Here is a 60,922-nt window from a genome sequence, read left to right on the forward strand (position 1 = left end):
TAAATGTAAATGTAATTACTATAAATGCATAAAATCAATAATTGTTACTGCAATTGCTATAATAACCTTGCATTCAATGTCATCAAAACTAAGGAGCTGATTGTTGACTTCAGGAAGGGAAAGTCAGAGGTGTATGATCCAGTGATCATTGGGGGATCAGAGGTGGAGAGAGTGAGCAAATTTAAGTTCTTGGGAGTCACCATCTTGGAGGATCTTTCCAGCTCCCAACACACCAATGGCATCTTGAAAAAAGCACGTCAGCATCTCAACTTCTTCAGGAGTTTGCGGAGGTTTGGTGCGACATCAGAAACCCTGGCAAATTTCTACAGAGGTGTGGTGGAAAGTGTACTAACCAGCTGCCTCACAGTCTGGTATGAAGACACCAATACTCCTGAGTGTAAAGCCCTCCAAAAGGTAGTGGACACAGCCCAGAACACCACAGGCAAAACCTTCCCCTCCATCGAGAACATCTACAGGGAATGCTGCCATCGGAGAGCAGCAGCAATCATCAAGGATCCACACCATCCAGTACATACTCTATTCTCACTGCTGCCATCAGGACAGAGGTGTAGGTGCCACAAGACTTGTACCACCAGGTTCAGGAACAGCTGCTTCCCCTCCACCATCAGACTCCTCAACAACAAACTCCATCAGGGACTCATTTAAGGACTCTCACTTGTGCACTTTATTGATTTTCTTTTGTTCTCTCTGTATTGCAGTTGTTTACATTTCTTTATTTTACATGTGTACACTATGTAGATTTTTTTTTGCACTACCAATAAGTGGCAATTCTGCCTCACCCACAGGAAAAAGAATCTCAGGGTTGTATGTGATGTCCTGTATGTACTCTGACAATAAATATGAATCTTTAAGACAGGTGACAGCAATTAAACATCCCTGAGTAACCACAAACACCTTTGAAGCCAAATATCCGAAACATTATGGTGTCCTGAAATGAGGGGACTATGTACAAAAAGTGCTGCAATTTCTACGTGGTCAAACCAAAAATGTGCACAAATAACCTTGAATAAAATCTGGAACATGCACTTTAATCTTGTGAATTGTTTGATTACAAATTTTAAACCGTGGAGCACAGGGACAAACAAAGGTTTAAAAAGTGTCTTTGTCCCAAACATTATGGAGGGCATGATATGTAAAAATAAATATTGTTTCATGAATATGAGATTCTCGGAGGGTCAGTGTGAGCAGTTCCTTTGGTTGTTCAGCATTCTCACTGCCCGTGGGAAAAATCTGTTCTTCTGGCTCTGATACTTCTGTATCTCTTCCCCGACAGAAGCAGCTGAGATGCTGTGTGTGGAGTGGAAGGGGTCCTTAATCATTTTGTGTCTCCTCTTCAGACAATGATCCCAGTAGGTCACTTCAATTTTTTAAAAAAGATTTCAGATTTATTTTGAGAGTACAAATATGACATACAAATCCTAGGTTTCTTTTTCCTGCAGGCGTGGCAGAATTACCACTAATTGATAGTGCAAAAAATAAAGTGTAAAACATAAATAAACAAGAACTGTCTGTGCACTAGAGAGAACAAAATGCATAAGAATCCTTATACGAGCCCCTGATTGAGTTGGTTGTTGGGGTGTCCAATAGTGGAGGAGTAGCAGCAGTTCCTGAACCTGATGGTGTGATTTTTGTAGCACCCACACCTCTTTCCTGATGGCAACAGAGAGAACAGAGCATGTACTGATCCTTGATTGCTGCTGCTCTCTGATGACAGTGTTCTCTGTAGATGTTCTTGATGGTGGGGAGGGTTTTGCCTGTGAAGCCCTGGGCTGTGGCCACTACCTTTTGGAGGGCTTTACGCTCAGGGGTATTGGTGTCCCCATACCAGATCGTGATGCAGCCAGTCAGCACACTTTTCACCACACATCAGTTGAAAACTCCTGAGGAAGTTGAGGCGCTGATGTGCTTTCTTCACGATGCCATTAGTGTGTTGGGTCCAGGAATGATCCTCTGAGATAGTGACTCCCAAGAACTTAAATTGGCTCACCCTCTCCACCCCTGATTATCATCTATAGCTTTCCCTTTCTGAAGTAAAAAATCAGCTCCTTAGTTTAGGTGACGAGTGCAAGGTTGTTGTTGTTGCACCATTCAGCCAAGTTTTCAATCTCCCTCCTGTATGCTGATTCATTCCCAGATTTTTTTTGGGGGTTGGGGGGGGGGGGGGTGGCAAGAGAATGTTCTAATGTAATTTAAAAAAAAATCCTTTCATGATTTAAAATTTAAATGCTGCAACCAACTACTTCATTTTGTCATCTTTGTCAACATCCATTCCAGCAGCTGGACAACCTAATACTCTAGTTTGCTCTAATCTCCTTTATGGCCACATTCCTCCCTCAAATGGTCTTCTGTGGATGCTCCCTGACCTGCTGAGTTTTCCTCCTCCATTTTGAGCATTGCTTAAATCGATGCCCTCTACTTTTAGATTTCCCTACCTGGGAAAACTTATCTGTGGTCCTTGTGATTTTATAAACATATTTCAGGTACCCCCCTCCTGCACTCCAGGGAGAAAAGTCCCAGCCTATCGAAGCTTTCCTCGCATCTCAAGCCTCGCAGTCCCAGTAACATTCTTGTGATTTTTTTTTCTGCACTTTTGAGGTTAATAAGAACTGTGCACAATACTAAGTGTGGTCTCACCAACATCCTGCACAAGTTGCAACATGGCACCCCAGCTCACATAATACCCTGACTGATGCCAAATGCCTTCATCACACTCATTCATGGAATTATATACCCCCACCCCACCAAGCCTCCCTGTTCTACAACATTCTTCAGTGTCCTATTATTTACTGTTCAAGTCCAGGCCTAGTTTATCCTATCAAAGTGCAACACCTTATACTTGTTAAGTCAAGTCCCATCTGCCCATTTCCCAGTTCATTGAGGATCTGTTGCAATTTTGGACAACCTTCTTCTGCCTTCACTGAAGATGATTCTGGTACAAGATTAAACATGTGGTGCTGCAATCATAAAATAAAACACAAGTCACATTGTTTCTAGTGTCTATATAAGGCAACAATGGGTTGCTGAAGTCCAAATTAAAGCACAAAAAAAATGAAGACAAAAGATGGTTACCCTGTATCTGGCGCACACACACAAAATGCAGACAACAGATCCGTTTGTAATTCAAGCGTATGTGTTACTGGATGCAATTTTCAATTTTTCTACCACACAGATAATTTAATCTACATTTTTAAATTTTCAATACGTTTAAAACATTACAATTGCAAATCTCAAGGTTTTTAAAAAAAAATCAAAGTTTATCCCCAGACTGAAAAATTGGTGATAATAATAAACACGACACCCAGCTAGTTGAACAGATAGCCCACAAGAACAGGCAGTTGGTGTCCCATTGTGGAAGAGCACAGAAATATGTCATTGACTGAACCACAATTTACAATGTTCCTCATTTAATTTTAATCCACACAATAAATGTAAATACATCTTTTCAGGTAGAAAATATAATCTCAATTGCTAAACCTTTCTTTATAAAACACCTTAAACCTTGGCCTGAACTGGATTTGTTACGACAGCATGGGGAAAGTTAGTGAATTGAACCAAGGTGAGAGTGGATGGCTGGGGTACTTTACAGTGGAACAGGAGACAACACTTACGTCAGTATCCCTCTTTTCTAGTCCAGACACATAATCATTCAGCTCAGTACAGGTAAGGATTAAACCATGGATTTTTCTCTGGTGCTCAGTTCCTTACTGAACAGTGACTTTATCCACTGAGTCTCCAAGGGCCTTCTTGACTCTCAAACACTTTGCATGCAATTCTGGGATGAGTTACTGGATCCCAGATTTTCCCCACAAGGTATTGACAAATCATGGAAATAATCAGGTGACCTTAATTTTCATCACAGGGAAGTGACAGTGATTTAGACTTAGCTGGTTTCTTCATAGCCTCTCCATAGACTTAGTGGGTTTGGCTGAAGGAGAAGCAGTTGTTTTGTTGACCATTCAGATCCAATGCATGGGCAAATTGAAAGTCATCAACAAAGCACAGCAGAGACCATATGTTTGTATCATTTCCTACTATGTTTGGGCTGTAAGACGATATTCCTTAATTCAAACCACCACTTCAGCCAATTTGCCTCAAATCTTTGATCTCCTTAAAATGGACACAACTATCCCAAAGTGAAAGAGCAGTTAAACTGTATTCATGCACACAAGTGGTGGTTAAACTTCAATAAGAACTCGGGTGAAAAATAATCTATTACCAGTTTGAAAACATTGGAGGTTTGCCTTTTTTAAGATCTATGATTAGGAGTTGCATACAACAGATGAAAAGTCAGTGTTCAAAAATGCACATTTCTAGATTACTCTGAAGTGACATCTGGAGGTGAAGAGTTCCAATCAAGCTTTTGTGGGACTGTAGATTCAAATGAGTAAATTAACCCGAATTAAATGCCAGACAGGAGCTTCATTCAATTTTGGCATCTGACCATGTCCTTACTGTGCACATCCACACCCTCTTGCTTGTAACTTGTGTTTTCTCTATTCCTTTTGGAATTCTTCACTAATGTTAGACCCATGTTTGCTGCTTGAAATTGTGCCAACACCCCAATTGTAGTCGATACAGGGAGCACCAAGGAAGCCCATCTGGGCTTGCGGAGCAGTCTAACGCACAAGTATCAGTAGCTGGTACATGACTGAATGATGGCAGTCACATTCCTAAAGGGAGACCAAAACACCTCAAAACTAGATTATTGGACTGACTTAACCATAGTGTAGTAATCTAAAGTGACCGCCCCAACTAACCACAAGAAACTATCTGTTACAATCATAATACAAATCATTTATGATGTTTTTTCAGTGTGATCTCTGGGAATCTTAGTCTTTTGATGCATTTGCTACCCACCAATCCCCACCCCTCTCCTTTCTTCAAATATTCACCAGACAAATCTATTGGAGATGCCCAAGTGGTGACCAAGCCCAGGGCAACTTTCTGACTCCTTACCTTGCCCAGTACAACTGGGATCTCAGTGCAAAATTAGCAGAGATTAATTTATTTTGCATCAGATTTCTTTGTGGCGTAGCTTTCTGAACCTATTTCTGCTGTTCATCATTCCATGACTTAACTCGCCCCTCCACCCACTTTTCAAGCTCAGTGAGTCGTTTCAACAAGGCCACTCTACACAAGCCAGACTGGAGAATGACTGTTGAGTGAAACACCCCACTGTGGGCAGTGTTGTGTTCACGCTATTATTCATTCCAACACAAAAACAGCCAGTGAGGTCGTGAGATTGAACTGATTGGCTTTTTCTTCTCCCAACACTTAATTGGTAAAGAATCAAACTATGGCCTTCTTGGTTTGTGCAGCTCAGATGGGAGATGTGTGTCAGTGTCACTCGCCATTTCTTTGAAGGAGACCATCTTTCTTTTAGATAAATGATTAAAAAAATAAATATTACTTTGGTTAACTGGTCAAAATAACATTTCAGAATAGAGAACTAATGCACAATTTTACAAGTTAGCTGTCTCTCTCTCTCTCTCTATATTATAATGGATTCAGAGACACTTTCCTGAAGCTTTCCAACTGTATTAGTCATAACCAGGATGGTCTCATGAGGTAGGCTAACTGGAGATCATCTGTTTATTGAAGGAATGTAAAAAAATACCTCAATATTTAAAAAAAAGGCAAATTTGAATGTTCACAAAGTTCAGATGGAATTTGTTAATAAAAGCTCACAAGATGTTAGCAGCCAACACATGGACCTTCTGGGAATAAAGACGGGGCAGGCAGTACCAATGGACACCTTAGTCAGCTCCTGACCAGACACTTCTCAGGGGAGCAATTGCTCAGCTGAATTTTAAACTCGAAGGTGAGGGACAGGTTTGGTCACATCCTGGAAGAACGGATGCGACAAGGTACTCTTTGCCGAGATGCGCTTGTTTGGATCATATTGAAGCATTTGCTGCAAGAAAAAGAAATCAAAGTTGGTCATTTTCCAGTAATATACACCCTCTGCTTTCAAATTCATGAAGAAATCTTCAAGAAAAACTAAAATGTATAAAGTTCAATGCTGAAATCAAGACTCATGGGGAAACTGAATACAGTATAGCCCCTGGTATCCTGCACCTATGGGGATTGGTAGATGCCGGACAAAGGGAATTTTCCGGTTACTTGAGATTATGTGTTGTGCGATGGGCGAATTAACTGCTAGGGGTGCCGATTTTAAACTTTTGTATTTTTTAACCTATTTATTTTCTGCGATTTTTTTTTCCGGTTGCTTGGGGCTGCCAGTTGTTCGAATTCTGGATTACAAGGATTTTACTGTAATTTGCCTTTATGGTGTGCTAAACAGTATTTATTTTATGTTGGGGGCCAAAGACAAATTTCTAACAAAATCTTTCTGGGGACTACCATTAACTTCAAACATTAACTTCCCTATGATGCATGCTTCAACCAGAGCTAAGTATAAACCATTTCTAGTTTACGAATTTATATTTTGATATATCAATAGGAATGCAGAAAACTTGCATTTTCTCAAAGTTCTGCTTGCATTACAATCAGAGGTACTTTAATATTCACCAGAGAAAAGCACCTTGGGTTAAGGAGAGGTCAGAATAGAACAAGCTTGTGTGCTAAACCATGTCGAGATTAGGAAAGTGTCTGAAAAAATATTAGAATTGATAAGTCCCCAGGACTTGGAAAATGGCAAATGTGGTCCCCTTGTTTAATAAAAGTAATAGGAAGAATCCTGAGAATTATTGACCAGTGAGTCTTACGTCAGTGGCGTGCAAACTAACGGAGAGGATTCTGAAGGATGGAAATTGAGCATTTAGAGAAGCATAGTCTACAGTGATAGTCAGCATGGCTTTGTGGTGGGCTGGTCGTACCTCATGAGCCTAAATGAGTTTTTTTTTTGAGGGGGTAACAAAAAAAATTGATGAGGGTAGGGCGGTAGATGTGGTCTATATGGATTTTAGTAAGGCATCTGACAAGGTCCCTGTAATGGAGGGTTAAAACCATGTGCTCAGATGCTTCCTTGCTTATGTGAAACTGACAACACTGGGGCCACACTCAGGTCACCTTACTTTCAGAATTAGCAGATGTAATTAAACTCAGCCATGGGGATTTATCTGAAGATACACTTTGAAATGGAATTCCACCGTGAGGCCCAGGGAAAGCAGTTGTCAAATACGACACTCTGAAATTGACGTATTGGTCACAACCTGTCTTGCTCAAGAAGTTTTAATGAGTCCTTGTATCTACGAGATAAACCAGGAAATCATAGCATCCTGGTTCCATAATAATCAATCTTCTAAATTGTAGAATAGTATGCTCAGCTTTGATTTTGACTGACAAATGTTAGAGGGAGTGGGTGCATGATTAATTGTTTTTGGGGTATAAAAGTCTGTGGTCCTGCTGCTGAAGTTTAGACTCTCCGAGGGATGGGGAACATCCCTTGTCAAGAAGGAAGAACAGCTAGAGTCCGAACAACGTCCCGGTCGGGGGAGGTGAAGGAGCTGCTACCGGCGCCCCGGCAGCCTACTACAAGTGTGCCGTCATTGCCTCGCTTCGGCAGTTGGGACCAGTCCAGGCGTTGTTAAGTATGATTAGGCAGGCTTGCATATTGTAGTTTGAAACCTGCTTTATATTTGTAATAAACATTTGTGTAGACTGAACTGCTCTCGGTGTGTGTCTCTATTTTCTTTCGGTAGCTCAAACACTGTGACCAATCTAAAACGAACAAAGTGAAAGGTACAAGTTTACCCAAGACAATTGGCGCAGCGAGCAGGGTTGGTCTCAAGATGTTCCGCCGAAAGAAAGAGGTGAGCTCTGAGCAGTTTTTGATTCCGGGATGGACTTCCAAAGATGATGGGTTTGGCATGCTGGCTAATACCCTGTCTTTGTTGGGACCACCCATCAGTTGGGATGAAAGGTTAGAACCCTTAAGTGTGCCTCTGGGAGAGCGGGTTGCCACTCTCCTTCGAGAAAGTAAATTTCCAAAAAAACGGGGGACGCTGACAGACGGTTTTTGGCTGCTGGCCACAGCCTTACGCCACTCCGTTCAGCGTGAAGTTGAATTAGTTCAGCAGCAAGTGAAGTCTGAACATAAGAGAAAACAACTAGAGGAGGAAGTAGAGACTCTGCGACAGTGCTGCTCGATGATGAGCGAAATTGTTAGCACCAGTCAGGATCGAGCCAAAGAATGGGACGATAAGCATATTCAAACAATTTGCCGTAATATTAAACTCCGGCAGCAGCTCTGTGCGAATAAGGAAAAGCAAGGGGTAGAACCTGATCCACATCGTATTCGTGCCATGATAAGGAATGGCAATGATCTTGATGTAATTGATGATTGGGACGGGAATATCTGGTATGATGATAATGGTAATAATGCAGATACCCCCCGGCATGTGCCTGGCATACTCCCCTCTCCCTCCGCTGTTCAAGCCCGCCCCGTAAGGCAGCAGACTGTCCAAGCAGATGAAGGCGAAAGGGGGGATGATGTAAGTGTAGAAACTGAAGGGACAGGTGGCCCGATCTCCCAAGCGGACCCAGGGGAAGGCTCCCAAACCCCTGCTTATGCTAGGTGGGCTCCCCCCTCAACGGGATGGTCTCAGCAGCCTCCCGTCCATTGGGTAGAGGGCCCTATGTGCCAGAGTGGTAACAGGGGTCGGAAACAGTCAACAACAATACGTGACTTCACTATAAAAGAGCTGGCCGCCATTGGAGATCGTTTTAGGCAAAAGACAGGAGAAACTTTGGCGGCCTGGCTTCTGCGGGTTTGGGAGCAAGGGGGAGGTAGCATATATCTGACCCCTGAGGAATTGTTGGGGTTAGGATCATTAACTACTGATATTCGAGTCACTGCCAAATTACGTGGCAGAAGGAGAGATGTAGACTATTTACTTGCTACTCTAGGAGAAGCCCTGTTACGGGTGTATCTGTCACCAGTAGATTGGGATTTGCATTTGCAGAACCATTGGGGCACACCAGAGGAGGGTATAGCAGTGATTCGCCAACAGGCCGTGGCCTCTGCTTTGTATGCGGGGTGCCTGAGGCTGTGGATGCATGGGGGGAGCCCTGATGAAGAATTATTCACAGCTGGAATGCATACCCGATTGGTTCGTTCAGCCCAACCTACTATACGGGGACTGGTCCTGTCCGTAACTAGTCCGCTAATTGGGCACCTCGTGTCTGAGGCGGTGCACGCCCTATCTGGACTCCAAGAACTGGAGTTGGGAGGTAAAATCCACACACGTACAACCCAGGTTAAAGCAGACAGACAGGATGAAAGGAGAGGGGCTGCTGTTAACAATGGACTGACCAGAAAAGACCTTTTTCTAACTTTGTTAAAGTTAGGCGTACCTAAAAGTGATATTGATGGGAAACCTACTGCAGTCCTGTATGCCCTTTATAAGAGGAAGGCAGGGGAACATCATCCCCAGATGCTGGGTCCTCCCGGCCCAGCTGTGCCTTCTGCTCCCACTGCTGCTTCTATCGAGTCAGCTTCCCCTGCCCCAGTCACCCGTGATGAGGTACAACAATGGGTTAAACAGGCTCTTAAGGATAACAATAGCATGTGGTCCTGGAAGCCCCCGAACCCTTCTGAAGCCTGAAGGTGTGGGCAGGATTCCTGTGTCTATTCCATGAGACACGGCGCACACACGGGGATCCGCGGCCCTACATACCGTTAACAATTCACTGGGGTGGGGGTAATGATCGCCAATACTTGGCTTTGGTTGACACCGGTGCAGAGCACTCGGTGATTCCTGGTAATCCCGACCTCTGGAACGGACCCACATTTCGAACAGAAGGAATGGGAGGGGCAATCACCCTGGCGAAGGAAATAAAAGTCCGTGCCACGGTGGGTGATGTCCCTTCCCCCATATGGTTACATGCGTTGGTAGCTGCCACTGACGAGTGTATTCTGGGTATTAATATGTTGGCCGGTACAGCCCTTAATACTAGCCAAGGGGGGTTTGCATTCGGAATTCGGACTATTACAAAAAGATTAGTGGTGGGTCAGGCCAAGTGGGATCCCGTGGTGGTGCCACCCCCCCTCAAAACCTGTATGCATTCCGCAATATCGCCTCCCTGGAGGGCAGGAGGAGATTACCGCCACCATTGATGCTTTGAAAGAAGAAGGGGTAGTGAGGCCTGCAACGTCGCCCTTCAATAGCCCTGTTTGGCCTGTCCAGAAGCCGGACGGCTCCTGGAGAATGACGGTTGATTATAGTTTTTTAAATAAACATGCCCCACCACTTGCTTCGGCACTTCCGGACATTGTTACCCTTATTGAAAACATTGCTACTGGGAACTCAGGAACATGGTATGCTGTCATTGATCTCGCTAACGCCTTCTTCAGTATTCTTATAGACGAAGTCTCACAGGATCAGTTCGCCTTTACCTGGAAGGGGCGCCAGTATACCTTCACCCGCCTCCCTCAGGGCTACGTACACGGCCTAATTGCTCGTGATTTGGAGGCAGTACCAGTGCCGCCCTCCCTCTCGATCCACCACTACATTGATGATGTGATGATCCAAGGCGCCTCAGAAGAGATGGTATGAGAAGGTATGGAGAATGTCCAAGGTGCCCTGATGCAGAGGGGGTGGGCCATTAACCCCGCCAAGATACAGGGCCCGTCCCAGACGGTTATTTTCCTTGGGATTCAGTGGCATGCTGGAGAACAGGTGGTTCCTGATAAGGTTCGCAATAAGATCGCAGTCCTAGCCAGGCCTGCGAATAAAAAGGAGACCCAGCGTTTCCTGGGGTTATTGGGATACTGGCGATGTCATATTCCACACTTGGCATTGCTTTTACGTCCCCTGTATAAGGTTACCCGAAAGAAAACAGACTTTGTATGGGGTGACGATCAGGAGAGGGCATTCCAGTCCGCAAAGCAGGCTATTCTTCAGGCCCTGCCCATCTCCCCCCGCATCCCAAATACCCCCTCTGAATTACAGGTCTCCGTCACTGATCGGGTGGCATCCTGGAGCCTCTGGCAGAAACAAGAGGGTCGCCGAGTCCCGCTGGGATTCTGGTCACGAACTATGCCCGAGGCTGCCACTCGTTATTCTGCTTTTGAACAACAGCTACTAGCCTGTTACTGGGCCCTGCTGGAGACGGAAAGAATGACGGGCGATGCAGGTATTCAGTTGCGACCTGTGCTCCCCATAATGAACTAGGTCCTGGCTAATGATGCTAATTTAAAGATTGGACGGGCTCAGCAGTCTTCTATTGTTAAATGGAAATGGTACATTCAGAGTCGCGCCACCAGTGGGCCTGAAGGGGTGAGCCGCATACACGAACAGGTGGCTGAACTTCCGTCTCTTCGTGAGGACATTGAACCCGCCCTGCCCCCTCCTTTACCCCCTTCACCAGTTCAATGGGGTAAACCATATGATTCACTCACTCCAGCTGAACAAGAGGATGCCTGGTTTACTGATGGTAGCAGCCGGTGGGTGCAAGGAAAGCAGAAGTGGAAGGCAGTAGCATACCACCCCAAGTCAGGAACTCACTTATCGGAGGAGGGGGATGGTGGCTCTAGCCAGTATGCCGAGTTGAAGGCGGTCACCCTACCACTAGACCCCCATGATCAACCTCTCCGCCTGTATACCGATTCCTGGGCTGTGGCCAATGGACTTGGGGTATGGATGTCTGATTGGCAGCAGAATGACTGGTTGATACATGACCGTCCTGTATGGGGCAAACAACTGTGGCAGCTGTTGTGGGATGCCTCCCACCATCGGGAGATAACTGTATACCACGTTGACGCCCATACTACTGCAATGACAAACATGGCCCAACATAATGCGGTGGCAGATCAGCTTGCCACGATCAGTCGCACCGATACTGTTCCCCTGGCTCGATGGGCGCATGAACAGAGTGGCCACCTGGGGGAGAAGGGATCAGCTATGTGGGCCCGTACCCATGCCTTACCCGTCCATCAGGATGATGTCCGCGAGGTCGTACGTACATGCCCAGCCTGCCAGCTAGCAAAGTCCCGCACCGTTCCGCCTGGCCGAATAAGTAGGGGAGCTCGCTCTGCTGCAGTCTGGCAAATTGACTATATCGGTCCCCTGCCAGAATGTATGGGTAAGTGTTACGTCCTGGTAATGGTTGACACCTTTTCGGGCTTGGTCTTTACTTTTCCCACCAAGACAGCTGACCAAACTAGCACTATTCAAGGACTAAACCATCTACTTTCTCGTTATGATGTACCAGAGGAAATTCAGTCTGATAATGGTTCCCACTTCTCCGGGAAGACAATCTGTGATTGGGCAAATGACAACAGTATCCTATGGGTTCATCATATTCCTTATTACACACAGGCTGCAGGTTTAGTTGAACGGATGAACGGCTTATTGAAGGAACAAATTCGTTTGTTAACACCACAGGGAACTCTGAAAGGATGGTACCATGTGCTGCAGCAGGCAGTCGATAATTTGAATCATCGCCCTTTAAAGGGAGGTACACCTTTCCACCGACTTCTTCACGCTTCTGAACTACAGCCTATTCCAGAGGAATAACAGTCAGTGCCTCCTTCCCCCATTCCAGAACAAGAGAACGTCGGACAAAAGGTATGGGTGGCACCACCAGTTAGTGGCCCTCCCGTAAAAGGGGAAATAGTGACACTGGCCCAGGGTAACACTCGGTGGGTTGCTATTGCGAGACAGGATGACTTGATGTGTTTAAATACTGATCGCTTACGGCGTCGTGAGTGACTTGTGTCAGAATTCTTTGTTCCAGGTTCTCTGTCCTGTGTTCTTGTTGATCTGGCTTAACAGCTGCTTTGGTGCCAGTAATTGGATTTACAATGTGGAAGACGTTCCCAAGGAATTGCCTGTGGGGGACACGGCCCAATGCGTTACACCAAAGAAGTCCTCGGTCACCCGCCTCAAGTGCAGCTTGTATAAATATGTTATTGCCGATCACGGTTCCTTTGTTTTGTTTGTGGATGGACCGACTGATGGAGTCGCCCCCTACTTCTGTGATGATCGTGTATGTATCCACTTTGCATCCTGTAATACCTCTGCACCGTCTGTAACTAAATGGTGGGCAGATTCCGGGTCCGTGAAGGATTGGTGGCCTTCATCAAACATTAACATTCCTCCAAATTTGTCCGACAATTCCTTTCTTCATGTTTCCTATGCGTACGCTCACCGATTGAATGTTTCTGATTGTTGGGTTTGTACCATAGGCCCTTTGCATTCCGGTTCAGGTATTCCCATGATCCCCATCCCTTTCACCCGGAAGGAGGTTGCTGCATGGAAATATTTTGATCCCTCCACAGGCAGGGTTGAAATTGATGAAACTGAGCCTGCGCCTGAGGAGGCCCAGTTTTTTAATATACGTGACATTTTGGGTATTTTTCAGGGATGGCATATTCCGACCCCTCCTTATAATATGGTACCCCCCCATTTTACCGTTTCTCAACATGTGAAGGGTTCTGTCTGCTTCTGTAAGTTCCCTAACAGGTCTGCTGATGCTTTGGGATACAGCGATTGTCCAGCATATTCCTCTTTTATCTCCAAGCACCCGATGAATGGAACATATTGGGTGTGTGGGTCCCGCGCCTACGCATGGCTACCCCTTACCTGGGGTGGTTGCTGCTACCTGGCATATGCTGTGCCCTACGTGCATCATATTTCCCGTTTACAGAACCATCCCTCCCTTATGCATGTGTCCTCTGTCCTGCGGCATAGGCGTGCCCTTTCAGGTGCCGAACTTTTCTTTGGCGCCCTGATCCCAGGTTATGGCGTTGTTCGCCTTTCCCGAGAGGTTCATAAATTATATAATCTAATGAGCTCTATTGCCAATGAGACATCCTTTGCCCTTTCGTCTGTTAACCGGGGCCTGGATGACCTTAATCACGAGCTTTCTGCAGTTAGGACGGTGGCCTTACAGAACCGTATGGCCCTGGATTTCCTTCTAGCAAAACAAGGTGGCACATGCGCCGTTGTTGGCTCTGAATGTTGCTCATATGTCCCTGATGTATCCAGTAATGTTTCTAATATTGTTCAGCACGTTTCCAAATCTGTTCGTGAGCTTCAGCGTCTGGGTACTGTGGCCCATAAGGACAGTATGAGCTTCGGGTGGAATCCTTTCTCATGGCTGACTGCTACATTTGGGGGAGTGGGCCACACTATCCTCCGATGGTTGCTCGCATCATTGCTTATCTTTGTAATTGTTGTTGTTTTAATTTCTCTTTTTCGCTCCCTCTGTACTCGAATACTGGTTGGGCCTCGTAAATGACAGATTGTGACCAAGGGGTGGAATGTAATGGAGGGTTAAAACCATGTGCTCAGATGCTTCCTTGCTTATGTGAAACTGACAACACTGGGGCCACACTCAGGTCACCTTACTTTCAGAATTAGCAGATGTAATTAAACTCAGCCATGGGGATTTATCTGAAGATACACTTTGAAATGGAATTCCACCGTGAGGCCCAGGGAAAGCAGTTGTCAAATACGACACTCTGAAATTGACGTATTGGTCACAACCTGTCTTGCTCAAGAAGTTTTAATGAGTCCTTGTATCTACGAGATAAACCAGGAAATCATAGCATCCTGGTTCCATAATAATCAATCTTCTAAATTGTAGAATAGTATGCTCAGCTTTGATTTTGACTGACAAATGTTAGAGGGAGTGGGTGCATGATTAATTGTTCTTTCCTAAATGCAGGATGGCACGGTATTGCTAAAGCCTTAGAAGTTTCAATAAGTCTTTGTATCTACGAGATAAACCAGGATATCATAGCATCCTGCTCCATAATAATTAATCTTCTAAATTGTAGAATAGTATGCTCAGCTTTAATTTTGACTGACAAATGTTAGAGGGAGTGGGTGCATGATTAATTGTTTTTGGGGTATAAAAGTCTGTGGTCCTGCTGCTGAAGTTTAGACTCTCCGAGGGATGGGGAACATCCCTTGTCAAGAAGGAAGAACAGCTAGAGTCCGAACAACGTCCCGGTCGGGGGAGGTGAAGGAGCTGCTACCGGCGCCCCGGCAGCCTACTACAAGTGTGCCGTCATTGCCTCGCTTCGGCAGTTGGGACCAGTCCAGGCGTTGTTAAGTATGATTAGGCAGGCTTGCATATTGTAGTTTGAAACCTGCTTTATATTTGTAATAAACATTTGTGTCGACTGAACTGCTCTCGGTGTGTGTCTCTATTTTCTTTCGGTAGCTCAAGCACTGTGACCAATCTAAAACGAACAAAGTGAAAGGTACAAGTTTACCCAAGACAGTCCCCCATGAGAGTCTCGTTCAGAAAGTCATGAGGTACGGGATCAGTGGATTCCGAATTGGTTTGCCTGTAGAAAGCAGAGGGTAATAATGGATGGAAAGTATTCTGCCTGGAGGTTGGTGACCAGTGGAGTTCCACAGGGATCTGTTCTGGGACCCCTGCCCTCTGTGATTTTTATAAAAGACCTACAGGAAGAGGTAGAAAGATGGTCAGTAAGTTTGCAGATGACTCGAAGGTTGGAAGAGTTGAAGATTGTCATCTGTTACAAAAGGATGTAGACAGGATTCAGAGTTGGGCAGAAAATTGGCAGATGGGGTTTAATTCGGACAAGTGTGAGGTGATACTTTTTGGAAGGTCAAACCTGAAGGCAGAGTACAGGGGTTGATGGTCAGTTACTTAACAGTGAGGAAGAACAGAGGGACCTTAGGGTCCAATTCCATACATCCCTGAAGGTTGCCATGCAGGTTGATAGGATAGTTAAGAAAGCCTACAGGCGTCATTAGTTGGGGGATTGAGTTCAATAGGTCATGTTGCAGCTCTATAAATATAGTGTTCATTTCTGGTCAACTTATTATAATTCCCTGGATTGGAAAACATCTTATGGGGCAAGGTTAGCAGAGCTGGGAGTTTTCTCTTTGGAGCGAAGAAGGAGATGAGGTGACTTAATTAAGGTCTACAAGATTCTGAGAAGCATAGATCAGGTAGACAGGCAGCATGTTTTTTTTCCCATGGTGAGATTAGCTAACACCAGAGGATATCTGTACAAAGTGAAGGGAGCAAAGCTTAGGGGAGACATCAAGGGTGTTTTTATAATTAAATACACAGAGTTGTGGGTACCTGGAATGCCTTGCTGAGGGTGGTGGTGGAGGCTGAAACATTGGGGCATGTAAGATAGACACATGGATGGAAGAAAATAGAGGGTTATGAGGGTTTGGTATTTTTTGGTAGGAATATGTGGGTCGGCACAACATTAAAGGCTGAAGGGCCTGTTCTGTGCTGTAGTGTTCTATGTTTTTTTTTGGGTAATTTTTTGTTTATTGCACCATGAACCATATCAATAATATATACAAGTGTTCATCTTTAAAATATACAGTGACATTTCCTTTTTTCCCCCTCTTCCTCCCACCCTCCCCATCCCATAACTTAAAGTAAGAATCAAAAACAATAAAAGCACACAAAAATAAAAGATGGAAAAAAAAAATTGTGTAGTCCATATTTCCATACTTAAGTCTTGTCGTACTTGTATCATATCACTTTAAGAGATGGAGGTCCAAAAATCGGCGGCTTCTAACATATTCTATCTATGGTTCCCAAACTTGTTCAAATAAAGTATACTTGTCTTTTAGATTGTAGGTAATTTTTTCTAATGGAATACATTTATTCATTTCCATATACCATTGTTGTATCATTTTCCAAGTTGTCATTATACACTTTTTTCTGCTGCAAGCGCGATCATAAATCTTTTTTGGGATCTGTCTAATTTTAGGCCTAGTTTTTTGTCTTTCATGTTATTTAACAGAAAGATTTCTGGATCTTTTGGTATTTTTTTTGTAATTCTGTTTAATATAAAGTTTAAATCCTCCCAGAAAGTTTTCACTTTTGTACAAGTCCAAATTGCGTGTAACGTTGTTCCAGTCTCTTGAGTTACAGCGGAAACAGCTATCTGACAGTGTTGGGTCCCACTCTTTTAACTTCTGAGGTGTAACATATAGTCTATGTAGCCAGTTGTATTGTATCATACAAAACAGAGTATTTATTGTATTCCTCATGGTTCCTGTGCATAGTTCCTTCCATGTTTCATTCTTTATTTGTATATTTAAATCTTTTTCCCAACTTTGTTTAGGTTTATACCTTGTTTCATCATCTTCCTTGTATTGCAATTTGTTATATATGTTTGTTATAATTTTTTTTTTAAACTATTGCTGTGTCTGTAATTAAGTATTCATAGCAGCTACTCTCAGGTAATCTCAGGCTAGTTCCCAATTTATCTTTTAAATAGGTTTCCAAATGATAGTATGCAAACATTGTACCATGTGATATTCTGTATTTGTCTTTTAATTTTTCAAATGTTAATAAATTATTTCCCAAAAAGCAATCTTCTATTCTCTCAATTCCTTTTCTAGCCCATTCCTTAAAAAATAAATTATCTATTGTAAAAGGGATTGATGGGTTTTACAGGTATTTGATAATTTATCATCTTTCGTTCCAGGTGTATTCTCTTCCATATTTTTAGTATATGATGTAGTACTGGTGAATTGTTGTATTGCACCAACTTCACATCCCATTTATAGAGTAAATGTTCTGGGATATTTTCTCCTAATTTATATAGTTCTATCTTAAGCCAGTCCGGTTTTTCTACCATCTGGTAAAAATCTGATAAATATCTTAACTGCGCTGCCCTGTAATAATTTTTGAAATTTCGTAACTGCAGCCCTCCTTGATTATAGAGGTACACGATCCTTTATCCGGACATCTAAAATCCAGAAAGCTCCAAAATCCGGCAAGTGGGGACTGGTGGTCGGGGAGAGGCGGCCGAGGGAGGGAGACGGCCAAGCGACTGGAAGGGGGTGGAGGGGGATACGGCAGCACAATTCGGGTGGGCTTTCCAAAATTCGGAGCACACTGTCCCCCAAGGGTTCCGGATAAAGGATCGTGTACCTGTACCTCCATGTTAATTTTTCTAACGCTACTCTTGATTTTTTTTACCCTTCCATAAAAAATTTTCTTATTAATTTATTTAATCTTATTTAAAAATTCCCATTGTCAAGGGAATTGGCAATGTTTGGAACAAATATTGCATCTGTGGAAATACATTTATCTTGATGCAGTTTACTCTCCCGATTAAAGTTAACGGCAGCTCTTTCCATGTCTCCAAATCATCCTGTAGTTTTCTTATTAGCAGTTGATAGTTTAATTTATACAGATGGTTTAGGTTATTATCTATCCTGATACCAAGGTAATGTATGGCCTGTGATTGCCATTTAAAAGGGAATTCTTTTTTACATTTTGTATAATCAACTTTGTTCATTGGCATCACTTCACTTTTATTAATATTAACCATGTATCCTAATATCTCTCCATATTCTTTCAGTTTCATATATAGCCTTTTTATTGATTTATCTGGATCTGTTAAATATACTATAATATCATCCACAAATTGGTTAATTTAAAATTCTTTCTCTTTTATTTTTATTCCTTTTATCGTAGGTTCCTTATCAGCTCCGCCAATGGTTCTTTTGCCAAGGCAAACAGGGTACGTGACAATGGGCATCCCTGTCTAGTTGACCTACTCAATTTAAAGTGGTCTGAAACATACCCTTTTACTTCTACCTTTGTTAAAGGTCCATTATACATTGCTCTGATCCAATTAATAAATTTTTCCGGTGATTTAAATTTCTGTAGTACTTTAAATAAATAGTTTCATTCCACCCTGTCGAAAGCTTTCTCTGCATCTAGAGTAACTACCACAGATGGTGTTTTATTCATTTGCGCTGTATGGATTAAATTAATACATTTTCAGACATTATCTACTGCTCTTCTATTTTTAACAAATCCTGTCTGATTCAGCTTCACTAATTTCGGTACACAGTCTGCCAATCTATTCGCTAGTTTTTAATTTGTAATCTGCATTTAGTAAGGATATTGGTCTATATGATGCCAGTGACAGCAGGTCATTTCCCATTTTTGGAATTACTGTGATTATTGCCGTTTTATACGAGTCAGGCAGATTTTGGGTCCCTTCCACCTGTTTCATTACTTCTAGAAGGGGCGGGGTTAAAAGATTCTTAAATACTTTATAAAACTGTAGGGAATCCATCTTCTCCTGGTGGTTTATCATTTGGTCATTTCATTAATGTATCCTGTATTTCTGCAATTGTAAAGGGGTTTATCAATTTATTTTGATCCTCCAATTGTAGTTGTGGCAATTCAATTTTGATAAAAACTCGTCAATTTTATCGTTCTTCCCTGTATTTTCGGTTTGATACAATTGCTTGTAGAAATTTTTAAAATTTCCATTAATCTCTAATGGGTTGTATGAGATCTGCTTATCATCTTTTCTTATTGCTAAAACGGCTCTTTTTGCTTGTTCTGTTTTAAGTTGCCAAGCCAGTATTTTGTGGGTTTTCTCTCCTAATTCATCTTTGCTTTGTTTTCATAATGTTTTTCTCCACTTAGTATGTTTCTAATGTTTCATATTTTAATTTTTTCACTGCCTATTCTCTCTTTTTCTCTGCATCTTGCCTTCTCGTTAAATCCTTTTCTATAGTTACTATCTCTTTTTCCAACTGTTCTATTTCCCAGTTATATTATTTTTTAATCTTAGTCATGTAGCTAATTATTTGTTCTCTAATAAAGGCCTTCATTGCATCCCATAATATAAATTTATCTTTTACTGACTTTGTATTTATCTCAAAATACGTTTTTTGTTGTTCAATGTATTCCCAAAAATCTTGCCTTTTTAACAATCCTTTATCCGGACATCTAAAATCAGGAAAGCTCCAAAATCCGGCAAGTGGGGAGAGACTGGCAGCGCGAGTCGGGCAGGCAAAGTTGGGGGGGGGGGAAAGAGGAAAGAGATGGCAGCGCGAATCGGGCGGGCAAATGGGGGGGGGGGGGACAGCAGTGCGAGTTGGGTGGGCAAAGGGGGGGGGGGGGGGAGAAGATCGGCAGCACGAGTTGGGAGGGCGAGGGGGGAAAAGACCCGGCAGTGTGAGTCGGGACAGCGAGGGGGTGGGGGGGAGAGACCGGCAGCACAAGTCGGGTGGTCGAGGGGGGGGGGAGACCGGCAGCACGAGTCAGGCGGGCGAGGGGGGAAACCGGCAGTACGAGTCGGGCAGGCAAGGGGGGGGGAAGACGGCAGCGCGACTGGAAGGGGATGGGGGTGGATATGGCAGCACAATGCGGGTGGGCTTAAACCTGGCTTTCCAAAATCCAGAAAAATCTGAAATTCGGAACACACTGTCCCCCAAGGGTTCCGGATAAAGGATTGTGTACCTGTATGGGGTTTAGCCTCCATCTAGATGTTTTTGGTAGAATATCCTCTAACTCTATTGTTAGTAACAAGGGTGAGTGGTCAGATAAAAGTCTTGCCTTGTATTCGGTCTTTTAAACTCTCCCATGAATCTGAGCCGACAACAAGAACTAAGGGTGTAATCTCTGGATTACTTTATGTGCCACGCGATAGCGAGGGCAAAAATATAGTCAGGTGGAGATTGAATTTGTGGCTGAAGGGGTGGAGTAAAAGACAGGGTTTTAAGTTCTTGGACCACTGGGACCATTTCTGGGGGAGATGGGACCTATACTGTAAGGATGGGTTACATCTCAATCCTCAAGGTACCAGACTCCTGGCAGGGGCATTTGCTAGGGCTTTAAACTAGTAAGGTTGGGGACAAGGATTCATGTCAGGGAGGATAACAAGAACAGAGTCTTTATGCAAAGAAAAAAGACTTTTTCACACAATCTGGAGATGGAACAGCAGCAGGTAATAAATAGTGGCCAAAGTAACAATTGTAGAGAGGGTGAGAGGCAGGAAGTTAAATGTGGAAGATCTCTGAGATGCATTTATTTCAATGCAAGGAGTGTGGTAAACAGGTGGATGAGCTAATGGTGTGGATTGACATGTGGCATTATGATGGGATAGCAATTTATGAGACATGGTTGAAGGAAGGTTGTGAATGGCAATTAAATATTCCGGGATTTCGCTGCTTTAGATGTGACAGAATTGGCGGGGTACAAGGGGGAGGTGTGGCATTGTTTGTCAGGAAAGATATTACAGCAGTGCTGAGGCAAGATAGACTGGAGGACTCATTGCAGGAGGCTCTGTGAGTTGAACAAAAAAATAAGAAAGATGAGGCTACAAATATAGGGGTATATTATAGGTCACCAAAAGATGATAGGGAAGTGGAAGAGCAAATGTGCAGGGAAATAGCTGAGATGTGTAGTAGAAATAGGGTTGTGATAGTTGGGGATTTCAATTTTCCTAACATTGATTGGGAAACACAATCAGTGAGAGGGCAGGATGATTTAGACTTTGTACAATGTGTTCAGGATTGCTTTTTACAGCAGTATGTTGAGGTACCTACTAGAGGGGAGGCAGTGTTAGATCTATTGTTAAGGAACGGAATAGGCCAGGTGATGAAAGTATGCATTGGTGAGAACTTTGGATCCAGTGCTCATGGATCCATTAGCTTCAACTTAAATATGGAAAGGGATAGGTCAGGTCCGAGGTTGAAGGTCTTCGAGTGGGGAAAGGCCAGATTTGAAGAAATGAGAAGGGATTTGCAGAAAATTGTATAGACTGATTTTCTGGAAAGGATGTAGAAGAGATTTGGAGGGTATTTAAAGAAGAGATATTGAGAGTACAGGATCTTTATGTGCCAGTCAGACTGAAAGGCAAGGCCAAAAGTTCAAGGGAACCGTGGTTTTCTGGAAAAATTAGGAAGTTGGTTCAGGATAAAAGGGGGGGGGGGGAATGTGTTAAATTTAAGAAGCAAAAAATGTCTAAGATATATGATTATTACATAGATTGCAGAAAAAACCTCAAGGAAATTAGAAAGGCAGAAAGGTATGAGGTGTCAATAGCTGATAAGGTAAAAGTGAATCCTAAGGGTTTTTACAGATACATGAATAGTAAAAGGAGGGTTAAGGATAGAATAGGACCGCTGGAAAATGGGAGCGGTGAACTGTGCGAGGAACCGATTCAGATGGGAGAGATATTAAACAATTTTTTTCTCATCTGTGTTCACGAAGGAAAAGGACATTGGACTATGTGGGATAAGTGAGGCAAATGGCTTAGTTATGGAAAAGAGAGGGATTAGTAAAGAGAGGATTTTGGAGCTTCTCGGGCCAGTAAAAGTGGATGTCTCCTGGTCCTGATGGGATTTCCCCCAGGATGTTAAGGGAGGTCATGGAGCAAATAGCGGAGGCACTGTCAGTGATTTTTCAACGATCACTGGACGAGGGTTTGGCGCCGCGGGATTGGAAGGTTGCTAATGTAGTTCCGTTGTTTAGAAAAGGCTCAAGGTGTTGGCCAAGTAATTATTCGCCTGTAAGCTTGACTTCGGTGGTAGGGAAAGTTAGGGAGGGTATTCTTGGAGATGGTGTGTATAAATATCTGGATAAGCAGGGATTGTGAAGGGGAAGCCATGTTTGACGAACCTTGTTGAGTTTTTCGAAGAAGTGACAAGAAAGTGGATGAAGGTAGGGGAGTTGATGTAGTTTATCTGGATTTTAGCAAAGCTTTTGAGAAGGTTTCACATGAAAGGTTAGTAAGGAAGGTTCAGTCACTAGGGATTAATAGAGAAATAGTAAGTTGGGTTCAGAGGTGGCTGGAGGAGAGACAGCAGGGGGGTCATGGTGGACAACTGTGTCAGGATGGAAGCCTGTAACGAGCGGCGTGCCTCAAGGATCGGTGCTTTTAAATTATGTTGTTCATAATTTATATTTAATGATTTGGATGAAGGGGTGGTTAACTGGGTAAGTAAATGCACAGACGATATGAAAATAGGGGGAGTGAGGAAGGTTTTCATGGATTACAGAGGGATTTGGTTTGTCTGAAAGATGGCAGATGGAATTTAATGTAGAGAAGTGTGAGGTGCTTCATTTCGGAAAAAATAATCAAAATAGGACATATGTAGTAAAGGGGAGGACATTGGGGAAGGAGATATGGTGCAGTGTTCCTTGAAGATGGATACCCATGTTGACAGAGTGGTTAAGAAGGCATTTGTTATGTTAGCCTTCATAAATCATAGCATAGAGTATAGGAGCTGGGAAGTGATGCTGTGACTGTTTAAGGCATTGATGAGGCCAGGTTTGGAGTATTGTGTTCAGTTCTGGTCTCCAAATTATAGGAAGGATATAGATAAGGTGGAGAGGGTGCAGAGAAGATTTACAAGGATGTTGCCTGGCTTAAAATACCTAGAGTATAGAGAAATATTGAAGAGGTTAGGACTTTATTCATTGGAACATAGACATTTGAGAGGGGATTTGATAGAGGTGTTTAAAATTATGAAGGGAATAGATAGACTAGATGCAAGTAGACTCTTCCCCTGAGAGCAGGGGAGGCTGAAACAAGAGGACACAAGTTGAGGGTAAGGGGGAAAAATTTTAGGAGAAACATTAGAGGATGCTTCTTCACTCAGAGAGTGGTGGCTGAATGGAATAATCTTCCGGAGGAAATAGTTGAGGCACAGTCAATTCTTTCATTTAAGAGGAGGCTGGATATATATACATGGATAGGAGGGGGTTGGAGGGTTATGGATGGAGAATAGGCGGGAGGATCTAGCGGAGTTGTTTGAGTGAACCAGCGTGGACTTGAAAGGCCGAGATGGCCTGTTTCCATGCCATAAACTGTTATATGGTTATATATGTCGATCCTAGAATAGGTTTTATGTCTATTTGAATAATATGAGTAATCTTTTTCTTTTGGGTGTTGTTTTCTCAATATGTCAATTATTTTCATATCATACATTGAATTTAGTGTAAATTTGGTTGCTTTTTTTTGATCGTCTTCCCAGTTTTATCCATCACTGGGTCAAGGTTAAAATTAAGGGCCCCCCACCCCCCCAAGTAAAATGTGCCCCTGTGTATCCGCTATCTTTAGAAAGATGTCCTGCATAAATTCCTGATCTTCGTTAGGTGCATAAATGTTTAGCAAATTCCAAAATTCTGAATAAATCTGGCATTTCACCATTACATACATACCTGGTGGATCTGTTATTACTTCCTTTATCTTAATTGGCAAATTCTTGTTAATTAGTATAGCTACTCCCCTGGCTTTTGAGTTGTATGATGATGCCACTACATGACCTACCCAGTCTCCCTTCAATTTACTATGTTCTATCTCAATCAAGTGTATAAATGCTATGTCTATTCTCTCCCTTTTAAGTAGTGTGAATAACCTTTTTCTCTTAATTTGGTTGTGAATTCCATTAATATTAATAGTCATAGTTCAATGTACTCATCTTACTCATCCATTTTCAGCTCTCTCGCCTCTTCAACCCCTCCATCTCCCTTTTTCCAAAATCACACTGAATTATTCTTACTCTTTACTATACACAATGATATAACTAACAAAAAAAACCATAAAACCCCAACAAAAATGAAATATACTCTTAAAAAAAACATTAACTCCCCCTGTAGAGTTGTCCTTGGCTCCTTTCAAGACAACCACAACTCCCTTTTCTACCTGGGTTGCGATATTGACCGCAAACGTCAATAGATTTCGCAGTGGGTAGATCTTCCCCCTTCTCCAGCCCTCCACCAGAGAAAACACTTCCCATTATTCTAAAAATAGAACAAAGCTCTTTCTTTTTACTTTTTTTCCTTTTCAACCTTAAATGTCTGTATTCAGATTATCAACTTTTCAACTTATTTCTATACATTATCTTAAGTCTTTTTAATATATTTTTTTCTTCTACTCTTCTTCCCATTGTCTGTTTGGCAATTGGTTGGCAAAGCGATGAGCATGTTCTGGATCTGAAAACAGTCTATTTTGCTCACCAGGAATGATTACCTTTTGCACTGCTGGATGCCACAGCATCTTTTTTCCATAATACTGCTTTTGCCAAGTTGAACTCCTTTCGTTTCTTTAAAAAATATTTTGTTTTCCCAATGTATTCCAATGGTTCTTTATTTCCCTTCACTCTTTTCCTTTCCCAGCTCCAATATTTTATCTAGTTGTATATCGTAGTAGCTTTATTAGTATGGAGTGCAGTTTTTGATGTGTTTGTGGCTTTGGTGCCAATGTTCTGTGGGCTCTTTCAACTTCTATTTCTTCTTGGAGTTCTTCCACTCCCAAGATATGTGGGATCCATCTTTTTATAAATCCTTTTATATCTGCTCCTTCACCTTCTTTCACGCCCACTATTTTTATATTGTGTCTGCTAAAATACTCCAAAACGTCAATTTTTTGGGCTAACAAATCTTGCCTCCTTAATCTCTATCTTCCAGCTTTTCTTGTAGGTCATTCATCTCCATTTCCACAGCTGCCCCTCTTTCTTCCACTTCATCATCTCTTTTTCCTATATCTGCTATAGCAAGTTCCATTCTTAATTCTGCCTTTCGCATTTTTTTTAAAAATTGTGTTAAACTCTGCCATTATTGTGTCCATTACTGTCTTTATTTGGTTGTCAAAATATTCTTTATCTATCAGCTACTTTTGTTTTTTTTACTTTCTATTTTCCCTTGCGGGCATTTATCTTTCTCTTTGTCTTCCTTCTCTGGCTCCTTTCCTTTTCTCCGTGTTGCTTCCTCTTCCATCATTGTCTCTCCTCCGGTTTCTCCAGCTGGTGCTGCAGTGTCCTGCTGCCAAGCTCCGCTCCCATCAGCGTCATCGCTGTACTGCGCACTATGTTCAGGCTCTATGAGCCGGTGTTGTAGTCTGCCCTGGAAGACGTTGCTGCCCAGCTGCCTGTTTACCGGCTTTGTAGGTCGGGACAACCTTTTGGTGAGAGGTCCCTATTCTCGCACACAGGTAAAGCCTTCCTCCTTTTTATCCCCCAGAGATTTTCTTGTTTTTTCTTTGTCTGTCGTTTTGGTCTTTTCTTTCTTTGGAGCCATCCTCAGATGGCTTCTTGTACTCTATCTTGAGCCTCTCTATGTTTTATTTCTCTGCTTTGTTTTTTTACCTCTTTCCCCCCCCCACTTTCTCTGTGGAGGGCTGGTTTTCCCCGACCAGCCACTACATCATGTGACTTCCCCCTGTTTTATGTTCTTGAGTGAAAAGGGTAAAAGTTGTCAGTGCGTTTACTCCTAAACTACACCAATTTCTCAATTTCAAATTAGCCAAGATCTAAAGTAGGAAATAACAGAATTTCTTCCTCTAATTTCTTAAGTTCCACAGCTTGATCACTCTGCAGTGAACTAAAACTGTTTTTAAACTTTACAAGACAATATGCTGGTACTCATTACTTACTGCCAACAGATCCCTGCCGACTTCATCCAAAGGAGGGACCACTTTACTGAGGTCCTGTTGAATCCACCTCGGAAATGTGGGCTTGTAATCAGGCATGGTCGTCACTCCTGGCCAAATGGAATCATCTGGTGTTCCAAGGGTTCGAAATATGCGAAACAGCTGATCAATCTCAGAGTCTCCAGGGAATAAGGCTCTCCTTGTGATCTGAGACCAAACAAAAGCAGAGTGTCTGTAAAGTTCATGTAAACCACTCTCTGGCTTCAACAGTAGTCCTTACAGTGATGTCCCTTTTGATTTTCACAGGTAGTAACACATCTACATCAAGAGCAATTGGATGACTGAAAATTCCATCCTTTACTAATTTGTGCCTTGTTGCCTGTTCTGATGTGGCTAACTCTTGCTAATCTGATGATATTTCAGCTGACTAGTTTCATACACATGCTAAAAGATACAGTACTAACAATTTAAAACTGCTAAAGATTGAGGGTGGGGGGGGGGGGGGTGCAGGAATGGAAAGAAAATGGGCCATGGAAAACAATAAACTACAACCAATTCTCACTGCACAAGCAGCTTCCTAAAAGCTGTGGAACTTTGACCCATCTTTCCTTTTTGACCCAGAGGTACTGCTGTTCCTGGTGGAGATTGGTGCAGACAGTATACTCTGAGGACTATATCTAATGTCTCCTTAGATATTATGGCAATACATTTACAGAAATACAGCCCAATATATTATTTAGGTTCTGGCCAGCCAGTTGGTTGCTCAAGGTGTTGACACAAGTCTTCAATGTAATAACAAGATACTCTCTTCATCCAATATTAAGCTGGAGGATCCTGGTTCTGTAAGCTGTCTGCTACATTTCATGACAGTTATCACAGTGATACACTCCACCACCCAGTTTGCCATTATTTGGCTTAAACTTCTGAATATAAAGTTATAGTTACATCACCCACAAAAACTAGATGACATGGGTGAAAGGTTGAAAGGGGAAATGTTTAAAGGGAACATTAGTGCCGTGCAGGGAGGACTTGGGAGTGCTTGTGCTTGAATCACAAAAGCCTGGTTCGCAGGTGCAGCAGGCTGTCAAGAAGGCAAATGGAATGTTGGCCTTCATTGCGAGAGGGATTGAATTTAGCAGCAGGGAAGTTCTGCTACAACTGTACATGGTCCTGGTGAGGCTGCATCTGGAGAACTGTGTGCAGTTCTGGTCTCCTTACATGAGGAAGGATGGACTGACTTTGGAGGTGATGCAGAGGAGGCTCACCAGGTTGATTCCAGGGATGAAGGGGCGAGCCCATGAGGAGAGATTGAGTTGCCTGGGACTGGACTTGCTTGAATTTAGAAGAATGAGAGGGGATCTTGTAGAAATGTATAAAATTATGAAAGGCATAGATAAGATAGAGGTAGGCAAGTTAGATTTAGGACGATGTGGACAGACTGCTTTTACCAAAGGGTGGGGAATCTGGAATTCGCTGTCCATTGAAGCAGTGGAGGCGACCTCAGTAAATATATTTAAGTCCAGGTTGAATAGATTTTTACGTAGTAGGGGAATTAAGGGATATGGGGAAAAGGCAGGTGGGTGGAGATGAGCCCATCATCAGATCAGCCATGATCACACTGAATGGCGGAGCAGGCTCGACAGGCCAGATGGATGACTCCTGCTCCTATTCCTTGTGTTCTTATTATGGGGAACTTTTTCAAGCAGAATGTGGAACAAGTTTCCAGCTGAAGTGGTGAATGTGGCCTCAATTTTAACATTTAAGAAAAATTTAGATAGGTACACAGATGGGAGGGGTATGGAGGGAGATGGTCTGGATACAGGTAATTGGAACTGGACAGAATAATAGTTCGGCACAGCTGAGGTGGGGCGAAGGTCATGTTTCTGTGCTGTAGTGTTCCATGGCCCCAAGGAATAAAAGAGTAGGAAGCCAATTACTGACGTAAATTGAAGATACTGAATAGTTTTACTGGATATTAAATCTCCCACCTTTTGACCAGGGACACCATCCCTCAAAACAAAAACTTTAAAACTAAGTTTAAGTAGGACCTTTCCAAAGATTTTCTTTTTTTTTTAAAAAAAAAAAGCAAATTAAATATCTATTCTCAAGTTCTTTTTTTAATGCAACTCCAGGTAAATCTTGGCAAGTTGCAACACAGTGTGAGTGCCAACACGATGCTTTCACCCCCTTTGCTAGACTAAAACATGTTCTAGTATTCCATTCTGTCGTCAAGTCACCCCAGATGAAAAAGAATAGCTCACTTGCTTGAATATTACATTAACAGTGAACCCTTTCTCTCACTGCAATAACCTCAATGTGAAGCACACGATTACAGCTCCACTGGAGCCCTCATGATTCCATGAAACACAGTGGATATACTATGCAAGTAAAGTACTGTATGGGCAGCGGAGGACAAGAATTTCTGCTCCATCACAAGCCCACCACACAAGTATCATGCATCACACTTGAACAATAAAGCCCTTTAAAAGTCAATTTCAGCCGAGCTCCATTTACTCTGCTCTTGAACAGTGCTGCCAAACATAACTGGAACTAAAGTCAGCAACTGAATTTGCCCTCGTTCAATATGGAACAAGAATGGACAATGCAGAAGTGCCTCTTTCAGGTATCACTAATCATTCCTCACTAATTCGTGGGTCAACTCATTCTCCACAATCAAAAGCAGAAATGCCAGTTATTGAGGATAAAAATGTATTCTCCTGAACGCATTTCAGATATGCCACCCCTTCTTTCTCCTACAGCAGTGGATTACTTAAGAAGGTATGTGATGGGGAGAAAAAAGGTCGAGAACCAATGGACTACACTCTAATGTTATCCCAATCAAAACCTCTGGTAGTGTGATAGCTTCTGTTCCTTCACCCAAACCAAGTGGATTCTCTTTCTGATCCCTCAAGGATATGCTTCTCTCAAGTACAACTATCTTGGTGTTTCTCAACTGTTCCCCCCACTCATATATCACCCTTAAGTAATCCCTGATGAACCACAATTTCATATCTATAGACAATTCCATTTGGGGAAAAAAATTGTTTCAAGATTTTAAAAAAAGCTGCAGATGTTGAAAATGTCAAAAAAAAGCAGAGAATGCTGCCAACATTTAGCAGGTCAGGTAGCATCTCTGGAGAGAGAAACATTGCTGACATTTTAGGTCAAAGACCCTTCAATCTGAACTGGTAAAGCAAGTTCTAAGCAAATCCAAAAAAATAACTGGTGGAGAAACTCAGTGAATTGAGCAGCATTGTGGGGAGAAAGGAATTCCAGCTTCTGCAGTCTTTTGTCGCTCCAAAGAGAGCTTTAAGTTATGTGGGATATAAAGACTAATCCTGATAAGGCGAGACCAAGATTGAAGTGCTTATAAGCTAGTGACGATGCCATGCGGTTGTCAAGGAGGGCAAGAGTGCACTGGCATTCTAGTTTAAATGCTCTTTAACCCCACAACTGAACCTCCCTGTAAAGATATTGATATCTTGAACAAGCCCAAATGTGCCAAGAATTTGAAGCACTCCCTCCTGCACCCTGTCTCTGGCCAGACTAAATCACAAGAGCAATTAAGTTTAGTTTCTCACCTTTGTTCCAATGATGTTTACTGAGGAATGGAGTGCCTGGGCAGGAAGGGAAGAATATTACTGAGGAAATGGTGTCCAATTGCATTTGAACAATCATTTTAAACAAAAATCAAATGGACAACAATGAAGTGATTAAAATTGTATTTCTTCTATGAGCAATAGAATATTGCAGCACAGAAAACCGGCCCTTCTAGTCTGTGCCAAGCTATTATTCTGCCTCGTCCCACAGACCTGCACCCAGTCCATATCCCTCCATACCTCTCCCATCCATGTACCTGTCCGAATCTTTCTTAAATGTGAAAATTAAGCCCACATTCATTTCAGCTGGAAGCTCGTCCACACTCCTACTAGTCTGTGTGAAGACAGTCCCCCCCAAACATCTCTCCTTTTACCCTCAACTCATGTCTGTTGATTTGTATCTCACCTAACTTCAGTGGAAAACATCTAACTACATTTTCTGTCTGTAGCCCTCACAACTTTGTATACCTCTACCAAATCTCCCCTCATTCTTCCAGGTTCTCCAATGTAACGCTGTTACAGCACCAGCAACCCGGGTTTGAATCCGGCACTGTCTGTAAGGAGTTTGTACATTCTCCCCTTGTCTGCATGGGTTTCCTCCAGGTCTCTTGTTTCTTCCCACCATTCAAAACATACCAGGGTAATAGGTCAATTGGGTGTAATAGGGTGGCACGGCTGGTCAGCCGAAAGGGCCTGTTATCATGCTGTATGTCAATGTATATGTGACAATGTGCTTTAGTGTTTCAAGCAGATGCAGTATGTGACCTTTCCCAACCCCACCTCACCAAAGTCTTGCCCTACACCCACTGGCTCAAAGGAAAGCCACATGAAATGGATCACAAAGGAAGCTGGGAGATCATCTGAGAGCTAATGATAGCAAGCAAAGACACTGAAGTATTTCTTCAGGAATTCACCAATGAATGGACATCTTTGAGTCTGGCTTCAATGCACTGCAGGCAATTTGGCATAAATTCATCTGATGAAAAGATATATTACCTCCGCTAATCACCACATGGCTATCTCATTTTCTATATTTAAGTCATAGGTGTGCATTTCATTGGATTTTCACTGGGTAAGTGCTATCAGTCATTGCTAATTGAAAATATTGAAGCTTGATGAAGTGATTTGTGGGCAAATAGCCACACTGGTAGCTAATGGTAGCCCATCTAGGAATTAATATTTATGAGCAACCTAACAGAAAGCCAGTGTTTTAAGTACCTTGAAGATACTTCTGGATAAGTTCAATGACCAGCGAAGTCAGCCACCCAGCCCAACGTCTCTGCTGGCGTCGATACTCCATGTGAAATCCTCCTCCCCTAGTTCGGCCCACTCCAGCAACGTATCCTTCTAACCCTCCTTACACTGTACTTTTTTAGCTATGAGAGTTAAAGATGGGAGCCATCTTCTTTTCTCTTGCCGTCTGGGAGTTGTGCGTAAATACCAACCATAACCAGCACTCATGCTGGACTGGTTTAGTTTTGAGACTTTGGAACTCTCTGGCAAGTGGAGTGGTTTGGTGAGAGGGTGGGGGTGTTACTAGAGTGGTTATTGGAGGAGATAACATTTCAACACCTCCCTCTTGTCAGGCTAGAAGGACAAGGTGCCAGGCACTCTGCTTCTCCTTTGGCCTGTCTGAAATGCACAACCCAAGAGGAGAGGACAGAAGAGGAGAAAAATAATTTAGGAAACACATCTTTGAGGTATTTTTCATGCCAATTGACATCTTATCACAGAGCTACCCAGGTAGTTTTTGGCACAACCAAAAAGTGGTAATTCTGCCTTGCCCACAGGAAAAGAAATCTCTCAGGGTTGTATGTGATGCCATGCATATACTCTGACAATAAATCTGAATCTAACTTTACAATCTATTACCATTTCTGCGAAAATACAGCCAAGACTCCAGATATCCACTGCAGTGGAGTAATATTTACATCCCAGGAGGATCTCAGGGGCCCGATACCACAGTGTAACCACCTGCAAAAGAAAACAAAACAAAAAAATTTCAAACTCACTGTATTTCCCTTGGATTAAGTCCACCAAATGATAATTATAGTCACGCAATCCCTGACAACCAGAGAGAAGAAATATTTGAAGACTACCTGCATTTTTATCAATGACAATATCATTCACTATCATTAGGAAAATAAAGACTTGCTTCATTATTTCTTCATTGTTTCTGCCCCCATTCCTCTTCCAGGATTTTACCCTTTGAACAAGAACAGAAAATGCTGGAAATAATCAACAGATTGGGCTGCACCTCATCCTTGAAGACCCACTACATTCGTGCAATTCCTGCTCAGTATGAAGAGTTCGATTTTGCAGCACATTTCTTACAACTCAACTAAAAATAATTGGAGGGAGGAGTTCAATGGTCCTTAGGAAATGCAACCCTAAGAGAAGAGAAGGTACAAAGGAGAGTGATGACTACAAGGAAGTAGATGTTGCCTACAAGGAGAGTTCACGGAAATTAGGCACAAGGTTGAATGACAGGACCTCCCAGGGTTGTGGTCTCAGGTTTGCCACCATGCCATGTGCTAGTGAGGTTAGAAATAGGGGGATTACGCAGCTTAACGCGTGGCTAAAGACGTGATGCAGGAGAGAAAGATTCAGGATCACTGGGGTCTCTTCCAGGGAAGGTGGGACCTGTTCCAACAGGACGGTTTACATCTGAACTGAAGGCGACTAATATCCTTGCGGGAAGGTTTGCTAGTGCTGCTCTGGTGGGTTTAAACTAGATTTGCAGGGGGAGGAGAACCAGAGTGACAGAGCAGATAGAAGAGTGGAGGAGGGAAAAGATTCTGCAAAAATTGCATGCACTGTTAGAAGTCAATGGGTTGAATGTGATGGAAATGTTACCAGGTGCATCTGTTTGAAAGCAAGGAGTATTGTAGGGAAGGCAGACAAGCTTAGAGCGTGGGTTGGCATGTGGAATTATGATATTGTGACATCAGTGAAACTTGGTTGCAGAACGGTCAGGACTGGCAGCTCAATGTTCCGCACTTCTGTTACTTTAGACGCGATAGAACAGGGAGGATGAGAGGTGGAGGACTGGCATTGCTCGTCAGGGAAAATACCACAGCTGTGCTCAGGACGGACCAGAGACCTCATCGACTGAGGCTAAGTGGGTGGAGTTGAGGAACGGGAATGGTATGTAGTCAATGAGAATTGGAGGAGCAAATCTGAGGAGAGATAGCAGATAGCTGGAGGAATCACAAGGTTGTGATAGTAGAGGATTTTAACTTTCCAATTATTAACAGGGACTCCCATCCTGTAAAAGGGCTGGATGACTTGGAGTTTGTCAAGTGTGTTCAGGAAAGTTTTCTAAATCAATATATAGAGGTACTAACTAGAGAGAGTACAATACTGGGTCCAGGAAAGTTTTCGAAATCAATATATGGAGGTACTAACTAGAGAGAGTGCAATACTGGGTCTCCTATTAGGGAACAAGACAGGACAGGTGACAGAAGTATGTGTAGGGGAACATATTGGATCCAGTAATCATAAAGCCATTAGCTTCACGTTAATTATGGAGAAGATAGGTCTGGGCCTCAGGATGAGATTCTAAATTGGAGAAAGGCCAATTTTGAGGAAATGAGAAAGGATCTGGAATGCATGGATTGGGATAAGTTGTTTTCAAGCAAGGACGTGCGAGGTAAGTGGAGGATCTTCAAAGGTGAAATTTTCACAGTACAGAGTTTGTATGTTCCTGTCAGGATAACCTGCAAGGTTAGCAGGTGTAGGGAACCTTGGTGATCTGGTTCGGAAGAAGAGAGGCATATAACAGGTATAGGCAGCATGGACCAAATTAGGTACTTGAGGTATCTGAAAAAATGCAGGAAAAACCTCAAGAAGGAAATCAGGACGGCTGAAAGAAGATACGAGGCTGCTTTGGTAAACAATGCAAAGGAAAATCCTAAGGGTTTCTACAGGTATACTGGGAGCAAAAAGATACTCAGGGACAAAATTGGTCCCTTTGAAGATCAAAGTAGTTGGCTTTGCATTGTCTTAGATGTTGTTTTTTCATTAGTATTTGCTCAGGAAACGGGCACAGTCGTGGGAAGTAAGGAAAACAAGCAGTGGAACCTGTACAGATTAAAGACGAGGAAGTGTTTGCTGTCTTAAAGCAAATAAGGGTGGATAAATCCCCAGGGCCTGACATTTCCTCAGACCTTGAGGGAGACTAGTGCAGAAATTGCAGGCACTCTGGCAGAAATATTTAAAACGTCCTTTGCTATGGGTGAGGTGCCAGAGAATTAGAGGGTAGCTTACATTGTTCCGTTGTTTAAAAAAGGCTCCAAAAGTAAACCTACAAATTATAGGCTGGTGAGCCCGACGTCAGTAGTAGGTAAATTATTGGAAACTTTTCGATGAGGTCGGATTCATTATCATTTGGATAGCCAGAAATTGATTAGGGATAGTCAGCATGGCTTTGTGCGTGGTAGATCGTGTTTAACCAATCTTATAGTTTGTCGAAAATGTTGCCAGGAAAGTTGACGAAGGAAAGGCTGTGGATGTTGTTTCCATGGACTTTAGTAAAGCCTTTGACAAGGTCCCATGTGGGAGGTTAGTCTGGAAGGTTCAGACGCTGGGTATTCATGGTGAAGTAGTGAACTGGATTCGACAACGGCTGGATGGGAGAATCAGAGAGTAGTGGTGAATAATTGCTTCTCAGACTGGAGGGCTGTGACTAGCGGTGTACGCCAGGGATCAGTGCTGGACCACTGTTGTTTGTCATCTCTATCAATGATCTGGATGATAATTGGATCAGCAAGTTTGCAGCTTGCAGAGGGATCTGGAGCAGCTGGGAAAATGGGCTGAAAAATGGCAGATGAAATTTGATGCAGACAAGTGTGAGGTATTGCATTTTGGAAGGACAAATCAAGAAAGGACATGGTAAATGGTCGGGCACTGAGGAATGAAGTAGAACAGAGGGACCTGGGAATACAGATACACAATTCCCTGAAAGTGGTGTCACAGGTGGATAGGATTGTAAAGATCATTTGGCATTTTGGCTTTCATATATCAAATTATTGTGTAAAGTTTTATAAGACATGGTTGAGGCAAAATTTGGAGTATTGGGTGCAGTTTTGGTCACCTAATTATCAATAAGATAGAAAGAGTGCAGAGAAGATTTACTAGGATATTGCCAATGACTTCAGGAATGGAGTTACAGGGAAAGGTTAAACAGGTTAGAACTTTATTCCCTGGTGTGCAGCAGAATGAGGGGAGATTTGATTGAGGTATTTAAAATTATGAGAGGTATAGACAGAGTAAACGTAGGTCGGCTTTTTCCACTGGGTGCAGGTGAGATAGTGACCATAGGACATGGGTTAAGGATGAAAGGGGAAAAGTTTAGGGGGAACTTCTTCACACAGAGAGCGGTGGGAGTGTAGAACAAGCTGCCAGTTGAAAGCTGAATGTGGGTTCAATTTTAACATTTAAGAGGAATTTGGGCAGGTACTTGGATGGGAGAGGCATGGAGGGCTATGGACTGGGTGCAGGTCAGTGGGACTAGGCAAAAAAAAGGTTCAGCACAGACTAGAAGGCCGAATAGCTCTTCAGTAAGGTGTTTGACAAAGTTCTGCATGGTAAACAGGTCCAAAAATGTTAGAGCACATGGGATCCAAGGAGAACTGGCCAATTGGATCCAAAATTGGCTCAGTGATGAGAGGGAGGCAGTGGAAGACTGTTTTACCTGATTGGAAGTCTGTGACTCACGGTGTTCCACAGGAATCAGTGCTGGGACCTTTGTTATTGCAATAAACATTCACTTGTATGTGAATGAAGAACATGTGATTAGCAAGTTTGTCAATGGCAAAAAAAAATTGTGAACGGCAAGGAAGCAGCAGGATATAGATTTAAAATTTACTTAAATTTAGACTTGCAGCACATTAACAGGCCATTTCAGCCCACAAGCCCGTGCCACCCAATTAACTTACAACCCCCAGTACGTTTTGAAGGATGGGAGGAAACTGGAGCCCCCAGAGGAAACCCACACAGACACAGGGAGAATGTACAAACTCCTAACAGACAGCATCGGATTCGAACCCTGGTCAATGGCACTGTAACAGCTTTGCACTATCCGCTACGATAACTGTGCTGCCCATCTGTTGGAAAGTTGGATACAGTGTTGGAGGATGGAAATTTAATCCCGATAAGTCAGGGGCAATAAGTCAGGTAAGGTGAATGGTGGGGCAATAAGTCAGGTAAGGTGAATGGTGGGGCACTAAAGAATATTGATGAACAGACTGACCTCGGGGTCAAAGTCCACAGTTCTCTGAAAGTTGGACCATAGGTGAATATGCTTATAAAGAAAGTAAATGGCATACTTGCTTTCATAGGTCAGGGCGTAGAATGTAAAAAGTTGGGATGTTACATTGCAACTTGACAAAATACAGATATTGGAGCGCCATGTGCACTTCTGGTTGTCGCACTGCAGGAAAGGACGTGATCGTGCTAGCGAGAGTGCAGAGGAGATTCACAAGGACAGTGCTCGACTTTATATGGGAGAGATTGAATTGGCTGGCCTTGTTTCTCTGGAGTGGAGGCAGAGGGGAAACCCGAGAGAGGTTTGTAAAATTAAAAAGGAGGCACAGATGTTCAGAACCTTCTTCCTATGGTCAGGGTATCAAGAACAAGGTATGGTTTTTAAGTTGAGATTCAAGGGTAATGTATAATATGCAGAGTGGTTGCCAGAGGTAGTGGTGGGATCAAATACAATCACTATATGCAAAAGATATTTAGGCAGGTATTTTAAAAGGCAAGGCTAAGAAGAATGCAGGGATGAAAGGACGAGGTGGGGACGTCTATTAAAGTGTGCAATCAGAACAAAGAAACGGGATCAGGAATTGGCTGTCTAGCCTTTCGAGCCAGTTCCATGATTCATTAAGAGCATGACCACGCCCAGGATCTCACTGAGCGAGAAGTGTTCTTTACGCTGCAAGTCATACGAGTTGCTCAGGGGGAAACCGGAGGCCACAAGGACAGTCAGAGATGGGAGCAGCTTTGGCTCAGTCAGCTACGATGCTTAGATGTGGCAACCCGTCAGTAACATACCTCATGTGTGTACGTTCGAACAGGCACTCCGAAAGCTCGTGCAAGTCCAAAGTCAGCTAGCTTAATTGCCCCTTCGGCATTGATCAGCAGGTTCTGGGGCTTCAAGTCCCGGTGAAGCACCCGGTGTGAATGGCAGAATGCAAGCCCTTGTAGCAGCTGGAATAGGTAACTCTGAACAGGAGAAGTTAAAATAAAACCCAGTCATCAACACATCTACAGCTGATCTGCACCTCAACATCACCCCTTCATTTCTCTACCCATATTGAAAAAAAATTAAACCTTTGGACTATCTGTCCCTTTTTCAGGGACTGGTTTTATGCTGATTCGTACTGGTGTTCATACTGTAGTTTACCCATGGACCCAGTCTGGAGTATATATCTTGAAAGGTTAAAAAATGGTTGAAGTCCAAAGGGTTAATTTCCATCTTGAAATTTTCAATGATTCGCCAACATCTACAACCTTTTAGAGAGGGGTTCCAGCTTTCCATTATCTGTGCTTTTTTTTGTGAAGTGCTGCTAGATTTCATCTCCAAATGGGTTATGTTTGAATTGTAAGATGATATTCCCTCATTCAGAACTTTGCCAGCAGAGAAAAATATCACACATTTCAAAGGGCAGGCTTTGAGTTACATGGGTGAGGAGGTGAATTGCAGATTGTGCGTGGGCTGCAAGATCATGTTAGGAATGAAGTTACTAGAAAATCTCAAAAAGGACCGTTAAGTTGAAAACAAATATCCCAAAATTTGCTGTTCTTTTACAAGCCAGAGATATTTTATTCTCTCACACATATGGTTGGAGGATTTTCCAAGTTAAATATTCTACCAACAATGATTCATCTATTTTTCTCGAGTCAATATGCGCAGCAAAGGATGGTTCCCCACTTTGGTCAATAACAGTATAAGATGCAGGAGTAGACTATTCGGCCCCTTGAGCCATTCAGATGAGTCAATATTCTGGCTCACTTGCTCTCGGTCTCTTCCCTGCCCATAACCAAAACCAGTCAAGGTCAACCTTGAACATACTCAGTAACTCAGAAATCCATAGCCCTCTCCAACAAACTGCCACCACAGAGAGAAAAAAAAATGTCTTCTCATCTCTTGTCTTATACTGAACAATTCCCTCTGGTTCTACGTTCCTCCAAGAGCAGAAACCATTATCTCTGCATGAAATAATAGAATACGTCATGCAAGTTGTAAATAAAGACGTACCACACATTGTTGGTGCCCAAATATTGCGCTGTCCAGATTAACAAACAGTTTTGAAAATCTGGATCCATAGTTTGGCTGGATTTGATGGGGGTGGGGGGGGGGGGGGGAAGAGAGAAATGTGAAAGGTTTCATGCCGCCATTCAAAGTGAAGATCAGTTTTCTTACCATTTTGCCGCCAAGCTAAACCATCAAAAAATGGCCAAATGCTCAATTATTTCATTGCTGCTTGTGCATCTTTGCTCTGTGCACAGAGGCCAATATGCTTGCTTGCACGGAAAAGTGTAATGAAGGTCGCCTACATGCAGGAGCTTCGTGCTGCCTGAGAATGGAAAATGCAACTCTTTGGGGCACACCAGTGCTCTACACACTTCATCATCCAGCTCAGTCCCAGAGCCTGCATTTCATGGGTGATCAGAATTAACCCACTGAGGGGTTTGGCAAGATCATTTGGGGGAATAAAAGTTCAACATTTTAAGCACTGTTTAAGCTTGATGAAATCCACACCATTGTGGAGTTCAAATTGCATCAGAAATTTAGCCAATATGCTGGCTGGCAAATTAAAAGTGCCACCATGCAGCAAAGTACATAATGCTGCATATTGTAATGGGACCAAACCCCTGAAACATCTGATTTACTCTTGCTCCATTCAATTTTAACGTCATCCCCTGAAACCAACATGATTTTACCTTGACGAGTGGCAGTGGGATCCCAGTCACAGATGAGACATCCATGAATTTCTTCAGATCCTGATGCAGGAACTCAAAGACCAAATAGAGTTTATTCTCCGTATGAATGACATCAAGCAACCTGAAGGAGCAGAGGTTGGGGGGAAGGGGGGGGGTGGTGTGGTGGTGGGGAAGGGGAAAAGAGGAATACTAGTAATCCAGTTACGGGTTCCAGCATCATTCCCAATTCCCTTCTTCAGAAAGACCACTTGCTCACTCATTGTGCCAGGGGTGGGTCCAAGAACTTGGAAATAGCACTTTATTATTTACTGATGGAGGTTAACTGATCAAGATTTATAGTTGCCAATTTGACATGGGCTGCAAAAGAACGATGAAAAGTGGGCAACGTTTAATTGCAGCCGTCAATGGTGCCAAGTCAGTCAACCTGGTTCACATGTGATTATGGTGAAAGTTAGGATCAAGTACTTCTGAAGCAATGGAACACTTGCACTAATTTCATCAAGACATCATCCCTTTATTATTTGGTCACCAAGGGCCGATCCTGAACAGGGAGAGTCGGCGATCAGTACCACCTACCTGGCAAGGAAGAGTGGATGACCATGGAGATGAGCTATGCCAACTTGGCAGAGGAGAGTCGGAGATCACTGAGACCCAGTAGACTTGTGGTGGTCGGGTGAGTGTTGACCTGCTGACCCAGGAGTGGATCTACACTCATTGTGGGAACCAGTCCAACACCCCTTTCCAGCAGTAAACCCACCACCACCTCTCTATTTCAATTTTGCAATAAAAACAGAAATCTGACAGTGATTTTTCTTTTTGCTTGCTTTATGCTCCTTTGAAGAGCCTTGATTTGTGAGATGATGTGAAGGCCATGACAAGCTATACAAATGCAAGCTGTTGTCATAAGATGACAAATATCCTTCTTGTCACATTGCCAAGCCAAACCCTAAATGAGGAGTTCCCACGCTGTCCCCGTGTCTGCATGGGTTTTCTCCGGGGGCTCCACAGTTTCCTCCCAGCACTCAAAAATAAACTGGGGGGGGGGGGGTAGGTTAATGGGGCGTAATTGGGCGACACGAACATGGAAATAGCCTGTTACTGTGTTGTACGTCTAAATTTAAAATTAAAAAATAAATAACTTGTGCTTTGACACAATTGCGCTCACACGCGACGACCACAGGATTTGGGTTGCTTGTGGCTGTAAATCTCCCACCCCTCTTTCAATGCTCGAAATGAAGCTCAATGGAAGAGCACAGTAAATGGTCTTGCAGCGTCCATCAGAGGTAAAGATATTTCACCGATGTTTTGGGCCTGAGACCTTTCTCAAGATGTGAGGAAAAAGCTGGCAGGTGCCTGAATTTAGAGGCTAGGGAGATGGGAAGGAGGGGCAGGGGGAGGAGTACAGACCAACTGACAAAAGGTGTTAATTGGATAGGGATGGGACACGGGAGAGGAAAGGTGGGAATAGACTGGGGAAGAGGGTGTGTTCTAAGCTCTGTGAAAGCAGAGCTGGGGTGGGGGGGGGGGGAGGAGGAGACAAAGAGTGACAAAACTAGAGGAGAGGAGAAAGGGAAAGATGGGGAGGGGTGAGCTTACAGAGAAGTCTTTGTTAATGCTGGAAGGTGTCCAGAAAGAATGAGAGATGTTGTTCCTCCAATTTGCGGGTGATCTCAGTCTGGCAGTGCACGAGACCATGGACAGTCATGTCAGAATGGGATGGGCAATTGAAATGGGCCACTGGGAAATCTGGATGGATCCCAGCTCATCTTAGAAGCCAGTTAAGAATCGACCACATTGTTTTTGGCCTGGAGTCACTTAAGTCAGTCAGACCAGGCAAACTAGATCTTTTTTTTAATGGCAAGTCCAATCGGATCATGGTTTCTGTTATTGGTGCTAGTTCTTTAGTTATTCTATTCAAATTAGAATTCCCCAGCTGCTGTGATGTGAGTTGAACACGTATTTTCAGATCTAAAATATTAGGCTGTTAACAAATGCTTCAGTCTCCTGTATTCTGCATGTACTTGCTTAATTAACTTTTCTAAACTCCGAGGTCCAACCTGTTTGGCACAGCATAGCAGAGAATCAGAATACACAAAAAGGTGTGATTAAAAAGTCCAGCATATACAGAATGTTTCAGGCCTCATCAGATTCCTTAGGAGTTTGCAGAGGTTTGGTATGACACTGGAAACCCTGGCAAATTTCTACAGAGGTGTGACGGAAAGTGTGCTGACCAACTGCATCACCGTCTGGTTCGGGGACAGTAATACCCCCGAGCGTAAAGCCCTGCAAAAGGTAGTGGACACAGCCCAGGGCATCACAGGCCAACCCCTTCCCACCATTGAGAACATCTGCCGGGAACGCTGCCGTCAGAGAGCAGCAGGAATCATCAAGTATCTGCACCACCCAGCACACGCTCTGTTCTCGCTGCTGCCATCAGGAAAGAGGTGTAGGTGCCACAAGACTCGCACCAGAATTGCACCACAAGCTGCTACCCCTCCACCATCAGACTCCTCAACAACAAACTCAATCAGGGACTCATTTAAGGACTCTTACTTTGCACACAGAAGGCTACAGCACAGAAAACAGGCCATTCGGCCCCTCTGGTCTGTGCCAACCAACATCTCCCTCGTCCCACTGACCTGCTCCCATTCCATAACCCTCCAGACTTCTCCCATTCACGTACCTATCCAATTCATTCTTAAAAACACACGATCGAGCCCGGATTCGTCACATCATTTATTACTGAATATTTTTTCCCCTATATTTGCAGTTTGTTTACATTTCTCTCTCTTGGAAACATTTTTTTTTCTTGAGTATCGACAGTTATCGACAAGTAGAAATTCTTCCTGGCCTTCAGAAAAAAGGAATCTCAGGGTTGTATGTGATGTCATGTATGTACTCTGATAATAAATCTGAACTTGGAATTTTATCACGCCATACTTTTGTACAGAATGCTACTGAACTTCAATGAAAGCTAGAAGGCAACAAACATCAAAAATTGTTGTCTAATTTTCTTTGAGTCCTCAACGCATCAGTCATGGCAAGGATTGAGTAGTCTCCTATGCAGTGGTATCATATAGCATGCACATCTGGTCACCACCTCTGGCGGGGGTGGGAGGTTTGCCCTCGTAATCATCCATGGTGGTATCTTGAGCCTTACTTAAAAGGGAATTGTGAATTCGGACCACAGTGTATGGAGCCAGAACTGGGAAGCTGCTCCAGGTCAGTGATGTGGAATTCATAACTGTCCATGCAGCAAAGTGAACAAACTACTAACACTATCCCAGCCCAACTCACAGATCTGATAACACCCCTCGCAAAGTTACAGGTGTCATTTTGTACCAGGCAGTACAATTATCAATGCACAAAAGTGATTTCTGTTCGGGCAGAGTGCAAACGTTTTGCATAAATAGTCACCTCACAGCTGCCAGTGTAATTAGTATTCATATATATATGCATCTCCCTGCTGTGAGTGCAAACTTGGCTTGCATAAATGAGCCCTTACTGCGGAGAGTACAATCTCAGTTTGCGCAAATATATGCTGCTCCTGGTGTGATCTGTTTGCGCAAATGTACACCTCACTGCTGCTCGAGTCATGTTACTATGTGCAACAGGACTGCAATTGGGCTCAAATCCAAAACGTTGGTTCTACTATCCACGTGATCTACCAGGATCGTTGTCTGAAGCAAAATCATCGAGGATCCCTTCCATCCCGCACACGGCATCTTTCAGCTGCTCCCATCCGGGAAGAGATACAGGAGGATCAGAGCCAGCACCACCAGGCTGAGGAACAGCTTCTCCCCACGGGCAGCAAGAATGGTGAACGACCAAAGGAACTGCTCACACTCACCATCCATTAACAATTAACAACCAACAACTCTAATATGTACAAAACAATATTTACTTGTATTGATAAAATACTTGTCCTGCATATGTATAGTTTGTCTGTATGTTTGGTTGTTGTGTCTGGTTGCACATCTGCGTGTTTTGCACAGAGGACAGGAGAACGCTGTTTCCTCAGGTGGTATATATACAATCAGATGTCAATAAACGACTCTGGAGAAACTCAGCAGGTCAAACAGTGTCCTTTATGTAGCAAAGATAAAGATACATAACCCACGTTTCAGGCTTGAGCCCTTCATCAGGGTACGGACAAAATGTCGGCAGGTGCCCAACAAAATGGTGGGGGGGAGGGGCACAGTCCCAAAGGCAGGACGTAATAGGTGGATCAGGGAGGGAACGAACACCAACAGGTTGGGGGTTGGTTCTGTGAATGGAGAGGGAAGGGGGTGTAGAGATGGAAGAAAGAAGAAAGATGGGGAAGGGAGGGAGAACGGGGAGTGGGCGAGCAGAATCAGGAGAAGTCTGTGTTAATTCCATCCAGTTGGAAAGAGCCTGGACGGAATATTAGGTGTTCTTGGTGGGATAGAACACAAGGTCATGGACAGACAAGTCAGCGCAGGAGTGGGGTGCAGAATTGAAGTGGCTGGCCAGTGGGAGATCCCCGTCACCGATGCGGACGGAGTGAAGGTGCTCAGTGAAGTGATCTCCCAGTCTGCGTCCAGTCTCTCCGGTATAGAGAAGGCCATAATGGGAGCACTGGATTACTCCCCATGGCTACAGAAATGAAGTGTTGCTTCACTTGAAAGGACTGTTTGGGGCCCTAAATAGTGGGAAGAGAGGAGCTGCAGGCACATACGGCACTTTTTGAGGACCAACACTGGATTTTCCATCTGGGCTCTCTCCAGCTGGACGGTATTAACACAGACTTCTCCGGTTTCTGCTCGCCCACTCCCCGTTCTCTCTCCCTTCCCCATCCCTCTGTCTTCTTTCCTCCATCTCTCCACCCCCTTCCCTCTCCATTCACCGAGCCATCCCCCCCTCCCCGTTTACTGCTGTGCCCTCCCTCCCTTCTCCACCTATTACCTCCTGCCTGTAGGGACCATCCTCCCCACTATCAGTTTGTTCGGGCACCTGCCGACATTTTGTCCATCCCTTGATGAAGGGCTCAAGCCCGAAACATTGGTTCTGTATCTTTAAGTTTGCTACATAAAGGATACTGTTTGTCCTGATGAGTTTCCCCAGCCTCGTGTTTTTACTTCAGCCACAGTGCGTAGACCTTTGTGTTTTAGTTACATTGGTTATGTATCTTTACTTCCTGTGGACGCTGCGAGACCCGCTGAATTTTCCAATATTTTTCGTGTTTTCCGTCATTTATCCAATTATCACTGCATTTTCAAAGTTACTAACCACGAAGGGCTCATAAACTTGTGAGTAAAGACACAGGCATTATGAAAATACAAGGGCTTTCTTTTTAGGAAACACTTAATTCAAATCAAGAAATATCACAGAAGGTCCTTACTTAACAATGTTGGGATGGTTCAGTTCCTTGAGAAGGGAGATTTCTCGTATCGCTGTACTTGGCACACCCTCCGTTTCTCTGAAAGGCAGCATGGATTTATGATTATTAGTTACATGACAAGTTACCATAATCCACCTCAAAGAGTGATTCTACCACCTGTTTACAAGATATCGCAACATCTTTTTTTCCCCCTTATTCAAACATGGCACCCCAGCATTTGTTGCCATTCTTCATCCAACATCACAAACCTGTTTGAACCAACATGCTGCCGGAAAGTGGTTTCCCCGAGCAGTTGCTGGAGAAGTTTGGAATCAAGCCAATGCTGTGGGTTAGGCCACATGCAAACCAGACCTGACATGACCAGACCTCCTTCCTGCAACATACTAGTTGGGGTCCAAAGCAATAACCCAGGAGATTTATGGTCACATTTACCAACACCAACTTTTCATTCTAGGATTATTTAATTAACCCCAAATTCCCCCATTATCTTGTCTCCAAATCATCAGTATAAGCCTCTCTACATCACCCATACTCAACTTTTGCTCATTGATGGTCCTCCCCAGGACTCTGCTCAAAGTTTCTGGGTCCCCTTCCCTGTGAAGCAGCCAAGTTTTGGTTTCTTCTGTACTAAGAACCATAGAACTACAGCATGAAAAACAGGCCCTTCTTGTCTGTGCTGAACTATTATTTTCTCTCCTACCTACTTACTTATATGTGCTGTGGCCCCCGTTATGAATGGCTGTTCTGCATTACCATTCCAGCAACATGAAAATGCTACTGTACCTATTAAATTTAGACATACAGCACGGTAACAGGCCCTTTCAGCCCACGAGTGCGTGCCACCCAATTCACCTACATTTTGAAGGGTGGGAGGAAACTGGAGCCCACGGGGAAAATCCATGCAGACACAAGGAGAACAGACAAACTCCTTACAGACCACACGGGATTTGAAGCCTGGTCCCAATCACCTGCGCTGTAAAGGTCTTGCGTTAACCGCCATGCCAACCGTGTCACCCTCCTACTATGAAGATAGAGGCCCCTATTCAATGTCATCTTCCAAAAATTCCAATTTGGCTTCCACTATTTAATTATACAGGGAGAGAGAGAACAAGGAGTTATAAATGAGTCACCCTGACATCAGGAGGGAAGGCTGGAATCTATTATTAAGGAAGTGGTAATAGCCCCATTTCATCACAATCTGTTAAATTAATTCAATACATGACTCTTAATCCCCTTACCCAAGTTTGTGGGCGATATTCAGAGAGGTGACGGAGGATGCAGATTATGGTCAGGCTAAGTGAATGGATATGGGAGGTGGGACATAATGAGGAAAAACAGAAAAATCATCCACTTTGGTAGGAAAAACCAAAGTCAAGTCAAATGGTGAGAGATGTTGGCAATCCTTTGGTGCCAGGGAGCCCTTGTGCATGAATCATTGAAAGTAACACAAAGGTCAATTAAATTTTAAATTATTAAATTAAATTTTGACATACAGCAAGGTAATAGGACCTTTCAGCCCATGAACCTGAACCGCCCAATTACACCCCTTTACCTCTTATGGACGCTGCAAGACTGGCTGAGTTCCTCCAGTATTTCTTTTGACTGTAGTCACAGCAATCTGCAGACTTTCGTGTTTCACGACCTCCAACGCTTTGAATGGTAGGAGGAAACCAGAGCCCCCGGGGAAAACTTACACAGACACGGGGAAGACGTACCAACTCCTTACAGATAGCGTGGGGTTCAAACCTCGGTCCTGATCGCTGGTGTTGCAACAGCGCTATGCTAACCATACTGCCCGTAAAAGATTAGCCATGGTGTTACTCACAGTGGAGACAGGATTGGGTCAAGGGACTGAATGGCTTACTCCCACTTCTTTATCTTATGTGCTACAGGTTGGGTACCTCTTATCTGAATATCCGAAATGATCCAAAATCTGAAACCTTTTTCATCCGTGGTCCCGCAAGGTAATACGTAATTGAGTTCAGAAATTCTGATCGGAGAACAGAACGTAGCAGACGCAAGTACAGTACGTTTGCGATTATCTGAAACGCCCAGAACCAGACGCATATTGGTTAACTGCATTTTTCAGATAACTGAGAAAGGGCTTTAAGCAGCCCAGTAGCATCAGCAGAATACTTGTATCGGCTGTTGCTGATCCCCAACACCTCCCCACAGCCGTTGCCGATCCTGCCCGGGAGGCCATTCTCCTTGATGACACCGGGACAGCGGAGAACCAAGTACAGCAGAGGGCAAAGAAGAAATGGAAAGAGTTACCTGAAACAAGGATAACCTCCCCATGGCTGACCTGCCAACTTCATGTTAAATATTCAAGAGAATAAATACTTACTCAAAATATGCCTCCAGTTGCTCACTGATGTTACCACACTGGCGCTAACAGCACGCCAAACCCCCACACAAGCACGTTGGGTGAACATTTTTTTTCAACTTGTGACGTCATGTTGCCGCTGAAAATTTTTTTGGATGACAGATTTTAATGGTTTCTGGATAATCGGAAATGTACTGTAGCGCTTTATTGAGTGTAGACTTTTCAATATATGTCTACTTCAGTTAATTTATGCATATGTAAATATTTGTAATGTAAATTCACGTATCTTTAAGTCTGAGTACATTTTTAAAATGGTGTTCCAAAATCCAAAACATTTCTGGTCCTGTGCATTTTGAATAAGACCTACATTATAAAGTACAGGTAAATTAATCCTTGGTTTTCATGTTCAACACTTGATTAGCAATCACACTCCAGTCCAAGCTGTCATTGGAAGAGATGATCAGGCAGACAGAGATCAAGATTCCAGGACATTCTCAAAGTCTCCTTAAGAAAGTGCAACAATCCCACCGACTTCTGGGAATTGCTAGCTCTTGACAGCTCCAAGTCACAGAGTCATGCGTCACGGAAGCAAAGTTTGCCCATGCCAATCTGTGGGGACCCAGAACAAGCCCTTCCAGTTTGTGCCAAACTATTGTTCTGCCCTGTCCCACTGAGCTGCTATCAGACCATATCCCTCCCATTCAAGTACTTGTCCACATTTTTCTTAAATTAATCTAATGTTCCAACACTAGCCCTCAAAATCTAGGCAATTCAAGTGCCAGCCATTCTTCATGGGGGCCATATCATGTTTAAGGAGAGGTGATGGACTGAAATCATAAAATATTTTTAATGTCATAGATAAAGAACAAAAGAAGCTAACTAGACTTGCCTGCTTCACAGGGAAGATGCTGCATAATGTTTGAGCAGAGTCCTAAGGGGGGGGGGGGGGAGAGGGGAGGGGTAGGGGGCACATTTCTAAACAAAATTTGAAAATGGTTCACCTAGAACCTCCTTAAATGCAGGGAGGAATTCTGCTTTCACCTCTCTCAAGCAGTGCATTGCAAGTACACTTTCTACATGAAAAGGTGTTCCCCCCATCCCAGTGGAGAATGTGCATTCAGGAGATCCACACCCTTGGGAACAGTGCAAGGAGCACATCACCACAAACCACCTGTACTGCTGTCAGGCATCTTCTGTCACACATTGTTAGCCTCATGAATTATCTCAGGGCCCAAAGAAAATGGACCCCAGTCCTCCTCAGACTCGAGGAAGATTCCACTATATGCAGCCTGCCTAACCTCTTCTCTGCAGTCAATATTCATGTCCCTCAGAATCACTGAGGCCAGATCAGAAACTTTAAAAGCCAAGTTGAGCCCACATCCAGGCGGTGCACTTTGTCACATGATCTACCGAACTGAACCTAAAATGCAACTCGAAGGGCAGAGGAAACCCCCCCCCCCCCCCCCCCCCCCCCGACTTGAATGTCACTACCTTCTGCGGAAGCTGTGCTGTTTCATTGCTCGCCTTGCAAGTGACCACATCGTTTTTCTGCACTTCCCATGCCCTTTTAGTTGCCCGTTCCGTGGTCTCATTCAAGAAAATCAGGGCAAACAATCATTGCACGATTTAAAACTCCCCAACATTAGGAAGCTTGGCACAGGGCTGTCGCTCGGTCAGGACTGAATAACACCAAGCCCTTTCAGGCCGTCGTGCCTGCGGGCGGGGACACCACAGCGGTCCCTTCGGAGGCTTCAGCACTCACGTGTCAAGTCGGATTTTCTTCAGGGCCACCACTTCTCCTGTCTCTTTGTTTTTGGCTTTATAAACCACACCGTACGTGCCTTCCCCTATCTTCTCCACCTTCTGGAAACTCTCCATCCTGTCTCCGTTGTTTCCCCCCTGCCTGAGCCGCCCCCGCGCTCCAGTGAACCAGCGGCGGCCCGGCTCTTCTGATCTGGCTACTTTCACGCCTGAAATTGACAAATGCTGTAACGATCAGCGCCGCGCCATGACACTGCCTTTCCCGCGCTCTCCCACCACCCCTCCTCATTGGCCCACGAAACATGAGCTGTGTGATCGTCACCAAACAAATTATTAAAGGAGCCTCATCTGCTTTTGCAGTGACTGGTCGGCTGCCCATGTGACTTTTTTTTCTCGTTGTTGTTAACGACTTTCCAATTGTAGTCTCGTCAGGTCGTCCCTGAAGCCAAATTTTTCTTTTAAAAAAAACTTCTGGAAATGCCAGAGGAGTGAGAATCAATTCTTAAAAATGGAACAAATGCAAGTTCAAAGGGCGGTGATGCAAACAAAAAGGAGGCTGGAAGGCAGGAGAGGTCTGCGGTGAGATGTTTCCTCCATTGCATACAGTTATTGTTGGTTACTCAATATATGGAGCTGGCCCACTGATAACTCATACCTCATGACTCCTCCCCCTTGGTCCTGGGCCATAAAGGTCGAGCCACCTCTCATTTTCTCTCCATTCCTATACCTGGGCCAGCAAGGTTCTTCTGTATATTGAAGCTTTTTGTTCCCTCAGCCTATTCTTGGTGGTTGCTGATAGTGCACTATGAGGTACAATGGTAAAAGGAAGAAATTCTTTCTTCTTTTCTTTGGCTTGGCTTCGCGGACAAAGATTTATGGAGGGGTATGTCTACGTCTGCTGCAGGCTTGTTGGTGACTGACAAGTCAGATGCGGGACAGGCAGACACAGTTTCAGCGGTTGCAGGGGAAAATTGGTTGGTTGGGGTTGCATGTTGGGTTTTTCCTCCTTTGTCTTTTGTCAGTGAGGTGGGCTCTGCGGTCTTCTTCAAAGGAGGTTGCTGCCCACCGAACTGTGAGGCGCCAAGATGCACAGTTTGAGGCGAGATCAGCCCTCTGGCGGTGGTCAATGTGGCAGGCACCAAGAGATTTCTTTAGGCAGTCCTTGTATCTTTTCTTTGGTGCACCTCTGTCACGGTGGCCAGTGGAGAGCTCGCCACTGAAGAAATAGTGAAAAAGCATCTCTCTCTCTCTCTCTCTCTCTCTCTCTCTCTCTCTCATAGGCTGAAGCAATATCGTGGATGTGGTTGGGGTGCACAGTATCTGGAACCGCTACGGGTGAATGTTTTTCCACCACGTCTTGGGTAACATCCTGAACAGCGTGCTCTGTTTTTATCAATGGACATGCATGGATAATCATAATTAATACAAATGCCAGAGGAGTGAGAATGCTTACTGTAATTCTTTTGGAATCTTGCTAAGATACATCCAGAGAAAACCAGCATGTGATTTTGTGTAGTAACACACAAGTGTAAAGCTCCTATCGAAGTCTGTTCGTGCACAATTCCCATTCTTCCTAACAGTTCCTTTCAACTTGGGATGACTTTGAGACATTAATTTCTCTCTTAAAGATTCAGAACTGCCGTGTCTGTAGAAGGATTCAGGATTGCTTTGCCTGTAGAAAGCAGAGAGTAGTAGTGGACGGAAAGTATTCTGCCTGGAGGTTGGTGGCTAGTGGAATTCCGCAAGGATTTGTTCTGGGACCCCTGCTATATGTAATTTTTATTAATAACCTAGATGAAAAAGTGGAAGGAGGGATGTTATATAATCAGAATAATGTGAACTATTTTGTAACTGTGTAAGAATACACAATCAATAATGTGTGTGAACAGCTTCCTGAGATGGTGGAAGGTGTCAGTAAGTAAAGTTTCTTTTGTTATTTGAATCTTGCATCTCTAACTTATTTAAGAAGCCTCCCAAGTAACACAGAAATAACATGGTGGCAACGGTAATAAGAGAACAAGAATAAATCCATATAATTGGTTGTAAGTCACTGAAATCCGAAGGGGAAGAAGAGGAGAAACATTACTGAAAAATGGCTGGAGCAACAGCAGTTCTCCCAGTGATGGACGGGGAGGCTGAAGACACTGTTGAATCGTTTAAAAAGTTTCAGCTGAAGTGCAATTTAGCATTCAAAAGCTATTTTAAAAATGCAACAGCAGAGAAGTTGGTCAGTTATATACTTCTCTTGTGTAATGGAGGATTTAGACCAGCTTATGCAAGAAGGGATGCAGTTGTATCAGAAGACAATCTAAATTCCACCATGAGGCCCAGAGATGCAGTTGTCTTTTGTTGGTCGCAGACTGTCAGGAGACCTTGGAAGATAAGTAAACCATTTATTCAGGGTGATGGGCTATGAGTAAACAATTTTTGGGTAATATAAGCCATGGTCCTGCTGCTGAAGTTTCACTCTCTGAGGGGTGGAAACGTCTCTCAGCAAGAAGAACTTCTGGAGTCCAGCTAACATCCCGGTCAGGGGAGGTGGAGAAGCTGCAACCGGCGCCCTGACAACCTACTACAAGTGTGCGGTCATTGCCTCGCTTCGGCAGTTGGTACCAGTCCAGACGTTGATAAGTATAATTGGGAAGGGCTTGCATATTGTAGTTTGAAATCAGCTTTTGAATTTGTCATAAAGATTTGTATAAACTGAAGTGCTCTCGGTGTGTGTCTGTTTTCTTTCGGTAGCTCAAACACTGTGACCAATCTAAAACGAACAAAGTGAGAGGTACAATTTTACCCAGGACATCTGGACAGTGGAGTGAGGCCTTGACTTATTTAATAGCTGAGAGCTTACAGAAGTGGAGAAAAATGATCCCGAGCAGATATTTGCAAAGTTTGCTTCTCACCTTGAAACCACATCTAATCATAGAATTAAACACTATGAATTTCAAGGCTTAATGCAAGAGACTGATGAAACTGTTGATAACTTCCTCACTAGACTAAAAATTGTTGCTGCAAAATGCAGATTTAAGGATATAGAGGAAAGATTAGTTGATAAACTAATACGGGGGAGTGCCCGTCGTGAAGTGCAAAAGGCTCTTCTTGGGAAGGATAGCTTGAAGCTGGCCGAAGCTATAGACATGTCCAGAGCCTTCGAAGTCATGAGGACGCAAATGAAATCCTTATCTATGCAGACCCACCCACAGCAAAGAGAAGGAAGGGTCGATGCTATAAAGAATGCAATCAGAAAAGTTCAAACCTCCAAGACCTGCAGGAAGTGCAGCAGACAACAGCCCTTCGATGACCGAAACAAATGCCCCGTCTATGGTTCTGAATGTAGAGCCTGTGGTAAAACAAACTACTAGGCGAAGATGTCTCAGTCTGGTATGAAGAAAACAGTAATACCAGTGAAGAAAAAAGACAAGAAGAAGATCCACCACATAAAAGGAAACAACAATGAGGATTTCAACACCCAGATACTGGACATGGAATCCATACATCTTCACAAGATGTTGGGCGAGATGAAAGAAGGAAGTGAGTTGCACACAAGAATCCAAATACAGAGGACAATCCAGAACAAGCTTACGATATTTAACCTAAAGGTGAAGCTGGATACTGGATCACAAAGCAACATCCTTTCACTCAGAGCCTTCCACCAGATGTTCTCAGAGAACATAATAAAAGGGTATTCAAAATACAGTGCATTGGAAACAGCAAATGTCACATTAACGGCCTATGGTGGACCCATGATCAAGCAGTGAGGGAGAGCGAAGATCAATGGCTGCCAAAAGGGAAAGAACATCCTCTGTACATTCTACGTGGTAGACACAGACGGACCAATAATTCTAAGTCTGGTTAGCTGGCAGGAGTTGCAATTGATCTCTGTCAATTATGAGATCCAGATGAAGAAGATATGCCAAAAGTACAAAAACACACAACAAAAAGAGGAAATGTTTTCCACAGAAGTACCTGCCTGACCATGGCCCACAGTGGGAGCAGACTTGTTCACCGAAAATCAAGAGTGGTGTTTAACAGTAGCCTGTTACTACTCTGTTTCCATTCGTCAAAAGGGTGAAAGACCTGAGAGCTTCAACTATTACCTCTGAAATGAGAGCGGTCCTTGCTGAACAAGGAATACCTGAGCAAGTAATATGTGACAATGGAATACAATTCCTGTCACAAGGATTCAGAAAGCTGGCTGCAGAGTATGCATTTGTTATCACGACATCATCTCCATACTACCACAGAGGTCACGGGTTCATTTGAATGACTAGTGCAAACTGTGAAACACACACAAGCTAAGTTTTGCGGAACAGAAGACCCATACCTAGCTCTTCTATCATTACGAGCAAGACCTTTAAGGGCTGATGTGAAGTTCCCGGCAGAACATCAAAATGGCAGGAGATATAAAACAACTCTGCCAAGCAAAATACACCCAACAGAAGACCAGGAGGAAACTAGAAGAAGACTGGCTGACACACAAGAAGAATGACGCCAGCATTATAACAAATATGCAAAAACATTGCCAGAATTCTTCAGAGGGCAGCATCTGCATATTTAAGAGCCGATGTTGAAAACATGGACCCCAGCAAAGGCCATCAGAGAAGCGGAGACACCAAGATCATACATTGTCAAGGCAGACTCTGGCCATCAGCTGAGGAGGAACAGAATTCACATCCGGCCAACACAAGATGTGATGAACCAGAAAGCTTTAATACCAGCAAAGCCTGCAACACCAATATCAAGTGAGGTATCAAGTGAAGAGACCACAACCACTAATACAGAAACATCAACACAGCAGTTGTCAGGTGAAGCACAACAATTACATCACCTACACATGTACCAACAACACAGAGCCTGATGGTCGCAGCCAAATCCACAAGATGGCGAAGGAACATACTGCTGCTAGTGCGATATCAATAAGAACTATTTAAAAATAGTTGTGTAAATAAATTAGTGTACAAGCTCAGTTACTTAAATTGCACTGGAAAGAAAGTGATAAAGAACACTGCATTTTTCTTTATCTTGAAAAGAAGGGATATTATATAATTGGGATAATGTGAACTATTTTGTAACCTTGTAAGAATACATGCTGTCGACCTCTGTCCATGCTGCTGAAGATCCAGCTGCGCTGGGTGGGTCACGTCTCCAGAATGGAGGACCATCGCCTTCCCAAGATCGTGTTATATGGCGAGCTCTCCACTGGCCACCGTGACAGAGGTGCACCAAAGAAAAGATACAAGGACTGCCTAAAGAAATCTCTTGGTGCCTGCCACATTGACCACCGCCAGTGGGCTGATATCGCCTCAAACCGTGCATCTTGGCGCCTCACAGTTTGGCGGGCAGCAACCTCTTTTGAAGAAGACCGCAGAGCCCACCTCACTGACAAAAGGCAAATGAGGAAAAACCCAACACCCAACCCCAACCAACCAATTTTCCCCTGCAACCGCTGCAACCGTGTCTGCCTGTCCCGCATCGGACTTGTCAGCCACCAACGAGCCTGCAGCTGACGTGGACATTTTACCCCCTCCATAAATCTTCGTCCGCGAAGCCAAGCCAAAGAGAGAAAAGAGAAGAATACATCCTTCTCACTGTTGTAACTGTAGTGCACTACTGTGGGGTGTATGTATATGTGAGAGTGTAAACCATTTTCTGAGATAGTGGAAGGCATCAGTAAGTAAAGTCTCTTCTGTTATTTGAATCTTGCATCTCTAAGTTATTTAAGAAGCCTCCCAAGTAACTTCAGAGACATAACAATGGGTCAGTCATTTGTGGATGATACAAAGGTTGGAGGAGTTGTGGGTGGCAATGAAGATCGTTGTAGGTTCCAAAATAATATAGATGGGATACAGAGTTATACAAAAAAGTGGCAGATGGAGTTCAATCCGGATAATACATAGTCCCCTCATATCAGGACACCATAATATTTGGGATATTGCAATGGGATGTATATTAAAGCAGTCATGTTCAGTACTTCGTTGCATATTGCTTGCATGCAATGACTGAAGTCTGTGATCCATAGACATTCACTAGGTGCTGAGTATCTTCTCTGGTGATTTTCTGCCAGGCCTCTGCTGCAGCCGCCTTGTTTTGGGGGTTTGTCCCCGTAAGTTTTTTCTTCAGTATATGGAAGCCCTGCTCAGCTGGATTTAGATCAGGTGACTGACTTGGCTATTCAAGAATTTTCCAGTTTTGAGCTTTGAAAAACTCCTTTGTTGCTTTAGCAGTCCATTTGGGATCATTGTCTTGCTGTAGGATGAACTGCTGTCCAACAAGTTTGGAGGGATTTGCTTGAACTTGAACAGATAAGATGTTTTTATACACTTGAGAATCCATTTTGCTATTGGCCATCAGCAGTTACATCATCAATGAAGATAAGTGCCCCAGTACCTGTGGCAGCCAGACCTGCCCATAACACCCCCACCACCATGTTTCACAAGTGAGGGGGTATGATTTGGATCTTGGGCAGTTCCTTTACACCTTCACACTTTGCTCTTACCTTCACTTTGATACAGGTTAATCTTGGTCTCATCTGTCCACAAGACCCTTTTCCAGAATTTTGCAGGCGCTTTTAAATACTTCTTGGCAAACTGTAATCTGGCCATCCTGTATCTGTGGTGAACTAGTGGTTTGCATCTTGCAGTGTAGCCTCTGTATTTCTGTTCGAGGTTTTCTGTGGACAGTAGTCACTGACACACCCACTCTTGCCTCCTGAAGAGCGCTTCTTATCTGTCGGACAGGCGTTTGGAGATTTGTCTTCATTACGATGAGAATTCTTCTGACATCAGTAGTGGAGTCTTGCTTAAAATATCAGTCTCAATTACGGAGCACACCAATATGCTCTTTCTGCTTAATTTAAAGTTTAAAATTTAGACAAACAACACAGTAACAGGCCCATTCGGCCCACGAGCCCCTGTCACCCAATTTACACCCAGTTAACCTTCAACCCCCAGTATGTTTTGAATGGTGGGAAGAATCTGGAGCACCCGGGGAAAGCCCATGCAGATAGGGAGAAAGTACAAACTCCTTAAGACAGGACTAGATTCAAACCTGGGTCGGTGGGGTTGTAAAAGTGTTGTGCTAACCACTGCCCTGATGTTCCAAACAGATATTTTGATCATACAAAGGTTTGGGTGATGTCTTACTGTTTTATTCTTGTTTTTCAGCTTCTCTGACTTTCATTGACACAACTCTGGTCCTCATGTTGAAAAATGGCAAGTACAGATTCCAATGGTGATCAAGATCTTAGAAGCTCTCTTAGCCCAGCTCTCTTATCCCTGCACCAATGAAGCAATTAAACATAAAAAGTGTTGTAATTTCTACATGGTCAAACCAAAATATACACAAGTATCCTTGAATAAAATCTGGAATGTGCACTTTAATCACATGTGAATTGTTTGATTACAAATTTGAAACTGTGGAGCAAATAAAGGGCCTGTGACAACTCATAAGAGGAAAAGGTGTATCAAGAACATAGAGAATCCCAGTATTAGCTACTCATCTGCCTGCATCCCTAATTTTCCTGGTGTAATATTTCTCAGACAATAAAAATAAACAGGTTAATGTTCATGTATACAATGGATTATCAGGTCAGTGCAGAAGGACATCAGTTTGCAGGGGCAAACAATTTAAATAAAATTTGGAAAATCTAAGTGGTATTCAGTCAGAATGGATCAACAGTATGCAGACTTGCTTTATAGCCACTGTGCATAATGGAGGACCCATTAGTATTGGTGTCCAGCAGAATCAATGTTACATATTTTGAAACAAAATGGGAAGCTCAGTGATGTGCTGGGTGTGGCCACTGTCCCACAGCCCAGATACTCAGGTTCAAACCTAACCTCCAGTGCTATCCAACACAATCTGCTGGAGGATTCTGCTGTGTTCTTAGCCCCCTGGTCTACTCACACTCAATATCACCAAAACCAAGGAGCTGATTGTTGACTTCAGGAAGGAAAAAGCAGAGGCATATGATCCTCTAAACGGGAGGTTTGCTATGACATTGGAAACCCTGGGAAATTTCTACAGATGTGTGGTGGAAAGTTTGCTGACTGGCTGCATCATGGACTGGTATGGGAACACCAATACACCTGAGTGCAAAGCCCTGGAAAAGGTCGTGGACACAGCCCAGGGCATCACAGGGAAAACCCTTCCACTCACATAACACTCTAAGTATTCCCGATGCCATTGGGGCTCTGTGATTAGTAAAGGATTGCTTAAGGTGGTATGTGGGTGGGAAGAAAAAGGTTGAAAACCACTGTTTTAATCATAACTAATTGAGTAGTTATGTGCACGGTTTCATAACTCCAAAGGAAATGGGCCAATGACATTTTTTCTCAAGCAAAATATTTCAGAAACAATTGGGTCTCGAGCAGTGATTCTCAACCTTCCCTTTCCACTCACATACCACTTTAAGCAATCCCTTACTAATCACAGAGCACCGATGGCATAGGGATTATTTAAAGTGGTATGTGAGTGGAAAGAAAAAGGTTGAGAACCACTGATCTCTGGGGAACGCTGCCGTCGGAGAGCAGCAGCAATCATCAAGGATCCACACCATCCAGAATACACACTGTTTTCGCTGCTGCCATCAGGAAAGAGGTGTAGGTGCCACAAGACTCGCACCACTAGGTTCAGGAACAGCTGCTCCTCCTCCACCATCAGACTCCTCAACAACAAACTCCATCAGGGACTCATTTAAGGACTCTCACTTGTGCACTTTATTGATTTTCTTTTTGTGCTCTTTGTATTGCACAGTCAGTTTGTTTACATTAATTATCTGTTTACAGTTCTTTTATTTGTTCATATGCATGCGCTGTGTACAGTTTTTTTGGCAATATCAATAAGTGGTAATTCTGCTGCGCCTGCAGGAAAAAGGAATCTCAGGGTTGTATGAGATGTCATGTATGAAATCTGAATCTGAATTCATTGGATCAAGCAGTATCAGTGGGATAAAAAGGGTGATGTTTCGAGCCAAATCTCTTTGTTACTGTTAAAGCATTATAGAGAAGGCAGGATAGTGGGGGGGTGGGGGGGGGGGTGTGGTGAAGCAGGGGCCCCACACGGGATTAGAAAACCGGGCAGAATTGAAACATGACAGAGGCAGAGAAGTGGCAGATGCCAGTCGAAGGGATGGAAAGAGGGGAAATATTTCTGAGAAGGTCACTCTAGTCAGATTACTTCCTGTGTTCTGTTGGGTAAGTTTAGGCTTTTATTTAGTGGGTGAAGAACAGAAGGGATAAAAGAATGAAAATGATAATTTGTGATGTTTTTATTTCAATTCGTTCTGTCAGAATTCAGAACACTTTCCCCTTTTGTAAAATGAGGGTACTTGTGTTCATGTTTAATGTTTTCATCATCAGTTCTGTGAAACATTTGTGGTCATGAGATACTGGGATGACATTCAAAATTGGAAGCAGTGCAAAATGAAGTCACGGGGCAGTCCCCAAATGAGAGGTCTGCACTGAGGAATGACTGGAATTAAAGTGGATTTTCAGCCTTGAGAAGAGGCATCTAAGAGGAATCTTACAGAAGAAGATCACATGTAACCTGCTAAATGTAGGAAATTACAGTATGGGGTAAGTATTTTCCACAGAATGTTGTGGAGGCCTGGAATGCCTTGCCAGGGATAGTGCCAGAGGTTGGAACAATAGGAGCATTTAAGAGACTCATAGACAGGTACATAGATGGAAGAAAAATAGAGGGTTACAGGATAGGAAGGGTTTGGTATATTTTAAGGAATATATGGGTTGGTACAACATCAAGGGCCGAAGGGCCTGTACTGTGCAGTAGTGTTCTATGAGACCAGAACAAAGTGAGACAGATTCATACTAATCATTGGCAGATTTGAAACAGGTACAAGTCCTTCTTTACACATAAGGTATACGAGTCATGGGGACAGGAATCTAGCAATCACTTGATCAATGGTAACTTTACCATGCAAATATTGTATCTTCACAGACTGACTGCTCATTATTTTTCAGTAAATCTAAACGCTGGTCCCAGCATGGCCATTAGCATTCCTCGTTGAATTGATTAATCCCCTGGCTCTATAGCGTGAGGTTACAGATTGCTATAGTACACGTTTCTGCTGCCACCGATGGTCCAGATTTAGACTGCCACATCTGTTTGGAGTCCATCTTTCTTAGCACAACGCTGTTGCCACACAACCTGATGGGCAATGCCCTTGGTGTGAAGATGAAACTTTGCATAATCACTGTACAGCCATCACTTCTGCCAATGGCATCACAAACAGATGCAGAATCTGAATTTATTGTCATAAACGTGTCACGAAATTCGTCGTTTTGCAGCAGCATCACAGTGCAAACATTTATATAAACCTCCTTACAAAATAAATTTAAAAAATGCAAGAAAAAGAAAAAGTCTAAGAGAGGCAGTGTCTGTGGTTCATTGATCATTCAGAGATCTGATGGCAGTGGGGAAGAAACTGTCCTTGTGCCGCTGAGTGCTCGTCTTTAGGCTCCTGTACCTTTTCCCTGATGGTAGCAGAGTGAAGAGGGCATGGCTGGGTGAAACTTTGAGGATAGAGGCTGCTTTCTTAAGACTCCATCTCATGTCGATGTCCTTAACGGAGTGAAGTCTGGTGCCTGTGATGTTGCAGGCTGAGTTAACAACCCTCTAGAGTTTATTCTTGTCCTGAGAGTTGGCACCTCCATACCAGACGGCGATACAACCAGCCACAATGCTCCCCATGGTACACCTTAAGAGGTTTATGAGAGTCTTCGGTGACGTACCAAATCTTTTCAAACTCCTCACAAAGTATAGCCGCTGGCGAGCCTTCTTCATGATTGCATCTCCAGGAGAGATCCTCGGAGAATTTAATTCCCCCCCAGAAATTTGAAGTCCTTGACCTTCTCCATTCGGGAGCCCTTGATGAAAACTGGGCTGTGTTCTCCTGATGTCCTCCTGAAGTCCATAATCATCTCCTTGGGCTTGCTAACACTGAGTGCACGGTTGTTGTGACACCACTCAATGAGCTGATCTATCTCCCTCCTCATTCCATCTGCTGCAAGTAGATTGGTGAGGTTGAGGTCAAGTGATTTAATTCCAAGTGTTCTCTACCTGTTACAGGACCAGTCTAGCAGCTTTGTTTGTAGTGGTTCTGCTGAGCCATTATTGGGGAGGGTGGTGATCCCTGTCATAAATATATTCCATGTTTTTGTTACGTTCAGTGTTTCTTCTAGGCATTGTTCAACACAGAAGAACAGAGCTGAGGGGGAGTCAGAAGGGTGAACCAAGAGATTCCCTTGTCATTGCCTTGCTGATGTTATTTTTCCAAAAAGAAAATTTACTCACAATAAATTATTTACAAAAAAGAACACCATTCAAAGTCTTTTCACATCCTTCGTATCATATCCATACATTTCCATCCATGTTCCATTTGTTCTTGAATTAGCACTGTTGCCACCACTCTGGCAGAAGTAAAAACAAAAGTCTGCAGACACCATGGTTGAAGTAAAAACACAAAATGCTGGTCAACAGTGTCCTTTATGTAGCAAAGATAAAGATACAGAACCAACATTTCAGGCTAGAGCCCTTCATTAAGGTGTGGAAAAATGTCAGCAGGCGTCCAGACAAAAGAGTGGGGGGGTGGGGTGTGGTCAAAAAGGGAGGGGACAGCAGTGATCAAGGGGAAGCGGGATGGCTGAGTGAAGGGAGGGGAAAGGAGGGAGGAGAACTGGTATGGGGAAGGGAAGGAGTGGGAAAAGGAGAGCAGGTTAGCAGAAACCGGAGATGTCGATGTTAATGCCATCTGGCCGGAGAGGGCCCAGAGGGAAAATCAGGTGTTGTTCCTCCAATTTGCGGGTGGTCTTGGTGGGATAGTACATAAGGCCACCACTCTGGCCCCTTGTCGTTACTCTCCCCTCTGAGGGGCTTGTCTGGTCTGATGTCATGATAATTCATGGGTTCAAAGGTCAGTTAAAGATTCCGATGACGGTTTCCTTCTACCTGTATATTTCTGCATTGCCACTTCAGATTTCAGATGCATTGTTCGAGTACATACAGGACACCATATACAACCCTAAGATTCTTGTTCCTGCCAGAGAGGCAGAATGACCACTTACTGGTAATGCGAACTTAAATTGGCTCACCCTCTCCACCTCTGATCTCCCAATGATCACCTATGAATTTCCCTTCCTGAAGTCAACAATCAGCTCCTGAGTTTTGGTGACGTTGAGTGCAAGGTTGTTGTTAATGCACCATTCAGCCAAGTTTTCAATCTCCAACCTGTACACTGACGCATCCCCTTCTCGTGGGTCTGTCTTTATTTACCAGCCATGAGACCAGGTTCCTCATGTCTTTCCCAAAGGTTCGTCCTCACTAGCTGTTAGGAAGCATGTGGCTTTATCTTTATTTCCTCCAGCTGACAGAAAGACAGCTAAATTGGGAACTCAGCAGCATAAACAGCTGTGAAACTGTGTCTCATAATTTGGCATTGAGCGCTGGTGCCTGCAATCAGCATTTTACACATCGCAAGTACATGAACCTGCAAGAACTAGATGTTCTTTGCACCTTTCAAAATAAACATACACATCACGGTGGCTGTGAAACCGAATTCTGAGTCAAATGGACTGCAAAGATAAACTCTGGCTTCTTTATTCCACTGCAAATCATTTTCTTAAACCTCTTCCTCTCTGTCTTCCTGTTTCACATCCACTAACAATTAGAATCGGGTTTATTGTCATGAATGTGGCACAAAATTCCAGAAGAGGACAACAGAATTAATTTCAAAGCAACAGGCCAGTACAAATTCAAAAGGATAAAAAGGACACGTT

General features: G+C 43.5%; 1 protein-coding gene and 1 long non-coding RNA gene across 5 annotated transcripts; one reads left to right on the plus strand and one right to left on the minus strand.

Annotated features, from left to right (window-relative positions):
- Positions 1 to 3,129: 3,129 nt before the first annotated feature.
- Positions 3,130 to 48,406, minus strand: cdk2 (cyclin dependent kinase 2). Of its 4 annotated transcripts, none has more exons than XM_069905571.1 (8): positions 48,130 to 48,406; positions 44,042 to 44,119; positions 38,680 to 38,800; positions 36,787 to 36,957; positions 31,603 to 31,704; positions 29,713 to 29,748; positions 26,135 to 26,338; positions 3,130 to 5,935 (listed from the first exon to the last, which is right to left on the minus strand). In XM_069905571.1, the coding sequence occupies exons 1-8, from the start codon at positions 48,243 to 48,245 to the stop codon at positions 5,831 to 5,833; spliced, it is 933 nt and encodes a 310-aa protein (XP_069761672.1). In that variant the 5' UTR covers positions 48,246 to 48,406; the 3' UTR covers positions 3,130 to 5,830. The 4 variants fall into 4 exon arrangements, with proteins under 4 accessions (XP_069761672.1, XP_069761673.1, XP_069761674.1 ...); XM_069905572.1 differs by lacking the exon at positions 48,130 to 48,406 and adding an exon at positions 47,859 to 48,113; XM_069905574.1 differs by lacking the exon at positions 3,130 to 5,935 and adding an exon at positions 14,935 to 15,178.
- Positions 48,407 to 48,466: 60 nt separating this feature from the next.
- LOC138747108 (uncharacterized) lies at positions 48,467 to 55,507 on the plus strand. Its single transcript, XR_011347311.1, has 2 exons — positions 48,467 to 48,707; positions 55,292 to 55,507. It is a non-coding gene; the product is annotated as an uncharacterized lncRNA (long non-coding RNA).
- Positions 55,508 to 60,922: the final 5,415 nt, after the last annotated feature.

The sequence above is a fragment of the Narcine bancroftii genome, chromosome 12, assembly GCF_036971445.1.
Source record: "Narcine bancroftii isolate sNarBan1 chromosome 12, sNarBan1.hap1, whole genome shotgun sequence".
In the NCBI taxonomy this organism is placed as follows: Eukaryota; Metazoa; Chordata; class Chondrichthyes; order Torpediniformes; family Narcinidae; genus Narcine; species Narcine bancroftii.

Bases quoted from the DNA above. Each gene is read 5' to 3' on its own strand.
- cdk2 (XM_069905571.1), bottom strand. From the start codon at position 48,245: ATGGAGAGTTTCCAGAAGGTGGAGAAGATAGGGGAAGGCACGTACGGT. The intron at 38,801-44,041 runs GTAAGGACCTTC...CTGCTCCTTCAG, and splicing joins AACCATCCCAACATTGTTAA to GTTGCTTGATGTCATTCATA. The intron at 31,705-36,786 runs GTATGTTACTGA...TTTCTTTTGCAG, and splicing joins TTCGAACGTACACACATGAG to GTGGTTACACTGTGGTATCG.